Raw genomic sequence first — 72089 nt, 5'->3', positions numbered from 1 at the left:
ATTTTGACATTATACCGTTTGCAAAGTTAAGCCCCTTTATTCAAACAGATCCAGGCTTTAAAGCAATTGACAGTCCAGGGATCACACTGAATAGACACCGTTCTTCCAACAGCCAGGTTTGAGGATGTTCCATTAATTGAGGAAAAAATGAAGAGATGAGGGTAGAAAAAGCAAATAGTTATAGCCTTTTATAAGATTCCAAATATAAATCTAGTAGCCACTTTCACAAGAGCTTTTGAGTAATTTTTAAACTTATTAATTGGAGGAAAAAAGCCCTGTTTTTGTTTGTTTGTTTGTTTGTTTGTTTGTTTTTGCTTTTTGTTTTTCCCTTAGATGGCAATAGGATCTAGTCCATTGCACACAATGGAAGGAAATCTGAAAATGTTTGAGTTAGCATATCTGAAAGAAACTTCTAGTTTTAACAGATAAAATTCCATTTTTGCAAAGCTGTTTTTTATTTATCTTAATCTCACATAAGTCTTGAAATAATTCTGGGAAATCATAAGGGTGTACAAAGTTAAACAGAAGAGCTCAAAGAAAATCCATGTACACATTACCTGTCTTTATAAAGAAATTGAGGACAAACCTGACCAAGTTCAGGCAGTTACTGTGAAGCAGACATAACACTCAGGCCTCATGAATCCCAGTCTCAAACTCTCTCAGCTATATATGGAGTAAATATAACCACATAGCCATATTAAATAAATTTTAAACTTCTGGTACATAGTGTTTAAATAGGGGGAGGAGTTAGATTACCTTTAAGCAAATCAAAGAAATAATCCTCTCAAAAATGACCAAGATTTATTGTGTTTTTGTGGTTTATACCCTCTTGACAGTGTCTCTAAGGCCGCCAGTCTTCTTTCTTTTATTTATCCCATATGACATATTCGACAATCTTACGAGTTTCTCTTTGAATGAAAAATGGAAGACTTGCATTTTCACTTGATGGCTGTATAGAAGAACAGTATTTGAATAAAATCATTCTTTCCACTTGTAAGAGATATAAATGATCTCTGGTTACCAGAAGCAAGAAGCCGTGTTAAAAATGTAACTGGCATGGGTGACTGGGTGGCTCAGTCAGTTAAGTGTCAGGCTTTGACTAAGGTCATGATCCCAAGGTCTGTGAGTTCAAGCCCTGCAGCAGTCTGTCTACTGTCAGCACATGGCTTGCTTCAGATCTCCCCTGCCCCCTCCCTGGTCAGGTATTTTCTCCCTCTCTCCCTCAATAATTAAAAAAAATAATAATAAATTGTAAAAATGTAACTGGCAAAAGCAAACAGACACACAAGTAAACACAAATGAAACCAGATCCCTTCCCAATGGTTGACTAATTTTGAAATAGATGGCATAATTAAACACTCTGGAAGAACAATAGAGATCCATGTTCCAAAAGAGAAATAAGATGATTACCTCTGTGCTGGAAATAATATTTAATTATAAGGAAATAACAACTATTACTCTAATGGCTTTGGATAGTCCCCATATAAGAAATCTGGTTAATCTGAAATTGGAAATGGAAGTTCCCATCGAAAGTTAAATCATTTCAATAAAGTATAGAGGATCTTGAATAAAATAAGATCTCTGTTGCTAGGAAGAAACGTCTCATGGCCAGCCAAAAAAAAAACCAAAACAACAAACAAAAAATATTTTCTATTTAAACAAACAAAAAATAAACAAAATCAAAACCAAAACCAAATAAACTTGAATGAAATTTAGCAAAAGTGAGTTGGGGTAGAAATATAATCTTAGAGCAATGGCACAAAGTCGTATGAATTATCTCTGTTGTCTTTAGAGCCTTGTTGTAAGAGCTAGAATTGGCAGCACAGAACCAGAGTTTCTCAGAGAAGCTGATGCAAACTGTAACACACTGAATCACGAGTCAGTGGATTGGCAATTGAGTATTCAAATATAAGTATGGAAAAGATTCAAATATCATAGAGGAATTAGAGTCATTGACTTCCAATTTCCCTTCTAATGCATGGAAGTTATGACTTATAAATACGTTGAACCTTCTCTTTCAAAGGAAGTGAAAACACAGGCATTATACAAGTATATCATTTTGTAGGTATGCTCCAGATGGTACACATAAAACATTTACTTTTCCTAAGTTAACACATATATGATTCACCTCATGAGAAAAAAAATTAAAAAAAAGGTACTTTTCATGGGATTCTTGCCAAGTGGTATGACATTCCTCACAGAAATGCCACTCTACCTGATCTAGTTGTTAACCACCCACAGGATAATTGGAAAACGATATACATTTATATGTGAAAACAGTGTTTCCATAACTGGGTACAAATAAACAATAAGGAATTTAAGTCATGGTTATATAAAGGCAATGACAAGTCTTGGTAACTTTTTATTTAATGTCTCCAAACCCCCATTTTTACTATCTACTATATAGTACTCCTGCATCATAGATATTCAAGATGTCTTGACAGATTAATAAATGAATGAATAAATGTATATGTACTCCTTGGTAAGTGCACTGAGATTCTACTTTTTTTTTCCAAGTTTTGTGATGTTGGGGTTGGGGGCATGGGATTTTTTTTTTTAATAAAATAAAGGGAGATACAAGATGTGTCCTAGGAGGAATACTTGTCTAGCAGGCATGTGGTGAGGAGTGAAATGTGACAGAATACGGGCATGAACAGTTACTCCACAAAGTGGAAATAGTAAGTGTCACTAAAGGACTTCATGTAAAAGCTGTGAGAAGTCAACAAATAGGTGGTAGTTCCATATTTAAAGTAAATTTTGCTACATGTGGTGAATATCCTGATGACCATGTTGATTAGTTTATGATGATATATACCTTTGTTTCTATTTTCATTTGTTTTGTTTTGTTTTTCTCCTGTAGTATTTATATAGAAATGAGCTCATATTTATTGTTCTCTCCCTTAAATTTCCCAGCAACAATACATGATTGCTTGGAAAATAGAATTTAATAGAAGACTCATGTTTTAAAAATTGTGTTAAAAGCGTGTTAACTGTGCAATTCACATCTGTTTAACATCTGCCAAATATCAAGGGAATCATCCTGTCTCCTGAACTGGATTACACGCAAAGTCTTTTTTTTTCTCTTGTTGTCACTGCACATGACCCCTAAAATAGCCTTTTTCAGGTCAGCTTAGCCACAATGGAGGGTTTTAGTAGCTTTCTAGGCACGTATTACAGTTACAGAAGATTTTCACATAATCAAAGTTGGGTATTTCTAAAGAGATCAAAAGAGACAGTGAAGTGGAGAGCAGGTGTGCTAGTCTTCCTCAAGGATCTGAGAATGCAATTAACTAGCAAATGAGCCCTTGTAAAGCCAGGCTTCCTGAACACATGAGCACAACAAAAGCCACAGAGAAATGGGGTGGCCGAGGGCCACTCCTGAATGGAGTGTGCACATGGGCATCTGCCCCTCTTCTTGAACTTTAGGAAGAGAGGGAGAGAGAGAGAGAGAGAGAGAGAGAGAGAGAGAGAGAGAGAGAGAGATTCAATAGAGACTGCAGAGTCAAAACAATTATGCTAATTTCCGAGACTCTAGGAGATGAAAGATTAGATTGCTTTCACAAAGGCTTTTGTGATAGTAGAGATTTTTCTCTTTTCTCTCCCAATGGTATAAACCTAGGGCTGAAAAAACTGGATGGTAACAGAAGCAACCCAAGCCAAATTAAAGAGCATCACAGCTTAATCACTTGACATTAATATGACAAATCCTAAAGCTACTTAAAATAGGAGACAAAGTTACAGTCACAAAATTGGTCTCAGATTTGCCTTCCTCGGTGTATACATAGAATGGAATCATATTCAGCCAGGGAAGGAATGAATTTCTGATACATGCTACATCTTGACTGAATGTCAAAACGTGATTATAAGTGAAAGGAGCCAGACACAAAGGGCTGTAGGTACTATAGTATGGTTCTATTTACGTGAAATACCCAGAACAGGCAGATCCATATAGAGGCAGAAAGCCGACTGGAGATTGCCCGTTGTTCAGGCACAGCAGGGATGGGTAGTGACTACTTAATAGGCATGGGGTTTCCTTTTGAGGTGATGAAAATATTTTAGAAGAATTTACTTAAATAGTGGTGGTGTTGCACAATATTGTGAAAACATTATTATTATTATTATTATTATTATTATTATTATTATTATTAAATTTATTTTAGAGACAGTGTGTGAGTGAGGGAGAGGGCCGGAGTGGGGGGGAGAGAGAGAGTCTTAAGCAGACTTCACACTCAGTGCAAAGACTGAGGTGGGGCTTGATCCCATGACACTGGGATCACAAACTGAGCTGAAATCCAGAGTCCAGTGCTCAACTGACTGAGTCACCCAGGCACCCCAATATTATGAACATATTAAATGTCAGTGAATTGTACACTTTAAAATGGTTCATTTTATTTTATGTTAATTTCACCTTCAGTTTTTTTAGAATGAAAGAAAGAGGTATTTTTATCTTTACTCATACTAGGTGTTTGCAGATTTAAACTGAGTTACTCCCTCAGTGTTCATTTCTGTCTCAACTCATTTTCTCCATCTGGAAAACCACCTTTTCTGTTTTCATGGGTAAGTTATATTTCTAGTTCTATGAATTTGTTCCTTGTCAACTATCCTCTGTTGGTTTCAATATTCTACCCAATAACATTGCAGCATTTGGCTTAGCAAACACAGACATACTGTTTCTAGGTATCTGTGGCTATAAATCAGAAAAGCTGCATCCAAATTTCCCCTCTGCTATTATGAAGCAGATAATTTTGGGCAAATTGGTTCATTTATCTGGGTCTGATTTATTTCAAATGCTAAATTTATTTTATTATTGCTTAAATTAAAAAACTCCCTAGGGCCTTCATTTAATATCTAATTGCTTTATGTGGGTTTAATCATTAAAACACTATAAAATCAATAAAAATTCAACTGCCAACAATAAGGTAGTGATGTGATAATAATCATGTTTCATTCATTCAATAAATACTCTTCACTGTCTCTGGGGATATAAATACTATCAACAACAGATATGGCCATTAATTCACTGGATTCATTGGAGAACACATAGTTTATGATGATGACGATGATAATGATGAAAATATTTATGACTATAGAAACCCTTTTAGAAAAAAAGACCAATAGACAGAATCAATAATGTCTGCTTTGTTATTTTTTTTAATATGAAGAGCAGCATTTTAAACAAGACTAATGTAAAATTCATTTGTAAGTCAATTATTTGATGCATTTATTTATTATAAAAATGTATTTAGGAAAATGATTATTTAAGGTCTGTAGTCAAACGGATTTGTGGATTACTGAGTTAAAATTATATAAGCTTCATTATTGTAGGAACTTTTAAAAAGACTTTGTATGTATAGATATACATATATATATATGTATATATATGCGTGTGTGTGTGTATATATATATATATACATATATATACATACATATATACATACATATACATACATATATACATATGTATATATATATGTGTGTATATATATATATATATATATATATATATATATATATAATTTTCTGGATTTGATTTCCCCTATGCCAATAAAGAAAATGAGGGCTAATTGACTACCACTTAGGAAGGACTTCTGATCTAGGCATTTGCACATTCAGAATCTCATTCAATATTTACAGTTGACACAGGTGTTATTTTAGTCATTAGGAAGCTGACGAGATAGAAGATAAGACAAGCTAGCTAAGTTGCCAAATTCCACAGATCTCAGGAGTGACAGGTTTGGGTACCAAATCTGATTCAACTAAGGACACATCTTAACTCTCAAACCAGAGTGATTTCAGGCGATGCTTCTTCCAAACCCTACTTCTAGCAGAAAAGAGGATTGTGTTTGCCTCGCCCAAGTCCATAATTCTGTTCTGGGCCCAATGGGGCACTCACCCGCTGCACAGGCATGTGAGGCTTTTCTGCCAGGATCACTCGGACGCATACCATTAAGCACACATTCTGCCCTCCAAATCAATTCCCCACATGGCTCTCCAAGAACACTCTGCACAGCTAGGCAGTGAGGCTTCATATTAATCATGTTTTCTAATTATTTATTTATTAGAACAAGGGAGCTGAACACCTGGCAACGTTTACATTTGCAATTAGGGAAGCAGCCTCTCTGTAGCAGAAGTCTGATTTTATTACTTGCCTTTGCCTTGTAAAACCAAGTTCGCCCAGTGGTGGAGAAAGTTATATTAATATAAACAATGATGAGGTGCTGGAAATAATCTATTTCCCCACTTTATGATTTGGCATATATTGGGCAAATTTTACACTTGAAACTTCTTTCATGATGCAATTGCTAGGGGGAAATAAACAATATACTGGTGTAATAATCTCATTCTATAATTCAAGAAATCTTGTTTGAGCATTTGCTATATCCATGCCACTGTGATGGGCACTATGGCATCATGTTAAGAACATGAGTTCAGACAAACATGTGATCACTTTCCAGGTTGCACATAAACACTCAGAACCTCCATGCCCTTACTAGAAGATGGAGATAATAACTATTTCATAGGTGTTTTTGAGGCTTAAAATGGATATAAGCATAGCACTTAGCTCATATATGAGTCATACCCAACCTTTGTCGACTACTCTGCCTCCTCATCTCATGTAGGTATGTTGATCATAGACATGGAAAGACATAGCCTATAGTGACAGGCTTTCAATCAAGTGTAGAAGATAAGCTACATTAAGAAGACGAAAAGGAAGAAGGAGGAGGAGGGGGAGGGGGAGGGAGACGAGGAGGAGGAAGAGGAGAGGAAGAAAATATAAAGTGGTCAGTATCTTAAAAAGCTTATATGTGAGTAAAAGCTTATTTTGGATATGGACATAGTCAGATTTTCTAAATATACAGTATTTAGTAATGGGAAAAGGGGACTAGGAATAGAAGATATTTACATAATGAATAGTTTTACAATGAGCCTTAGGTGGCTAAAATTTATCCTACAGCCAAATTATTCCATTGACAGCCAAGAGTCATGCTTCATGGAGTTTAATTTAGCCATTGTATACCTTGTGGGAGAGCAATTGAGAACGAGATGAGAAACCCAATTGGAATACTATATAATTGTAATTTCTTAGACGATGCCAAGTCCACCAACTTTCCAGATTCACTCTCTAAAACACAAACTCCCCAAAAGAACATTTCTCTCTTTTGGAAGAAAATTTCAAACCTCCTGGAATTAGCAGTCCAATTGCATCAGACGTTAAAATTAGAACATTTCTGTCCTGCTGCAAGAACTTCAGGCCAGCAATAATGACGATCCAAATAAGGGCAGTGAAAATGGAATTAAGAAAACACTTGGGAAACTCCCGGTCCTATGGGGCCCTGTGTGCAAATTAAGAATTGTATGAATTCTTTAAAATAAACATGTGGTAAACTATGTTCCAAAGGAATGATAACAATGAAAAATACTTCTGAAGCTACTGGTAAATATATTGAATAGGGTACGAGTTGAAAGAAAAGAACACAGTGAGAAATCAGCAGTGTCACTTTGGGCAAGCTACTTCAAAACTCTTTTCTTTCTAATTTTCTTTTTTAAATTTTTTGAGAGAGGTGGGGTGGGGGGAGGGGTAGAGGGAGAGAGAGAATCTTAAGTAGGCTCCATATTCAGCGCAGAGCCCCATGTGGGGCTAAATCTCATGACCTGACCTGAGCGGAAATCAAGAGTCAGACACTTAACCGACTGAGTCACCCAGGTGCCCCCATTCCTCATTTCTATGAAGGAAAATATTAACCTATGAACACCATGTGTCATTGTATATATGAAGTTTTGAGCATTAACACTAAGCTCATAGTACATTTTCAATTAGATTTATGCATTTATGACATAACATGTAATCTATAATTATACTATAGATATTTTATGGATTCCTCTTGACCAGAAAGTTTTCTGTAAGATTTTATTTCCTGTGTATAAGGAAAATAAATCAATGAAAAAGTGATTTGGGAAAAATACTACCTATTTGTTAATTCAGGTAGATACCAGAAAAAAAAAATAAATAAAAGGAAAGAAAACAGGGAGAGAGAGAAGAAATAAATCTTACTTGTAGGGAATGGAAAGTAAGAAAATTTATTTTTACATATCGCCAAGATTTGAATGAAAATGCACTTAAAAAAGAGATACCAGGCAGCTGAATTGTTCACCTGGTGGGGATCCAGTTGCCCTACACTGGAAGCACTAGCTACCTGCATGGAAAACAGATGTTATCACTTTTACTTAATGTGGTAGCAGGAAGTTGGTGAGGATAGAAATTCTGTGTTATCTTTAATGTTGTGATTTTTACTGCTCAGTAACTTTTCAAATCTGTGTGTACCTGGAGGAGACAAAATCATTTATTCCTTCTTCCTTTGCTATAGCCACGTGCTACATCACATTTACTGTACTCTGGGCATTTGTTTTCACCAATATAGGAACGCCAGCAAAATGTTGGCCTTCTTCAAAACACCAGCTGGATCTCTAAACCACAAGGATTTCTCAGACTGAGATATGACCTCCTTTTGTAGAGGTTACTCTATCCAAAGCCGACCGACATGAAAATCTGTCCCAATAGTACATGGTCTTACTATGTATACATTCTGCAACTGCTGGCAATTTTAGCAGGAAAGAGGAATTCTTTATATTACTTCCCAGTTGTATAATTGGTGAAAATGACTTACCAGTGCTAAAATCCTGCTCATGAAGTCAGAGTGGTTACTCACTGGACATGTCTTTTACAAACCACCATACACAATGACAATAATAAAAATAATACTATCATAATTATCCTTTATCGGATATTTTGTTTGTTCGGAGAAATGTGCTGAGTGTTTTACCTATGCTACTTGCCTTAATACTAACTGTTATAGCAGTAAAGGATGAGGAAATGAAGGAAAACAGGTGATTACGTGAATCAGTCACATATCTAGAAAGAGACTGAATAGTATTTAGGAGACAAATGACACAGAAGTTCCTCTAGGAAAATGCATAGAGTGTTCCTCTCAGGAAGTAGCAAGCCTAGATCCTGAAACCAGATTATGTGTGTTCAAATTCTGACTGTAAAACATCACCTGTTGCCATAGCTTTAAAATAAAGTTGAAGATAACAGTCTTTACTTCACAGAGTCCCTATGAGGATCAAGTAACAAACACATGTAAAGTGTTGATAATGAGACTGGATGAATAAGTATTAAGTGTACTGGTTATTATTATTACTAATAGCATAATTAGAAGTTGTAGCCAAGATTATTTTTTGTTTTCATAAACTGATAAGCTGAAGAATGCTGTGAGCTGTACAGGATGAAGATTTCTTTTACTTTTTAGGTTAAATCCTAGACTAAAGTGAAACCTGAGTAATTTTACATGTAACCATTCCTTTCGTCTTTTTTTAGTATTCCGTATTTTACCTTCAATGTCCGCATACAATTAGATGAACTTCAAGAAAAACAAAGACACTAATCATTTTCTTAAGTACAATGGTTTAATCTGTCTTGTCTTGAAGATTTTCTAAACTTTGTACCATGGAGAAGTTTCTTTTTTCTTGTAGGTTATTGATGGCACAGTAGGTGTATTCTCCTTGATCTTTTTTTAATGTTTATTTGTTTACTTTTGAGAGAGAGAGGTAGAGTGTGAGTGGGGGAGGAGCAGAGAGAGAGGGAGACACAGAATCCAAAGCAGGCTGCAGACTCTGAGCTGTTAGCACAGAGCCCAATGTGAAGCTTGAACTCACAGACTGGGAGATCATGACCTGAGCCGAGGTCAGTCGCTTACCTACTGAGCCACCCAATCGCCCCGGATTTTCCTTGATCTGAGAGTGAATTGATGTCAGAGTGACTGTCAACTCACCCCCTTGGGCTCTACTGCAAGGAGGCCCAGTGACTTAGAAGTTGGAGAGAGATTGTCTCTAGGTGGAGTAAGCATCGTGTAAGAGCTGACTTCCAAGAGAACACTTCTGGTATAGGAGGAGAAAATGATATGTTAGTCTCAGACCCCCTCACTATACACTCTTAATTTCTCCGAGTTTCCAATGAACATAGCTTACACTGTGCTCCTGGCTGTTAGTGAGGAAACTCAGGCCATTAGGAACCCATCACAGCTACTAAACTTGAGAACGATATGTGTACACATTATAGTGTTTGTAATAACACAGTATAAAATGCAGAATAATATCAATAGTATTTCAGAAAGTATGACATATGTGTATGCATCTGTGTGTATTTGTATCTCAAATAAATACTGGAAGCAAAACCATGATGATGAGACTAGATTATGGGCTTTATTTTTTACCTGTTATATTGCATAATCACTTTTATTCTCCAGTGAACATGAATTGTACTTATAATCAAAAACAGTATGCACAAGAGCATTATATACAATAAAACCTTCAAAGTTAATAGTAAATTCCTAAAATTGAACACTAATTCTGTTTGGAGGATAGTTTGACATTTGCAAACCAGGGAAAGCTAATGATCTATTCTGGGGAAATACACCATTGAAAATAAGTTAAAAACAAAGAGGAATTATATGGGGAAAAAAACATGAAGGTTTTATGTTTCTCTACAATGAAGTTTAACATAGAAATGGTAGTAACATAAAGAGGACCCTAAAAGGAAATACATTTGCATAAGTGGCATTTTGAGTGTGCCAGTTACATTGCCACACATGCTGTCATGTGGTGCTCCTAACAATCTTGTCTTTAACTATTATTGTCCCATTTTTCAGATTAAGCAGGCTTTACAGATTAAGTCATTCAGCTGGTAAGTGTGAACTGGAGCTGAAATTCAAGTCTCCTGACTAGATGTCATTAGCAACCTCAAAAATCACCATCATCATCATCACATTTGGGAACTCTGTATTTGTAGTCTGAACAAAGAAACATCTTTAATAGATACACAGATTCCTAACAAGAATCAATTTTTACAATTTACAAATTTACAATTTTTACAATCAATTGCCCACATCACGTGGAATTAAAACAGGCACCATAGTGAAATGAGGTATGCAGAAGGAGGGGCCCTTCTCATGCTGAACACCAGCCATTATGCAGGACGTTGTGTTTAGGCTTTACAGCCAATACCTCAATTAACTCTTAGAAAGATTTTCCAGAGCCATTCCTGTTCTCCACAGCGGAGAGAGGATATCACTTACATTTACAGAGAAGTCATAGGGGACCTTGAGAAAGTTGAATATCTCCTCAGAGATCACATAGGTCATAAGAACAGCTTTGGGATTTGAAGCTGGTTCTTTGTGGTTTCAAAGTCCTTCTGTTTTATTTGCATGTTTTTGCTTGGTTTTGTCTATAAAGTATATATATATATATATGTGTGTGTGTGTGTGTGTGTGTATGTATATATATATATACACACACACACACATACATATAGATGTATATATATATATATACACACATACATATATATGTATATATATATATATATATATATAATTTTTTAAATAGCTGAACTTTTACAGCAGGCATGTAGGGAAGGTTCTTAAATTTATAAATAATTTAGTGACTAGGAAATCTGAGGGGATATAAAAGATTATGTAATGTCATGAAAATATCTATAAATAGGGTGTATAAATGTGGGTTCACTGTGATACTGTGACACATAATCGTATATATATGTGTGGGTATATAGATATAGATATGAATACACACCATCATTCTGATTTTGGTTAAGCCAAAATTATCTCTCATTACATCATTGAGTCATTACTTCAGCAGGGCTTCACATAGACTCTGTTTTTAATAAAGTTGATTAATTCCAGCTGTCGCATACCTTAGTGGCCTAATACAATGAGTTTAGTTCTCACTCAACATCAAATCATTACACTGTACACTCGATACATACAATCTCACTTGTCAGGTATACCTCAGTAAAGCTGGAAAGTGCCCCAATTATATATTTTTACATAATTTTTCTTGTCATTATTTCCACAAAATCATTTTAATCTGAATGTTTTATATGAGGGTGTTGATTTTATTAATCTTTAAATTGTACCAACATATTTTCCCTACTCTTGTTTGTGTAATTTTTTAATAATAAAACAGAACAAGAAATTCTTTAAGTCTATGCATTTGGAAGGGAAGTGGAGAAATGTTAGTTTCATAGGGATTTTTGGTGAATACTCACTTCCTCTGGCACAGTTGTAAAGTCATCTCTCCAACTTGGTTTTGGAACTATCTCACCTCTCATCAAACTGAGCAGAAAAATATGCTGTACTCACAACACTGGTAGCAATTAATTCACAAAGGAGAGAAGACAACTCACCAATGAATATATGGGAGATAATTCACTCTTGCACTTAACGAAATAATGCAAAGGGACTGTAAAAAGTTTCATTAAGGTCCAGTGTTTATTAGGTTGTATAAAAATAGTTCTCAGAATTGTTGGTGAGAATTCAAACTGATACCTCTTTTAGAAAAAAAATAATCTGGTAATATGAAATAAATGTAAATGTGTAAACTTTGCACTCAGCAAACCCTGTTGTAGAAATTTCTTCTAAAATAATTATCAGACCAGTGCACTGAGATGTGTGAGTGTGTGTGTGTGTGTGTGTGTGTGTGTGTGTGTGTAAAAGTTTACGGTGACAATGTTGACACAAATTAAAAACTGAAGTAATTTATATGTTCTTTCATTAGTATTCATTTTGAAGATCTGTAAAATGTAGCCATTAAAAATAGTAAGGTAATTTTATAGATGGATGGATGGATAGATTGATAGAAAGAGAGATAGGTAGATGAATAGAGAGAGAGAGAGAGTAGATATGTCTGGGATATATTTTACTGGTGATTAAAAATGGCTTGGTCTAATTAAAATTGGATAAGAAAATACTGGATCAACTAATATTTAATTGAACATCTATTATATATACCAGGCAGATACTTAGCCCATACATTCTCAGTCCATGATTTGGGTGTTAAAAATCTATAAAGAAGTAACAGAGTTCAACTCACAGAGACTGGAAGTGGCACATTTGGGATTTCAACCCAGGTCGGTCTGTTTCCAAATCCGATGCTCTTTCTACTGCACCAAGCTGCTTCCACAGCAGTTGGAACTTGTCTGCATCTGTTCTATACTTGTTTGCATTTTTCCATTTTGAAGCAAGAGCCACCCCCTGTCCCACCATGCTCAGCAACTCTTTGATTTCCTTTCCTGTTGCTGAGGCAGATCCACTCACCTCCCCGGCATTCATGAGCAGCTCTGCAGCGTGCCTCAACATCTGGCAATCCACCCAGCAAGAGTGACTGGGAAGCGCTGAAAATTCCTCTGAGAGCAGGCAACATCTGTTTGATAGGCAATGAAAAATAAACCCGTAATAAACTCATTTTAGGAGCAAAAAATGGCTCCTCAAAGTGCTGATTATTCATTTTATGCAAGTGTACTAATGTTGGTCTCCTTGACAAGTAGGAAAACAGCATGTCTGGAAGCAAATCATCATGGTCAGAGGGTGAGGCCACTCACACCAGGAGTAAGCTCAGGCGATGGCAGATGAGAAAGCATTTAGAAAGATTACACGGAAAGCCTGCACCACCTGTGGCTGGCTCCTGGCACAGAACAGTGACCCAGGTGGTTGGATGGCATGCATACGTGTCAGGAATGAGTTTCAGTTCAGCAGCAATGGCTTCCTCCCCACTCCAGACTGCCAAGCTGTTATCAATGCATTCTTGCCTTTATTTATCCATTCATCGTTTCCTTTATTCAAGTATTTATTATACACTCTTAAGAAGACTTAAAAAATACTGGTTGCTTTAATGAATATTGCAGTTATCTTATAATCTAGGATAGTTTTCTTACAAAGTATAGAATAAAGGATACAAGATAAATGGTAGATTAACATTTATTGAATTTAAATCTGATAAGATATAGATGAATGTTTGGCCAACTAATCTTTGAAAAAGCAGGAAAGAATATCCAATGGAAAAAGGGAAGTCTCTTTAACAAATGGTGCTGGCAGAACTGGACAGCAACATGCAGAAGAATGAAACTAGACCACTTTCTTACACCATTCACAAAAATAAACTCAAAATGAATGAAGGACCTGAATGTGAGACAGGAAACGATCAAAACCGTAGAGGAGAAAGCAGGAAAAATCCTCTCTGACCTCAGCCGCAGCAATTTCTTACTTGACACATCTCCAAAGGCAAGGGAATTAAAACCAAAAATGAACTATTGGGACCTCATCAAAATAAAAAACTTCTGCACTACAAAGGAAACAGTCAACACAACTAAAAGGCATCCGATGGAATGGGAAAAGATATTTGCAAATGACATATCAGATAAAGGGCTAGTATCCAAAATCTATAAAGAACTCACAAGACTCCACACCCAAAAAACAAATAATCCAGTGAATAAATGGGAAGAAGACATGAATGGACATTTTTCTGAAGAAGACATCCAGATGGTCAACAGGCACATGAAAAGATGCTCAATGTTACTCCTCATCAGGGAAATACAAATCAAAACCACACTGAGATACCACCTCACACCGATCAGAGTGGCTAAAATGAACAAATCAGGAGACTATAGATGCTGGCAAGGATGTGGAGAAACGGGAACCGTCTTGTACTGTTGGTGGGAATGCAAACCGGTGTAGCCGCTCTGGAAAACAGTGTGGAGCTTCCTCAAAAAATTAAAAATAGATCTACCCTATGACCCAGCAATAGCCCTGCTAAGAATTTACCCAAGGGATACGGGAGTGCTGATGCATAGGGGCACTTGGACCCCAATGTTTATAGCAGCCCTTTCACCAATCGCCAAATGATGGAAAGAGCCTAAATGTCCATCATCTGACGAATGGATAAAGAAGATGTGGTTTATATATACAATGGAATACTACTTGGCAATGAGAAAGAATGAAATATGGCCTTTTATAGTAACGTGGATGGAACTGGAGAGTATTATGCTAAGTGAAATAAGTCAGGCAGAGAAAGACAGATACCATATGTTTTCACTCTTACGTGGATCCTGAGAAACTCAACAGAAGACCAGGGGGGAGGAGAAGGGAGAAAAAAAAAAGTTACAGCGAGGGAAGGAGGCAAACCATAAGAGACTCTTAAATACTGAGAATAAACTGAGGGTTGATGGGGGATGGGGAGGAGGGGAAAGTGGGTGATGGGCATTGAGGAGGGCACCTGGTGAGATGAGCCCTGGATGTTGTATGGAAACCAATTTGATAATAGATTTCCTATTAAAAAAAAGATATAGATGAATATAACAAAATGGATTGAGGGGAAAAAAAAAAAGAAAATTATAGAAGGATAAAATCATGTTTGGTTAAAATTATACTGAATACAAGCTACTCCACTGGCTATATTTTTGGTTGTGGGTGTAGATAAATAGATTATTCACCCTCCCTTTTTTTTTTTCCTGGACTTCATCTAAGAGAGAACCCCTTAGCCTTTTTCGCAAGTAAAGTAATTATATATCATGTGGAGGACAGATGGAAACTAGGCTAAAAGTTGTCCATGGGTAGCATACAAGTTGAATAAAGCTCTCTATGTCATTATTGGTCTTTTGTTATCCTCTATCCTCAAATGCATTTTGATTTCATTGTTTAATCTCTCAGATGTATGCCCTCTGAATCAAAAGATTTAGGGCTAGAAGTAAGAAAAAACTGAGAGAAAGAGAGAGAGAGAGAGAATGTCAGTTTCCTAGACAATAGGTCATGATAGTAAAACTCAGAACAAGATTACAAGAAAATGGTAAATCTGTGAGATTGGGTCATGACAGTGTGGGCCAGTTAGCTCTCCACACATTCTACTGATGACTTTGAAGATTTAATGTTATTATTTATTAAGGATGCAGAAACTGGCAACAGTACGAAGACAGATGCAATCCTGTTCCTTATCTTTTTCTTCTCCCCAGCATCAGGAAGGTGCCATGTTGTAGTGAAAGAGGAAAGGCCCTTGGAACCATTATAGCCTTAGGTTTGACTCTGCACATCACTGTTTGCTAGCTCTATGTCTCCTGGACAAGTTACATGTTCAGTATCCTTATCTATAAAATAGGTATAATAATGTTTGGCTAATATGATTGTGGTAAGCATTTAATGAGATAGTATTTATAAAGTACATAAGAGTGGGTAATGCACACTATTCAATAAACAGAAACTATTATTCTTATAATCATGACGGTGATTCTTTTTTCTAAGCCTTTTTCTAAGCCTGTTTAACCACTCAGTAGTTAAATTTGAATAATGATACGTAAGGTTGGAGAGAAAAATAAACACTGTGCATTTTACGCATTCTAAGTGACAACGATATGCAATCCAGCTTCAAAGACGTAAAGATGGAGATGTACCACTTATCTAGATAAATTTAGTAAGTAGTGCACATTCAAAGAGCAATGGACATTCAGTTAAATTCTTATGGCCCTAGAAAATCCCAAGTGAAGTTCCTGAGCGAGATTGTGGCATGTAAAAATGAAATAGGATCAATATCCTTCAGTTTGAAGTGAGGCTTTATAGAGAGAAAAAAAAAGCAGCAATTTTTCAAATACAAGAAACTGAGATGTTCATTTTGGGGCTGCTTACAAAAACTATGATGAAAATTAAGCCATACCGTGCCACAAAATACTCACATTGTACATTTGCAAAGGTGCTTTATTTGTCTCATGAATGATGTTCTCTTAATACAGTTGTGCATAGAGTCCTGCATTCTATACTAGGAGACAGTGCTATACCTTCTTCCCCCTTTTGTTTGCCTATTTTTTTTAAATTCCAGTAAAAGTAGCGTACGGTGTTATATTAGTTTCAGGCTAGAATAAAGTGATTTAACAATTCTGTACATTACTCAGTGCGCATCACAGTCAGTGTACTCTTAATCCCGTACATCTGTTTCACCCATTATCCCATCTACCTCCCCTCTGGGAACCACCAATGTGCTATAATTAAGAGTCCGTTTTTTGGTTTGTCTCTTTTTTATTTTGTTTTCTTTCTTAAATTCCACATATGAGCAAAATCATTTAGTATTTGCCTTTCTCTGACTGACTTATTTCACTTAGCATTATACTCGCTAGATCCATTCATGTGTCACAAAGAGCAAGATTTCATTCTTTCTTATGGCTAAGTAATATTAATATATATATACATATATCTTCTATATCTATTTGTCCACTGATGGACACTTGGGTTGCTTTCATGTTTTTTTTTTACTGTAAATAATTCTGCAATAAACATAAGAGTGCATGTATCGTTTTGAATTTATGTTTTCATATTCTTTGGATAAATAACCAATAGCGGAGTTACTGGATTATATGATAACTCTATTTTTAATTTTTGAGAAACCTTCATACTGCCTTCCACAGTGGCTGCACCAGTTTGCATTCCCATCAGCAATGCAGGAGGCTACCTTTTCCTCCACATCCTCACAAACGCTTGTTCTTATTTTTTGTTTTACTCATTCTGACCGGTATAAGGTGATAGCTCATTGTGGTTTTGATTTGCATTTCCCTGATGATGAGTGACGTGGAGCATTTTTTCGTGTGTTTGTTGGCCATTTGAATGTCTTCTTTGGAGAAATGTCTGTTCATGTTCTGTGCCCATTTTTAATTGCATTATTTGGTTTTTTGGTGTTGAGTTGTAGAAGTTCTTTTTTAAAAAAAAGTTTATTTATTTCGAGAGTTAGAAAGCATGAGTGGGGAAAAGACAGAGAGAGAAAGAGGGAGAGAGAGAATCCTAAGCAGGCTTTGCACTGTCAGCGTGAGCCCAACGTGGGGCTCAAACTCACAAACCATGAGATCATGACCTAAGCTGAAATCAGGAGTCAAATGCTTAACCCACTGAGCCACCCTGGAACCCCTGTAAGCTCTTTAGTTTTAATATTAATTCATTATCGGATATATCCTTTACAAATACCTTCTCCCATTCGGTAGGCTGTCTTTTTGTTTTGTCAATTGTTTCCTTTGCTGTGCACATGCTATGACCTTTGTTGTTGTTGTTAACTTTGAGGGGGAGAGAGAGAGAGAGGACCAGCCAGGTGCCCGAGCTATGCCCTTTTTCAATGGTCGTCCTCTAGCCTGGAGTGCCATCCTCTCTTGTCTCTAGTCAGCTTCTTCAGGGATCTTACCCATCACCCTGTCATCTAATAACTAGTCTATGTTCTATAAACTGTTTTTATATATGATCCCATAGTTTCTTTTCAATGATGCTTACTATATTTCTTTCAGTTTAATTTTTATAAATCTATTTCCCCAATCAAATTGTGAGATTTTATGAAGGAGATAAAAGTATCTCCCTACTTAGCCTTTTATTTCTCCATTGCATGTATTACTTTCTAGTATTATATTTTATACTTGCTTATATGCTATTAATTTCTCTGTGAGAAGATTTACTTTGTGATGATAAAGTCTTTGTTTTCTTTATCAAATCCTCAGAATTTAGAAATTTGTTGGCACATAGTAGGCACTCAGTGCATATTTGTGGAATAAATAAATGAAGGGACTATATTTACAGAAATCATTATAGTGCTTGGTTGTGTTAGCTGCACAGAAAAGTTGTGTTGGATTTAACTATCAAAGTAAACAGGGATGCAATAATATTAGCAATATCTTAGGGCCATATAGTTTGCACTGATGGGTGATATTAATTATCAGAGAGATCATACAGAAGCATCATTTAGAAATGGTGAAAATGGTAAAGCAAGTTCATATTATAAAGAATTACCTGCTGTAAAGGCACAGAGGCAAGGAAGAGCACGGCGTGACTGGGGCCCTATAGGAAATGATGCAAGATATAGCGAGTTACTGAAAAACAGCGGGGAATTCAGACGTGAGGACGGGTGAGGACGTGAACGGGCTACCATGACATGTTAACAAGTCTGCACTTCAGGCTGTAAAAAAACATGAAGCCATAGCAGATTTTGATCAGTCAATTAGGGGGATTCATTTATGCTTTGAGCAGAGAGTTGGCTGTCTGTGATCTGTTCTCCTCCTCTCTGATAAGCAAAATCAGCCTCTGCACCCTGTGCGAGGAAAGCAGGCCACATGGATATGCTCGCTGTGCTGAGCAGACTGCAGAAAGCGTCTAGGGAATATGAGGCCGCAAATGATAGAAAGCAGGGCTTTCAAGGCCCTGAGTGGGGCCATAATGTTACTGTTCTCTGGGTGCTTGGCATTACCTGAACACCATCTGATAATGCTCCTTATTTCCAGCAAGGGAATTTAAAAAAAATCCGTGAAACTCCTATGCCTGAGACAAACGCAACAAATAGAGTTCTCCTCTGTAATTCTAATAAAGACTGGTGAAGGATTATTAGAATCTTTAGTTTTGAGAGAGTCTCAAAAAGTAGAGTACAATAAAATAAGATCTCCCAGGACAAATGAGTCTGAAATACCTTTCTATCACTGCATCATAATTGACTAAAAAGGATTACTATGAGTTTCTAATTCAATTCGGTTCCACATATTCTTGTGACAGGCTCTTATTTGTACATTATAGGTTCAGGAAGAGGAGTGATGGATTAGTTAGATAGTTTATATGTAGCTTCACAGCCATATATATATATATATATATATATATATATATATATATATAGCTTTATATAAATGTATTTATATATTAGCATAAGACATAACATAAATTATACATATTAATTTTATATTATATGGAGTTATAACATATTGATTAATTAGAATATTCTAGTGACAAGACTAGAGGTATAAAAATATTAAAATGACAAACTTCAGAATTTATAGTTCAGAATTTATATGCAATTCATCATTAAAACAGTTCTGATGCTACCACAAACACTAGACAAAATATACATATCAGGGGCACCTGGGTGGCTCAGTCGATTAAGCCTATGACACTTGATTTTGGTTCTTGTCATGTTGTCACGGTTTGTGAGATGGAGCCCTGAGTTGGACCCTGTGCTAGCAGCATGGAGCCTACTTGGGATTCTCAGTCTCCTCTCTCTCTCTCTCTGCTCCTCCCCCAGCTCTCTCTTTCTCTCTCTTTCTCTCTAAATAAATAAATAAATAAGAATTTTAAAATAAAATAGAATACCTAAGGATTCTGAGGAAAACACAAAAGCAGGGAGATTGTGTGCTATATGTGGTGTGTGTGTGTGTACGCATAGTGGGGATGGTGACTGCAAGAGTAACTGGCATGAAGGTGACAAAGTCAAAGCAAACCATGCTTAGATGCACCATGACAAAACTGATGAAAACCAAAGAGAAGGAGAAAAAATCTTGAAATCATCGAGAGAAAACCAACACATTATATGTAAGAGAACAATCATTTGAATACTACAGATTTCTCATCACCCTATGGAGGTCAGAAGAGAAAAAGACAGGATAGATTTTTTGTTTGTTTGTTAAAGAGTTTATTTTTATTTTTTAATGTTTATTTGTTTTTGAGAGGGAGAGGGAGAGACAGAGTGTGACCGGGAGAGGGACAGAGAGAGAGGGAGGCACAGAATGTGAAGCAGGCTCCAGGCTCTCATCTGTCAGCACAGAGCATGATGCAAGGTTCGAACTCACTAGCCGTGAGATCATGACCAGAGCCAAAGTCGGACGCTTAACCAACTGAGTCACTCAGGCACCCCGAGTAGCAATTTTTATTGAACTTTTTATTTTCAGGTAATTTTATCACCCGCAGTTGCAAAATATAATACACAAGATCCCAAATGGCCTTTACCTGGTTTTGCTCAATGGTGACATACTGTAGAAGTAGAGCACAGCATCATCACCAGCATATTGACACTGATAGAGTCAAGATGCAGAATGATTTATCACTCAAGGGTTCTTCATGTTGTCCTTTTCCTACCACCCCCACTTTCCGCCCACCTACACCTCTCCATTAAACTCCAACAACCATTGCTCTTTATTTCCATAATTTTGCCTTTTAAAAAATTCCATATAAATGGAATTATAGAGTAGATAAAATCTGATATTGTTTTTTGTCACTCAGGATAATTCTGTGAGATCATCCAGATTTCTGTGTGTATTAAGAGTACATTCCTTTTTGCTGACTAGTGGTCTATAGTATGGATGAGCCAGAGTTTATTTAATCATTAATAATTGGAAGACATAAAATTGTTTCCAATTTGGGGCTATGATGAATAAAGCTGCTATAAACATTCATACATTGGCTTTTGTGTGACCACAGTTTTCTTTCCTCTGGGATAAATGCCCATTAGTGCAACTTGGGTCATATGGTAGTTGCATATCTGCTTTTCAAAAGAAACTTACAAATACTTACCAGATTGGGATTCTGTTTTACATTCCACCAGCAACACGTGAGTCATCTACCTTCTCTGCACCTTCACCAGCGTTTTGGGTTGTCAATTTTTTAAGCCATTCTCAATGTGGTTTTGAGCTGCATTTCCCTAAAGGATGATGGTGCTCAGTATCTTTTCCTTTGATTATTTACAATATACATATGCTTTTCAGCGAAATGTGTTTTTATATATTTTGCCCATTTTCTCATTGGCTTACTTATTGACTGTTCATTCTTACACATTAATATACTGTTCAAGTCTTATATATTTTAGATATTAGTCCTTTGCATATGTGATTGGCAAATATGTTCTCCAACTCTGTAGCCTGTTTTGAAAAGAAAAGTAAGTAGGTTTTGTTCCCTACTTTTTAAATTTATGTGCGAAAACTGAGATTCGGGAGGTAAGATGTCTTTTTAGTGCATGTGAAAAGCAAGTGTCTGAGATGTGGTTTGAATTAAGATCATATTTTTTGTTTGTTTGTTTGTTTGTTTTCATCTCACAGCATTCCCTTATACAGAAGTCCTTTTAATAAAGACAGGTAAAGAGAGGTGCCTGGGTGGATCAGTCGGTTAAGTGTCCAACTTCAGCCAAGGTCATGATCTCTCTGTACTGAGTTCCAGCCCTGTGTCCGGCTCTGTGCTGACAGCTCAGAGCCTGGAGCCTGCTTTAGATTCTGTGTCTCCCTCTCTCTCTCTCTGCCCCTCCCCCACTAGCGCTCTGTGTCTCTCTCTCTCTCTCTCTCAACACTAAACATTAAAAAAATTAAAAATGTAAAAAAAATAAAGATGAATATATATATGCATACACACACACACACACACACACACATATATATATATATATATATATATATATATATGCTTGGTCATGATGAAGAAAGTTATTTTTCTAAGTATTTTAATCAAACAGCAAGTTTTCTAAGCATTTTATGTCAAACAACAAGGTGTAGAACAGTGTACATTATATAATATTTTTGATAAATAAAAATATATGTGTACACACTGGAATATGATTCACTTTTTCTCCTAGAAAATATTTCCATGAAACTTTTTTTTAGAATTTTTCTGTATGTTTATTTATTTTTGAGAGAGAGAGAGACAGACAGCGTGAGTGGGGGAGGGGCAGAGAGAGAGGGAGACACAGCATCTGAAGCAGGCTCCAGGCTCTGAGCTGTCAGCACAGAACCTGACAATGGGGATCGAACCCACGAGCTCTGAGATCATGACCTGAGCTGAAGTTGGACATTTAACTAACTGAGCCAACCAGGCTCAGTGACAGACTCCATGGAACTTTTTAATGTTTGCTCAGGTGACAGTAAGAATTTCTCTTCTATTCTTTTTTTTTCCCCTATGTTCTTTGGATTTTTCCCAAACTGTATTCATAAATTAATAGTACTTTTTTTAACATACTAAAAACATAAATAAAAAGTAAACCATTGCATATGTAATGAACAGTAAAGAGAATTTATATTTCTTAAGTAGCAGAATTTTATACCTATACTGAAGTATAAGTTTCCTTAAAATGTGAGTTTCTGTTGGGTGAACCTTTCAATAACTGTTAGGACAGAGAGGGTAGTGATCCATGGGAACTGTTGTGTCTAATGAAAATTAGACACTCAATTTATTAAGAAACAGGTTCAGAATGATCCGTAAGTTGTCCCATTTCACACATGTATTAAATCACACCACTAGAATCTATGCCCAGTTATGAATGATTCCAAAGCTTCTGTTCTTTCCTATTTCCTATTTCTGTTCCCTGCCATGAACCTTTAACCCAGGGAGGTCTTCTTCCTTTCAGGCAAACTCACCAAGTGGCTCAATTCCCCAGTTGTCTACAACTATCCAGCAGATACCACTTATAAAAATGTCCCTAGCCCATAAAAGGGACCTAGGTTCATCTTTCACTTCAGTTTTTTTTAAAACTGAAAGTGTATCTTGTAAATGTATAATTTTGCAAACTTAATATTATCTGAAGTCATCTTATTCTGATGCAATTTCCCATATCCCTTCTGTAGTAATGCAGATACTGGAATAATATATTCTCTTGAATTTAGATGGAAAAATGCAAAACTTCTGCATGCAGTTCTACCTGGGAAAACTGTCCTGTTGCTAATAGACAACACCTCTCACTCTATTCATTTTCAAACATTTCTCAACGTTTATTTATTTTTGGGACAGAGAGAGACAGAGCATGAACGGGGGAGGGGCAGAGAGAGAGGGAGACACAGAATCGGAAACAGGCTCCAGGCTCTGAGCCATCAGCCCAGAGCCTGACGCGGGGCTCGAACTCACGGACTGCGAGATCGTGACCTGGTTGAAGACGGACGCTTAACCGACTGCGCCACCCAGGCGCCCCCATTTTCAAACATTTCTCAGAGTAGAGGATAAAATGCTGATCCCCTCTGTTTTACTGTGGTTTCCACACTTGATAGTTTTATTGTAGACTATGTGGGAGAAGTTTCACAACTGTTTGTATTTGACATTTGTAACTGTGAAGTTGATAATATCAGTTTTCTTATTATATGAAAGAGTCCCTTCAAAAGGATTAAATGACTTTTCTGAGACTTGTGGGTGGTAGGACTTTAAATCTGTCCCACCTCTATTAGTTGCATTTAATTTCTCCCAAATATGTCACTCAGACTTTATTGTTAATTCCAGATTAAAATTTGATAATAAAACAGTGCAATTGCTGGGAATACATATTACGTATGTGAATTATTTATTTAGACTTCATGCTGTGAGCTTTATCTTTGCTTCAGCTGACAGTTTACTTTATCATATGACCCATGTGGGAAGTCAGAGGTTCAGATTCAGCAGAGGTCTGCCACTTACCTGTGTTGTAAACTCAACCTCTAATACTTTTTAAACCAAACTCGTTCTTTTGAAAAACAAAGTAAATTGTATTTATTTATTTATTTAAATTTTTAAAAATGTTCATTTACTTTTGAAAGAGATAGCACAAGCAGGGAAGGGAGCAGAGAGCTGGAGGAGCGGGGCGGGGGAGGGGGGGAGGACAGAGAATACAAAGCAGGCTCTGTGCTGCCAGTAGAGAGTCTTATGTGGGGTTTAAATTCACAAACAGTAAGATCATGACCTGAGCCAAAGTCAAATGCTTAACTGACTGAACCACCCAGGCACCCCCAAAGTACATTTTAAATTTAAAATGTTTACCATTCACATTAAATCCCTCTGTCTCTGTCTCTGTCTCTGTCTCTCTCTCTTTTTAATATTTATTTTTGAGAGAGACAGATGAGCACGAGCAGGGGAGGGGCAGAGAAAGAAGGAGACACAGAATCTGAAGCAGGCTCCAGGCTCTGAGCTATCAGCACGGAACCCCGACATGGGGCTCAAACCCACCATCCAAGAGATCATGACCTGAGCCAAAGTTGGTCACTTAACCGACCGAGCCACCCAGGTGCCCCACATTCAATCTCTTTGATGTAGCTGCATCACAAATAATAAGAAATGGATTTCAGTTTATTATCTGATTCCAGTTTATTTTCTCTCTACCTTTTCCAGATGGAAGTGTCACCAGATAAAGACACTAGCCCCGTACAATGTTAGGGTGAGAATGATAGGTAATTATTGCCTTAACTCAACTGCTCATATGCTAATGGATTATCGACAGTTACTGATATCATTATAATAGACCACTGGGAAAAAATGATTCAGAAGTCTCATATTAGATTGGCTGAGAAGAGATATGCAATTACCTCCGAGGATGAGATATATCACTGTCACTCTGGCTTCTTACAGTGTGAACGCAGAGAATGACACACATCAAAGAAAAATAAGAAATAGAACTAATGCTCAAAATGTCTCTACCATGTCTCAGTGCTGAGGGAACCAAACTGGAAGATCTCTTTATAAAATATTATCACCTGTGTTTCTATTTCTTTTTTTAAAGTATGTTTATTTATTTTGAGAGAGAGAGAGAGAACATGAGTGGGGGAGGTGCAGAGAGAGAGGGAGAGATCCCACGAACTGTGATATCACGATGTGAGCCAAGATCCAGAACGACTGAGTCACCCAGGCCCCTCTGTTTCCATTTCTATATCAAAATGGCACTTCACATACTTGTGGGAACCGATGTCTTAAATATGGCTCGCCCTGTGAACTCCAGGACACAAAACTGAATTCATGAATATATGGAATTAGAGTGAAATTTAAAGTTATTCTCCTTCAATTTTGTCATTTGATTAATGATTGTTCTCTGCAGTCCCATTCTTTAAACATTCTGAATTTATGGGAGTGCATGGTGGTTCCAGGAACTCAATCCTAAATTCATTGTTTTCTAAGTAGTTGGCAGAACTCCCTTGTCAGTTCCCCTGTGTATATTTTGCATTGTTGTTGGTTTTTCATTTTTGTCTTTTGTGACTAGATTCTCTTCAAATATTAAGTCCCTATTAACTCCTCCCTGAGGAAGAGGATTACAAATGGAAAGGCATCTAATTAGATTGCACAATACTTATTAGGACATATTTGCTAATGGATCAGTATATAGATACTGCCTCCTTACATCTGTCTCTTCTGGCAATGGAATGTTCTAGAATCTTTTTTTTTTTAATATCATTAGAGGAACTCTGGTGCAGGTTTTATACTTAAGGGGTTTTGTCAAAGATTTGTTAATTATGCATATTAATGGGAATAGTTCTTCCAAGAACGACATTGAATTGGCAATTGTTTAGAAGTCCCAGTACAAAAATGGAAGCAGGAACTTGTTCCACAAACAAATGACTCCAACAAACTTTTGGTTATCTTCACCGATCCTATGAGTCAGAAATTAGGCAAGGATGCAGAGAGGTTAACTTTTCTCTGCTTCAAAGTGGCCTCACGTGACCGGGAGTGACTCAACCCTGAGGGTGCTAGAACAACAGGAACTGTGGGTCCATCTCCTTCCTAGCAGCATCTTCACTCATGTATCTGGTGCCTGAGTTGTGATGGCTGAAGGATGGACTCAGGTGGTACTCACCTGTAGGTTATTTCTGGCATGGTGGTGTCAGAGTGGTTGGACTTCCTACTTGTCAGCTTGTTAAATCTCCAGGAGCAAGTGTTACAGTAAACAAAGTAAAACCTGTATGACTTTTTATGAGCCAGGTTTGGAATTCATCTAGATGTATTTATGGGCTGAGGCAGTGATCGGTTCACCCAGATTCAAAGACATGGGACATACACACCATCCCTCAACTGAAGAACATGTAAGGACTTGTTTAGGTTTTTTGAAACCTTGATAGACATGTAGATCTTATTTGCAAATGAAGAAATTTAAAAGGTTGTGTGCTGGTGTGTATCTAAATATAGATCCATTTGTTTACTCATTCCAATACCAGCAATGCAAAATAAAACCATGTATGATTATAATGAAAATTATTAGAAGGATAAATGCCCGAGAGCTAAAATATGGTTACTTGTTGAGATAAGGGGTTGAAACAACTTTTAAAAACACATTATATAATTAAAAATGAAATACCATATTTATCTATTCAATTCTTTCAAGATTGTATGAATGTTCATTCATAATGAATGTTTGAGTATGGCCATTCACGTTAACTGATGAGTACTGGTGGGAGTACTTATTAGTGCTACTTCTTTAAAAAGTCAGTTGGCAAGATAACAAGTATCTTAAAGCAGCCCTACATTTTGTCTCAATAACGATTTTTAATATAGATATCTTTTAAGTACATAAAAGTATATTTTGGTGCATTATTTCCATTAAAAAATAATAACAAACATTTCAGTCTCAGGAAAGTGGTAAAATAAATAATTATGGTTATTAGTAGATAACACAGTTAATTAAATATGATAATTACGAAGTATTTTCTTAATTGCATGGACAGATTTCCATGATGTTCATTAGGTGAAAAAGATACAAATATCCTTGGGTGTGTGTATCATACACACAATGGCATATGAATGATTGGATCTATGAATAGATATATTTAGCTAGAGTAATGCAGATAATAGATCTATCTATGTAAGATAGATAGAGATTTTGTTATATATATTTATGGCATATAATTATGATGGTTACTGTTGATAAGAATAATTTAACAATAATTATATGCCACCTCCCTATGGGGAGTTGAAGTGGAATATATCTAAGTTTTTGTTTATTTTTTTTAAATCTCTGTGAACCATAGTTTCTGTACTATAATGTCAGTAAGGTGATATTATATCCATGGTAATAATTCTGGATGTAATAGAGGGTGGCATTTTCCAAGTATGATCTGGTACCTAAGTATTTTAACAACAACAAAGCTTTAAATTCATTATATCTTACAAGTAAGAGCATCTCCCTTTTAACAACGAGCATCCTCTAATATATTCAGCAGATTTTGTGCAGACATATTATCATTAGGCTGTGAGTTACTGGAGCAAGTAACTCATATTTGCAACCCCAGGATCTAGCAAAAAAACAAAACAAACAAACAAACAAACAAACAAAAAACACTTATCCCTAGAGTAGGCCTTAATAAAAGCTAGATAAATAATCAATGTTATGACTTATTGTATAACTCTTTGGCCAACGGACAAGTCTGTAGGTCATTTTGGATCTTCTCTTGGGGTACACATCATCCCAAGCTAGTCTGGTGTGCTATTTAACTATGAATGCATCTACATTATAAAACTTTCTTTAAACCATGAGCATGCTTTGAGCTTCTATTCAACACTAGAAAATTACTTCCACTACAGCATTAGTCATTTTAAATATCACTCAGTGATTGACTTCCTGACTTTTCCTTTTTATAGATCTTCATTTACAGATGTGCAGTTAATAAGAAAATAATGAAAAAATATGACAGTGTCCCCTGCATTAGTCATCAATTTATCTAATAATGACTAAGATAACCTAGGATAATTTCCAGATTCCATTTGTGTCATAGTGAAATGACCTATTTCTTAATGAAACTTTTATCTTCACATTGTTTTTCTCCAGTCATTTGCTCAAGAATTCATGAGCAAGTTTCATTTCTTTGAGTTGTTATACACTTCTTGGAAACAAGAATATTCCAAAACAAGTTTTTTGAAGAACGTTTAATGTCTATTCTGGAGAATAAATATAGAAGGGAGTTATTAGGCAATATGTGTGAGTTTGCTGGGAGAAAGGTAGAATAGAAGAAGCATAGAAAGAAATATCACTCCTATGAATAAGTAGGCCTAAAGAACATATGGTCGTACTAGATTGAATGTTAGGTCTGTTGACTATCTGATGGGAAAACGGACTAAGGTAAATCAAAGAGTAACCAGGGAGGGATATATAAGTTTTGTATATTCCGGCCTTCCTTGATAAATGTACTTAACAAAAATGAAGTATAGTTGACACACAGTGTTATAGTTTCAGGTTCACAACATAGTGAATCAACAAGAGTATATGTTAATGCTATGTTTACCATAAGCATGGTTACCGTCCATTACCAAACAATGAGTGCGATTACCATATTATTCACTATATTCCTTATGCTATACCTTTCATTCTCGTGACTTACTCATTCCGTAACTAGAAGCCTGTTCCTCATACTCCCCTTCAGTCCTTTTGCCCGTCTCCCCATTACTCTCTCCTCTGGCACCTACCAGTTTGTTCCCTTTATCTATGGGTCTGTTTCTGCTTTGTTCATTTTTGTTTGCTTGTTCATTTTTGTTTGCTTGGGTGGTTGTATTTGTTGTTGTTGTTGTTGTTTTCTTTTTATATTTTACACATAAATAAAATCATATGATATTTGTCTTTATCTGACTTATTTCACTTAGCATAATACCCTCTAGATCCTTCCATGTTGTCACAAATGGCAAGATCTAATTTTTTTATAGCTGTCAATATTACATTATGTGTGTGTGTGTGTGTGTGTGTGTGTGTGTGTGACCTATCTATCTGTCTATCTATCTATCTATCTATCTATCTATCTATCTATCTATCTATTTATCCATCTATCTATCTTACATCTTCTTTATCCATTCCTATTGATAGTCACTTGAGTTGCTTCCCTATCTTGGCTATTGTAAATAATGCTGCAGTAAACATAGAGGTGCAGATACATTTTCAAATTAGTGTTTGCATTTTCTTTGGGCAAATTCCCAGTAATCAAATACAAGATCACATGATAATTCTATTTTTAATTTTTTAAGGAATCTCCATACCGTTTTCCATAGTGGCTGCACTAATTTATATTCTCTCCAACAGTGCATGGTGGTTCCCTTTTCTCCACATCCTCATCGGCACTTGTTATTTCTTATCCTTTTTATTCTAACTATTCTGACAAGTACAAAACCTTTCTGACATGATATCTCATGGTGGTTTTGATTTGTATTTCCCTGATGATGAGTGATGTTGAGCATCTTCCCATGTGTCTATTGGCCATCTGTATGTCTTCTTTGGAAAAATATCAATTCAGGTCCTCTGCTCTTTTTAAAAACAATTTGATTTTCATTTAATTTTATTTTTTTACTTTGAATTTAGTTTAATTCTCTTTTTTTTTTTGGTGTTGAGGAAGCATATCTAGAAAAATGTTGCTAATGCTGTTAAATGTACTTTTAACTCCATCTGACTCTGTTATCCTGCTTTAAAATCTCAATGCCTTCTCATTACACTTAAATTAAAATTCAGACTCTTTACTATGGCCTGAAGAGTCCAGCCCTTATATGCTCTACCATCTTCTCTTGCCTTTCACCACACATTTTATCATCCCCTGTGATTCCACCTCACCAGCCCTCTGTCTCTTCCCCAGATGTTCCAGAATGCTTTTCCCCCTCCATTGAATGGCAGGCATTTCTGTCTGGGAAACTTCCCATCCCATTATCTGAATAGTTCCTAAGCATCCTTTACATTTCAGATACATTTTCTTTTTCTTTTTTATTTATTTTGAGAGAGAGCGCAAGCATGGGGGAGGCACAGAGAGAGAGGAAGAAAGAGAATCCCAACCAGGCTCTGTGATGTCAACACAGAGCGAGATGCAAAGTTTGATCTCACACACGATGAGATCATGCCCTGAGCCAAAATCAAGTGTCAGATATTTAACTGACTGAGCCACCCCAGCACCCCTCAGATACATTTTCAATTCCTAAAGAGAGCCTTCTTGGCACTTTACAGGTCAGACTCCACCTCTGATATATTCTGAAAGGAATGCCTACATATACTTCATGAATTATCAAAATTTCAATTAGATATTATCATAGGTGCCATTCCCTAGAAGGAAAGTCTGAGGCAGGTATGTTGTTTTGCTCAAGTACATATCTAGGATACAATAAGAGTGAGGAGGTTAGGATATAAAAGGAGAATGAAGGAAAAGAAATAACAAAATATAGAGCCAGCTATAGACAAATATAGATGTCTTCTGAAGGTCTGGAGTACAAATTCTACCACAGAGTTAATTCTACCTTATCGCAAGAGGCAGCCTTTTTGTAACACCACTTCAATCAGCCTTAGTTGTTAACCAAGGTATGCCAGAGAGGTATTATACTAGAATCCTGAGCTAATTGGCTCGAGTATGGCCACTAGGATGCTGTGAGAGGGCACCTCTATGTAGCTGTCAACAAACAATCAAAGCGTAAAGAGGGAGGAGGAATGATTACCAGCTGGTAAAGATGATCTAAGTGGCGTGCCAACAGCATTCATTATATGTATATCTATTCTTTTTGGCCGTGAATGCCTTTCTAAATCTATAGACTGTGAGCTCCGTGATAGCAAAGATAGTATCTGCTTTTCTTTATCATTGCATTCCGTTGGGCACCTATTACTATAATAGGCACTTAGGAATTAGTTATTTAAAGAAGGATTGGATCAGTTGTTTTGATATGGGACACCTACAACATATATGGAATTACATGAAATGTAAAGTATTAAATTTTATAAATCCTTAGCATGTGAAGATGACTTATCTAGAGAGAAATCATTGCCTAAGAATCCAGTAGCATGCAAATAATGTGTCTTCACCCAGATAGATATGCTTAACTCACAGAACTTAACTCACTTATAATTGAAAGGGACGTCAGAGATACTGAGTCTAGCTCCCCAGCAGAATTTTGATATTTCTTTACTATGTCTGTTATAGACAAAAATGTCCCTGCCTTAACCCTTCTGAATGGAATAGCCATTAGAAGTGATGGGGTAGCCATGAGAGATATAATATTTCATTATAAGTTGAAATAGCTAAAATCCAAACTCTCAAAGTTTGGAAATTCTTTATTTTACTGCATTTGTAATCTAGACAGCAAATAGCAAATAACCCTTAATATTGAGTTTTAGCTTAGAGCAAAATTCTATAAATTTTATTTTACATTAATATAATCAGCTGATTTAACCAATGCTTTATCAGCCTGTACACATCAGAAAAGAAGATGTACAACTTAGTTGAAGATAATTTAGCCAAACAGCTAAAAATCTTTGGGTAAATGTATTTCCCCCCAGAAAGAGATGCAAACTTGTAGCATTTGGAATGGAAATATAGTACATATGTCTCTTACTCCTCTCCTGCACAAATGGGAGACATTGCTAATATGTCATGGCATCTCCCTGCTTTGCCCAGATAATAAATAACAGAATCTTCTCTGGAATAGCGTGCCATTCAGCCACTACCAATCAATCACCAGTGGCAATTGTGGTGGACCGAAATGTTTTCTCTGCTGTTGGGGAAGAGCACAGAATTCTACATAGCCTTGTTTTTACCTAAGAGGATTGTTTATAGTCTTTCCTTCCTGGGCTGGAGGTTTCTCAAATGCCAAATGATATAGTTAGTAGGGATGTTCTCTCTGACACCTTTTATAAGAGCTCAAAAAAGCATCAATATCACTACCACTGCCACCACTGCCAATAAACTGATAATAAAATAATAATGAAATAGAATTTTATGTATTTTTTGCCATTTTGTTTTTGTGTGGTTTTTTTTCATACATCTTATTTCTTTTTATCTGTTTTTATATTTGTAATTACAAGTTAGTTAACATATAGTGTAATAATGGTTTCAGGAGTAGAATTTAGTGATTCATCACTTACATATAACACCCAGTGCTCATCCCAACAAGTGTCCTCCTTAATGCCCATCACCCATTTAGCCATCCCTCCACCCAGCTCCCCTCCAGCAACCCTCAGTTTGGTGTCTGTATATAAGAGTCTCTTACTGTTTGCCTCCTTCTCTGTTTTTATCTTATTTTTGATTCCCTTTCCTTATGTTCATCTGTTGTGCATCTTAAATTCCACATAAGAGTGAAATCATATATTTGTCTTTCTCTGATTGACTTATTTCACCTAGCATAATACATTGTGGTTTCATCCACGTTGTTGCAAATGTCAAGATGTCATTGTTTTTGATCGCCGAGTGGTATTCCATTGTATATATATTCCACATCTTCTTCATCCATTCATCAGTCAATGGACACTTGGGCTTTCCATATTTAGATGTTTTTAATAGTGCTGCTACAAATATTGGGGTGCAAATGAGTCAGCGTTTTTGTATCCTTTGGATAACTACCTAGTAGTGCAATTGCTGGTATGGTAGCCCTATTTTCGATTTTTTGAGGGACCTCCATATAGTTCTTCAGAGTGGCTGCACCAGTTTGCATTCCTACATATAGTGCAAAAGTGTTCCCCTATGAAATAGAATTTTATAGTAAACAAACAAAACAAAGCCCCAAATTTTCACTCTACTAACTTTATCAAGCAATTCAGAAAAGGGTCACACATACCTCACTCCCTTGGTCTGTGCAGACTCATTTATTTGTTTCCATCAAAATGTCTTCTCTGATGTGTTTTTTCACTCAGTGAACACTCTATCCTTTTATTTTCAAATCATTAAATGTATGCTTATCTGTAAATCACAAAATAAGGTAATGCTTAGGCAAAATAAGTAGTCTGGAAAGAAACAAGCACACAAAGGACAAATAAATGCAATGATTGGACACTCAGAGCTAGACTTTTTATTGGGAATACTGCAAAGAAAATAAGACCACAAAAGTCAATAATGGTTCATTTTCTTCCTGGTATTTCTAAATTGCTAAGTAACTTAAATGAGATTGGAGCAAAAAAGGGCAAATTAATATTCACCTTTTTTTTTCTGAATGTGACAGAAGATAATTGGCACAGTGTTTTATGTGATTGTTTTGAGGTATCTCTGTAACCTCATTTAAGTGGAATATCATGTCCATTTTTAATCCTTTGGATTGTGGTTCTTCCAACATATTAAAAGATTAAAAAGATTCAGAACTCAGTTCATTAGAGTGTTTCACTTTTTGGTATTATCAAATTAGCTGATTGCAATAAAAATGAGTTTATTTATACATCATTGTTTCATATATTTCCCCTAATGCAAGAGAATTTATGATCCCCAAAGCCTTTCCCTCCTAGATGCAAGGATGCCTTTGCCTACAATGTTTTTAAGAATGGATAGTATTGCCATTGGAACATTCTTTTCTTTCCAATTTGCCTCAATATCTGGGACCTTCATCTTACCCACATCATATCCAAGATCTAAATAAGTTTTTCAAGTTCCCCAAAATGTACCTATCTCTTATCTATTTTCCTGATCCAGTAGCCAAAACTTTTCAAGGGAATTTTAGCAAACTGGGGAGCGAACAACGTTTCCATTACATGTTATGCAACTGGAATATCTTGGTATCCACTGTTTCCAAAAAGCTTAATTCCTCCTTTACACAAGGTGTTTTAAAGTCAATTATATTTTCCAATGTTTTCAAATAGAGTCAATAGATATTTTTAGGCAAGTAAGACTCTTCCATTTACATTTTATTAAATGAGGAAACAGTCAAGCAAATCATCAGAATCATGATGGTGTTAAATGTTAGAACCAGAATATGAAATCTGGTCCTCTAAAACCAAGCATGATACTCTTTTGCTTCAACTGTAAGCTTTTACTTGAAAATATTTTTTTAAAGTTGAAGAGATTATTATAGCCATCATGAAGAAATGAGAATGACATTTTTGTGTTCTGTTGAACTTTCAAAAACAGCTAGCACTGATTCTTCATAACAAAATGGCCAAAAGTGGTCAACAGAATATGGCATGTTCATCATCAACATCTGTTTTATTTCTCCCTTTATTTACATTTTAAATGTTGAAAGCAAACTGTCCAGGGGCACCTGGGTGGCTCAGTTGGTTAAGCGACCAACTTTGGCTCAGGTCATGATCTCATGGTTGGTGAGTTGGAGCCCCACATCGGGCTCTGTGCTGACAGGTCAGAGCCTAGCACCTGCTTCAGATTCTGTGTCTCCCCCTCTCTCTACCTCTCCCCTGCTCATGTTCTGTGTTTCTCTGTCTCTCAATAATAAATAATCATTAAAAAAAGAGAGAAAGCGAACTATCCATTTTCTGTTGGAGGCTTTCTATGAGATTTGCACTGTTGTCATTTTAAAATTCCAATTATATTTTAACCATCTTTATGATTAAATGTGTTCTCCTATACTCTAAGAAAGTTGGAAAGATAGAAAAAAAAAAAAGATTTGGGGCTAGACCAGACTTCTGATTTATTTTGTTTTAGTCATTCGGTGCAGAGTCTTTAATTTACTTGATCTTGGTGACATTTTAAATTACCTCTAAATTTTAGTATATGTTCTGTAAGAGGGGAATAATACCTTCTTTGAGTGGTTGACATTAAAATTAATTGAAAAATATATCTATAGAGCTGAGAATGTTACACAGAATGTATTGTAAAGTCAACAAATATTATCTCCCCTCCTCTTTTATAAAATACATTCATTTCAGTAAAACACCAAACGTTAATGTTTTCTTAGAAATTCTTTCCAACATTTCAAGCTTTCTAATTCTCCGTATGTATCAACCTTATGATACATGTTTTTAAAAATTAGCCCATTCACTCGTGTGCTTATTTATATTCACTTATTCATTTAATAAACAAATAGAAACTGTCTATTACTATCTGTGACTGAGGGGCAAAATTTTTGAATAAGATAGTGTATTAGTTCACCAGAGCTACCATGACAAAGTACCACACATTGGGTACAACAGAAATCTAGTGTCTCACAGTTTGAAGATGGAAGTTTGAAATCAAAGTGTTGGTACGGTTGATTCCTTTGGTGGGCTGTGAAGAAAGTTTCTGTTCCAGGACTTCTCTTTGGCTTGTCTTTGTGGTCATATGACATTTTCCTTGTATCTACGTCTATCTCCAAATTACCCCATTTTATAAGGAAGCCAGTCATATTAGATTAGGGCTCATCCTAATAGTCTCATTTCAACTTAATTACCTCTATAAAGACTTTGTCTGTGTTAAGGTCACAATATGAGTTCCTGGGGGCTAAGATGTCAACATAATACCTTTTGGAGGGCACAATTCACCCCTGATGGAATTAGGAATTTATACTCTATTGAGATATCTAAAAATATATCTTCATAAATACTCAAATGTTATCTAGCATAGACTGTATTCAAAAGAGTCATACTCTATAAGGGCAGACAGAAGAGGGTGAATACTTAACAATGTATTGTTTTCCATCATTAAAATAAATCCAGAGGTTCTTTTTAAGGGATAGATAAGGAGAATCTCTTCTGTTTTCTAGTGTGCCTTCTGAATTCCTCCATATACTGGCTGTCTAGATGACACTTATGAGTCCTGGTTGATTCTTCTAACATTTATGATGGAAAATCAAAGTAGAAAGAAAATAGAACCCTTTTACCTTAAAAATACATGCAACATTTGAGGTGTCTGAGTGGCTCCGTTGGTTAAGCGTCCAACTTTGGCTCAGGTCATGATCTCACGGTTTCTGGCTTTGAGCCCCACATCAGCTCTGTGCTGACAGCTCTGAGACTGGAACCTGCTTCAGATTCTTTGTGTCCCTCTTTCTCTACCCCTCCCCACTCATGCTCTATCTCCCCCTCTCTCTCTCTCAAAAATAAATAAACATTAAAAAATTAAAAAAAATACATAACAACTTTTTTTTGAAATAACAGAATTGCCAGTGTTTTTTTAATGATTATTTTTCCTTTAGGGCTCCATTCTTATTTTAAAAGGATAAGATGTCTGTTCTCTTTTTTTTAAGCATTAAAATCAAACAAACAAGGATCTCTAGGAGAGCACAGATTTAATTACAGAAAATGTAAACCAAGTGGACTCTGACAATTAAGTTACTATGAAGTAACTTAAACTCCCTATAGCAGGTACAAGTCATATCTTTGGTGGAGCAAGTTAATCTACATAGAATCTTTTTAAAAATTTATTTATTTATTTTTTACAATTTTATTTAAATCCATCTAGTTAATATGTAGTATAATAATGGTTTCAGGAGTAGAATCTAAGGGTTCATCACTTACATATAACACCCCGTGCTCATCACAAGTGCCCTCATTAATGTCCATCACCCCTTTAGCCCATCCCCTCACCCAGCTCCCCTCTAGTAACCCTCCTCAGTTTGTCTCTGTATTCAAGAGTCTCTTATGCATTGCTTCTCTCTCTGTTTTTATCTTATTTTTTTCTTCCCTTTCCATATGTTCATGGGAGGAAAATCACATGACATTTAGAAAAGTAATTGTGTAGACTAATCTTAATTCTTAGAAAACTGCACCTGGTATTTTAATGATAGGAACGATGTTACTTTTTTTTTTTTCTATTCTGAAGGACACCTATAGTGAAACAAAAGCATAACACAATTTAACTTACGATACAAAATTGATATTTCAAATCTAGAAATATATTTTTTATAAATTAGCAACATAATGTAGGACATGACCCTGCCGAATTTTTTGCAGGATTTGGTTTTTTTTCATTTCCTTTTGTTTGTTTGTTTAATGACACTAGTAAATATGCTGTGCTCCTTTCATGGAGTGCATAACAGGGATATATCTTCACCACTCTCCTGCTTCAAGATGCTCATTATGAATTATGTATAATGCAAAGATGCTCCTCCTAACACTTTGTCAAGTGTCATGTATGTCACCATGGCTTAAGATATCCTGAAGTCAGAGAAGTTCCTAGGTACTCAACATCCTTTATATTTTCCTTCTTTCAGGTCCTTTTCCTCATAGGTTTCAAGAGATAGATCCAATTTTTGGATATACTCTAAAATTTAGCTCTACACATCTACATGTGTCTTTTTAACCCCATTCTCCCCTAACTGGTATTCATTTTTATCTCCAAATTAAAAGACATTCCTTCCTTCCCATCCTGCGCTCTGGATATATATTCTGTCAAGTATATTAAGAAAGCCTTTCCTTTTTTCTAAAAAAAAGCATATATATAAAATATAAATATATAATAGGTATATAAAAGTATATAAATTATATACGTATTATATATATTATATAGTAAGTGCATATATATATATATATATATATATATAGACAGAGAGAGAGAGAGAGAGATAAAAATTTTTCAACCTGATACAATTCATATCCACTTTAAAAGTTGTCTTCCTTATTCTTTTGGGTAGAGAGAAGTCTATCATTTAAAAGTATAATACTAGCATTTAATATAGAGCTATTAGATAACTGGAAATACACAGATTCAAAAGCCCAGCAATGCCATTTCTAAAAATATCATGAATATGTTTACCTAAACATATATAACAGAATGTTCACAGTAGCACTATTTATAGTTATCAAATTGGAAACTTACTCATATACCTATCAACAGTAGAATAAACACATAAATCATATTTTAGGCACACAGTGGATACTCTAGAGCAATGAGGATGAACAAAAGACAATTCCATATTTATAGATTGGTACTAAAGGTTCTGCTTGTATTAGCCCTGGAGGAAAGGAAAAGGAAAAAGCACAGTTGGAGAGAAGGAAACTCAAGCTTTGAGCCAGTCTCAACAAATTCTTTGACCAACACTGCAAAGAGTTTTAAAGAAAGAATGGTCCATCAGAGATCTCTGAAATTGGGTCTAGAGTGCTAACCTTATGTACCCCTACAAGGATCAGTCATTGGATATTGGCCACCTTGGAGAGTTGCCAAGTCCTTAGGTGAGATTCCTTTCTTCAGTTAAATCAATTATAAAAGGGAGCTGATGGCTGAAGGCTGTCTGCTGGCATCATTCCCAGAAGTTGGAGTAATAAGTTTTTTGCTCTTAGGGGGTTTTCTAGATGAGGGTGGTATCACTGTATCCATTATACTCATGCAACAAAATGGATAAATTTTACAAATATAATTCTAAATAAAAGACCTTGGGTGCAAATGAGCAATACTATATAATTCCACTATATGAAATACATAAATAGGTAAATTGTATAGTGTTAGAACTGAGAATAGTGGTAATGCTGAAGTTTAATAAACAGGATTATTTATAATGTTCTCTTTCTTGGTGGGTGCTAGGCACATGGATGTATCCAGTCAGTCTCCAAGCACCATTTGAGCTATATACTTAGAATTAGTGAATCCTTCCATTATGTATCTACCAAGGTGAGGTTGGAGATACTTTCTATAGGGAGGCAGGGGAGGAGGAGAGTCTTCCTGTTTAAAAAAAATCCATTTATTGATCTATCATCTGTATGTAATATATGCTTGCATGTGCTGGGGGAGTATAATATTTCTTTTATATCTACTCTTTATTGATATATATTTTTGAAAAACAGAGTTTGCAATGCATTCTGTACTTCCTTCATTTTCCATTCCTAAATGCAGCCAAATCAGGCTTTTCTGCCCTGCACACTGTTTTAGCCTAAAGTAGGTCAATATCACAACTGAGAAAAATTATGGAGGATTAGAATAAGTTCAGTTCAAATTGAAAAGATCATCTGCAAAACTCTGAAATACATTCATCACTTGAGTTCCATCTAAGAGTAAATATGTAACAGAGAGACTTTCTTATGTTATAGGGATTCAAATAATATTTCATATTCACTTTAATGGATTCAGGAAATCATAATGTACATGCCTAATTTAACACACACATACATACTCACAAACACATATGTATTATATAGTCTGTATGTATAATAAAGAGACAAAGATGAATTGGTCTATGGTTTCTGCTCTTGAACAGCTCCTACTCCAAAGAAGAGACAGATAGGCAAAGATATAATTACCATATCACTGAGAATCTTAATATGGAGTTTACTGACCCATAAATAGAAAAGGAGACTGTAGCTGACATTTGTGTTTATATCAAAACATTGTATTAGCTTTCTAAGAGGTCATGCCATACTGCAAGCATGTCATCTGTCTAGGTCATACTTTGCCTTGTCTTCTAACCCTCAACTGGAACACACACATCACATCACATCATATAATGGTAAAATAGATTTTGGAAAAATTGTTTCAAATAGCGGAACATTGCTGTACATAAATCATAGTTGGCCCAAGTGGTAAGTTATATGTAGCTGGTCTACTTCTGACATGCTTGCCCAAGCTACTATTCATACATCTCAGCTATCTAAATCTTGTTTATTTTTCATTAATTCAGTCAATTCTTACAAATGTAAAGCCTGTTTATTGGCTATCTTCTTAACAGTGCCCTGGTGAATATTGCTAATGATCAAGAAACTCAAGTAAGCATTAATATACTTTCAAAATCCCCTTCAATTCAATACTCTAACTAGGCACAACCAATTGATCTGTGTTGGTCCATAATATGCCAGCTTTTGGCCATTGTTTCCCATTCTGGGCTTAGGGAAAGCAAATCTCAAATCTCACCTTCAGGAACCGAGTATGGACTTGAAAAGAAATCATAAGGTGATTATCGTGTAAGCATATTCTTTCAACTTTATAAATAAAATATTTTTTGAGCTCAGGATGTTTGAGGATATTTTCATCTGTAAGGGATAGGTTGTAAGCACTAAGTGTTTTTTACCGTTTCCCAAACCTCTACTATGTGTCAGTCCCTGAAGACAGAAAGTGAATAACAACATGCCCATGATCTTGAAGACCTTACAGTCTCATGAGTGAGGAAAATAAACCCAATAATCATGAGACAGTGATATAGGTGCTAGGGTATTGTTAGGTATGTGTTGCTATGCACTGATGATAGGGTCCTTAATCCTGTCAAAGGATGAAGATGTTTTGGAACTGTTACAGCAAACATAAACCCTAAACTGTCTGGAAAAAACATTTGGAAGTTAGGTAAGAGGGAAAAAGAGAAGGGAGTTTAGGCAGGTCCTAGAGACAGAAGGATAGTAGCTCCAGTGAAACATTCAAGAAGACCTGAATGCAGAACACTTATCTGAGACCACATACTTATATTCAGCATAAAACTCAGAAACAGTCACTCTACTTACAGCTCTGAGCTCATGTCAAAATTGTATTCCAACTTCCTTCTCCTAGAAAAGTTGTCTTTTCTCCAGTTGCTGAAAAATTACATGCTACAGCTTTCTTTCACCAGTATTGACAAATGGTTAAATGGAAAGGGAGGTCAAAAAAGAAAATCAATGTGATTTTACACAATCCTCATTACTAGGTCAAACATGTCTTCTGTGTGCATACTCAAGCTGGTTTCCTTGCTCTGAGTAAGGCTTTTAAAAGGTTGCTTGCTGGCTGAACTGTCAGCTCAGGGAAAGAAAAAAATTAGTTTTCAAAATCTATCTACATAGAAATGTAAAACCTCATACACCACATCTATGATTCTATCTTTAATTAACATCGTTAATGCAGAACCAAGGAGGGAACACTAATTGTCTGGTCATTTCCATTTAGAGTAAAGAACCATAAAGATTTGAAGCTGGAAGCGTCTTTAGGGATCATCCATGTCAAACACCATTTTTCTCTTTATTTTATAAAAATGGAAATTGGTGCACAGAGAAATCAAGTGGCTTGCCCAAGGTGACGAATTGAGCTAATGGCTGAATTTAGTTTGGTCCCAGTAGAATGTGTTCAGAAGCCCAGGCATTTGAACCTGCAGTGTGAGGGAGAATAGTTTATTTCAAATTACATTTTGCTATTCCTTTAAAAAGAAAGCTTTTTATTTAAGTGAAAGCATTTATGTGACTGTTCCATGGCATCTCTTTGTTTATGGCTCTCTGTGTGTCTGTGCTAGGGTAGGGAGTGTATACTCCTGATTCCTTAGAATTAGCATCTTCAACCCAGTGCTTCTTAAACTGCACATTAAAAACAAACAAACAAAACAAACAAACAACAACAACAAAACAAACTTGAAGGGCTTTAAAAAGAAAAATCAATGGCCAGGCTCCACTTCCTGGAGATTCTAAATTAAATGACCTGGGATGGTATCCTAACAACAGTATATTTTAAGTTCCCTTTGGGATTCTAGTACAAAGTCAGGATAGAGAACAGCTGCACTGACCCAGCATTACAATCAATATTCAGTTGTTCAGAAACCTTCCCAGATTCATGTGCTCTGTACTGTTAATTATTTAATATTTCACTCACATTGACTGGTATTTAACTTGAGTCAATTTAAAAAAAAATTTATGCTGCTATGACAAATCATAAACATTGAACCCCTATTCAAAAATGAAATAAACATGATGTAACCAAGATAATATTATTTGGTTATCTAATTTTTGGTAGATACCATTGCTTGTCTGAGATTTTGAGTCTAAAGCTTGTTATTTCTTTACCAAACTTAACAGATAGCACATATCAGGGAAATGTTTAAGCCTGTCATGTGATACCAAGACCTCCTTTCTGATGTAAGTGGATGGACTCAGAGAGGTATAAAGGGCACATTAAAAAAAAAAAATCCCTAGCCTCTTACAACGTAAAATCATCTTATTTAATACCAATGGTGAATGTTCCATACTTTGAGAATATGTAATTTAACATATAGGAAAAAGCATGGAATTTGGTCTTTATTTCTTGTATCTGCTGGCACACCAGGGCCTCAACTTGTGCCTTGGTCTTTTCTGTTGTTCTCAGTTGGGCTATGAACCACACTACACTAAGGTTGGTGACTTCTACTTTATATTTGATTCCCTGGGTAAGTGGATGCCTCTATCTTGAGAAACCTATAACAAAATGAGGTATGGAGTGTCTACTCCACTGATTTCCTTATGCTTCCAGAGTTCCCACAAGTAGCCCACTAGGTGGGTATATTTGGGTATATGAAAATTGCTTTACAGTTGAGTTTGAAAAAGACCAGGGAATATTCAAACACAGGAAGTGAAAAGTCACATTTCTAGTTAGGTTGGTTATTTTCTGCAGGCTCAGCTGAAGACATTTAATGAAATAGGTCCCCATGAGAAGGAGTGTCCATCGCAGATGTCCTTATGAGAACAGGGACTCCAGTAAATTGGTCACCAAATCTTGAAAGAACATGGTGTCTTAAATAACATGAAGGTATTAAGGGAAGGCAGTGTCAGCCACTGGGAGGCATGTATTACATAAATACATACCACAGTTATGCTCTCGAAGCTTTTTGGAGAATGCATAAATAATGAAATTTATCCACTTGGAGAGCGCTAGCCAGACTTTTCAAGGCACACGGCCAGACTTCCCTACTCGTGGCTACAGCCAATCAGTTTACAACATTGACCATTTCTAACTATCCGTGGGTTCTCTTTACTTTTCTTTGTGCCGGTTTTGTCTTTCCCCCTTCTCTGTCCCCTTTCTCTTCTCTGTTTTTTGTTTTTTCTAGTTGTCCAGACTCCAAGGCTATCTCCCTCATACACAAATAAATAATTATTGAATATTTCTTGTTAATTTCCAGAAGATATATGTACATCTTCCCCCTGAAAGTCTCCACTCTCCCCCAACTACTCTCCAAGAAAACATCAGACTCCCTAAATCCTCCCCTCAGCCCTCTGCTCCCCTTACTTCCCTAGAAGCCAGTCTGCCCTGTGGACAGTGCTCAGATAGTTTGCAGGCTTTGGCTGGACGTACAGGACTGACGTTGTCTCAGAATTCAGGGAGCAAGGTGGACAAGGGCAGTGGGGGCCTGGTCCCACTTACAGTGGTAGAGGTGTCACCTCATATCTGTTTCCTTTCAAACTTCCCACCACATTGAACTGTATGCTTGCCAGTTTCTCTAATTATTAAGCTTATTCAAATAAACATTCCTCTGAGGCACATACAGCCTGAGCTCATTTTGAGGAAGGGGTAATCTCACATTTAGCAAGGTACTGGCCTCTCGTTTGGAGCAGAGATTCTTGAACTTACCTGCATTTTGGTATGCACTTAAATGCATAACAACAGGTTTTATACCACTGTGCTTTGAAATTAGTGTGTCTCTATTATTATTTATTAAAGACGTATGTATGTATGTACATATTTATTTATTTGCTTAGCTATTCCATGTTGGTACTTGAGGACAATGTATGAAGCTATATTTTAGTCTTCTAGATTCCCAAGAAAGGGCTCCAGACTTTATGTAATATACATATATACAATGTGTATTATATATATATTATATATTAAGATACAATAGTGTCCTCTGTTATTTTCAAAAGCTAATGATCTTTTTATTCTGTTCCTCCAATCTCAATTTATATTCTTTCTTCCTTCGTAGCTCCAAACACTTACTATTATTTCATTTTGTGGGAAAACAAAGCAAAGCTACACAGTTTTAAAGACTTTGTTCATGCTGTCCCAGAGGCTTGAGCTGCTCCACTGTCCTATCTTGTTTAAATACATACATAGAGAAGGCAGGGGGCAGACAGAGAAAGAGAAAGAGAAAGAGAAAGAAAAAGAGAAAGAGAAAGAGAAAGAGAAAGAGAAAGAGAAAGAGAAGGAGAGGAAGGAAGGAAGGAAGGAAGGAAGGAAGGAAGGAAGGAAGGAAAGAAGTAAGGAAAGAAAAGAAAAGAAAAGAAAAGAAAAGAAAAGAAAAGAAAAGAAAAGAAAAGAAAAGAAAGAAAGAAAGAAAGAAAGAAAGAAAGACAGACTTACTAATGGAATAAAAACACCCTAACTCAAAACAGGAAATCCAAAATGTCTTTATAAAACACAAGAACAAACAAAATAATACTTTATTTCCCACAAAGTAATTTGTCCTGAGAAAGGTTTTGGGAAGGCAATAGAGTTTCTATATAAAATTCCACATTTGCAGGCATTCAGTAATGCCTTCGTAGAGTTTTATGTATATCCGTTATGAACTTTAAATAGTTCTGAATTTTTTAACATTGATTTGTTCCTTTATTTATGGTGACCACTCTACCAGAATGATTGTCTTCTCTTTTCATGTATTTTTCTATTCTATAAAAACATTTTATATTTTATCACGTGCTACTCATGTTTAACAGCTATTTTGATAACTTTAGCTAATAGCAAAACAGTCTGTTAACACATTTGAGGAGGATAAGGACAGGAAGCAGTTTTGGATTCCTTTCAGGCTAAATGAGGATGGTACTATGGATGGCCAACACAGGCAAAGGCATGAAAATTACTGAAAATGTGAGATGTCATATGGCTCAAATAAAAGAAGAGAATTTTGATGTCAACACTTATCCACATGTTGGCCATATCAAATAGTCATCACCACTGACTTGTTATCATAGAGAATACAATTATTGATAGGTTTAGAGCAAAGCAATGCATACAGTGTATGTAATTAAAAAAAAAAATTGGAACATTCTTTCCAGCAAAGTAGAAAACAAAACACAAAATAAAAATACCACTTTCAAATAGTTATACATGAGAATAGAGAGCGATGGGGATTGCCCTGTAAGGACAAGGCTTTGCTAAGGGACATACAGCGATTAAATGTACTGTGGCAATTCTTTGAAAATATTTTCACTTTGAGAAAAAGAGGGGCAGGTTTGTGGCATGCAGAGAAACAGCTCTGTTTTAGTTTCTTATAAAGAAATTGTTCCACTAATGCTCTTTCCCCTTGCTGTCTGCCTCTGAAATCCCCTTATCCTCTTCTGATAGACAGACACAAATTGAATTACCAAACAAGTTTTTTTTTTTTTTTTTTTTTTTTTTTTTTTAAACCTAAGCCCAAGAACCTCTATCATCAAAACACTGTCTGGCCACTGCCATCTTGTGGGCAGGATGCTATCATGCAGTTCTTTTTCTGGCCAAATCAAGGACACAGTTAGTTATACTCCCAAGAGTGGAGAAACTGCAAGCCAATTGACAGTCAAAAAAGATTTATGAAGGCCCCTTCTGAACTATGGGAACCTCTTATGCTGATCTACTGAGTGAAATCAACTGCTTAAGCATATAATATTCTTGTAGAGTGAGTATCTTGAGTGTACATATATGTGCATGAGTATACATATATATGTATATATATGTGTATATATATATATACATATATATATATATATATCCTGATATATATAAGCTCTTACATATATATTAATTTTTAGTTAACTATACAAGTATTTGTTGTAGATTTAGAAATAAGTACAAGTAGCAAATTCCTTGCATATTAAATTCATCATAAACACTATAATATGATACTATGAAGTGACATATTATCATATATTATTTTTACAATTCTGGGAAGCTATATACCCAAATATTGCTTATGGTTTGATAAGGATAATATGATTGTTGATGAACTGTTATTTTTCATACTTACAACTGTCTCACCATCTCTCACCTTAACGGTATCCCCACTATGTTATTTTCTCTTTTCCTTCTACCCCTGTTTCAACCCATGTGTAACTTAGGTAGACTTAACTATCAATATCTTGCCTACAGGAAAAATTTTCTGGTTCCCTTTGCCAACTGAAAGACATGTTTTATTTTGGAATTCTAAGTATTTCATGTAACCTTGGGGCGCCTGGGTGGTTCAATCTGTTGAGCATCGGACTCTTGACTTCAGCTCAGGTCATGATCTCATGGTTGTGGGATGGAAACCCCGTTTGGGGATCCACACTGAGCATGGAGCTTGCTTGGGATTCTCTCTCTCCTTCTGTCTCTGTCCCTCCCCCCCTCCCACACACTCTCTCTCTTTCAAAATAAATGAATAAACATTTAAAAATAAATAAATAAACATTTCATATAACCTTACCCGTACTCGTGAGGCTAGCATACACACCAAACACATTGTGCTCTAGAACAAGATGTCTTAATGGTGGCATTGGTGACATTCTGGGTGAGGTAAGTTTGTGTGGTGATGGCAAGTAATAGCAGCGGTTCTGTGTACTATAGGATGTGTGGCAGCTTCCCAGTGCTTTTCCCACTGGGAGCCAAAAACATGGCCATCCTTATCTCCAGCATGACAACCAAAAATGCCACTAGGTTCTGCCATATGCCTTGGGGAAGAGGAGACCTGAGCCATCCATAAATGGGAACTCCTTTTGAGAACTGAACTTCTGGCTATTTTCCTAACATATCCCGTAATCTCCCTTTATCTTTCCAACCTCTCCTTGCCTTTAGCTCCCATCGTTTCTCTCATCTTCAGTGTAGAAACACTTCAAATTCTGGAAGATCCATAAATGCCCATAGTTCTTTTTAGAACACTTAATCTTTGATGACATATTCTTGGAATATTTTTCATCTCTCTTATGAAAAAATAGCTCTCTTATGAGCTGAAAATGGACTTTCTCCCTCTTTCTTTCCTCTGACTTAGCATGCCCCAAACTGTGTCCTGTGGAGCACTGGCAGTAGCCATCAGTCATTTCTAAATTCGTTGCATGTGTGTGTTGCATGCTTGCACTCATGTGTGCATAAAGTCTTTATAGTCAAAGATGGAAAAGATGGAAAAAAAAAGTTTTTATAGTCAAAGATCCTCTCACAGGGGCTTCCACAATTTGCATTAGCATACCAAGGGCTATAGAAACCTTTTAATTACTCTAACTGTTTAACACAGTGTTTTTCTCCTTCAAATATATTTGATTATGTCCATGAAAAAATAAATTGGTTAGAGAGCTTTGTCTAATCGAAGAGCATTTTAATCTCTTTCCTCTTTTCCTCTGAAAGATCATCAGCTACCTTTCATTTAGGCTCATGTTAATTTATCTTGGGTAAGAGACAAATGTGTCACTGAAGAGACTGTTCCACTGATACTGGTCACTTATAGTGCAAGACTAGTTTTGAGCTGTGATTGCAGGGAGCAGAGGGGATTAAAGAGCCAGAGATGGAGTAGGAAAGAGAAGAGCTAGCATATGAAATGATTGAAGGACTTTGCTCACAATGTGAAAAAGAAGAAACTTCCACGGCCTAGTGTGGTAGAAAAAAACACTGGGATGGGTGTCCAGATAACGTGTTTCTAATTAGCACTCTGGCTAAGTAAGGGTTAACATTGCAAAGCCACTATTTTATAGGAGAGTTACATCATTTCTGATGTGAAGAGACTGGAGTGGTTAACTCTTAAATTGGTATTTAAGTTGTTTGACAGTTAAGTTGACATGGGGATGGTTGAGATGGGAGTATAGTTTGCCCAAGTGATTCTGTACTTTATTTTTATTGTGTTTTCAGTCTTTGTGAAACACCACATGAGTGTATTTTGCCCTTGCAGAAAATAACTACTTACATTAAATAAAAGTGTATTGTGGGAAGACATTTGAGAAAGGGGCTGTGGCTGGAGGGAGTCATAAAGGATGGGGTATTTGCAGGTGCTGGGTAATTAAGAACCAGAGAGAGGATAGCAGGCAAAGTTGGAAAGCAGCTCCTTTTGTCTTGTGATTCCATCTCTCTGTTCGGATGTGTGACTTTAATTAATTAATTTATTTTTATCAAAATTTGTTCTGCAAATGGTGTGCTTAACTAATAACATTAAAGTAGAAGTCACTAAAACTAGCTTAAAGTGACAGTACTTAAGTCAGATTAAGACTACAAGTTTTAAACTACTAAGGAAACAGATCGTGTCTGGTGGATTCTCAAAGGAAATGGAAAAAATACTTTTTGAGGTAAGAAAATTCTCCACCCTCCCAGACACAGGAAGGAAATGTCTATATATGCTGTGTTTGTTTTAGATGCAACCCTTGTCTCTATTTCCATCCAGGGATTTAGAAAATAGGACACAATACATCTATGGTGTCACATGCAATTAGTACCCTGGTGAATTGCTAATGAGGCAACTCCAGCTCCAAAGAGGCATTCTAAATAAACCCAAGAATACATCACATCTCCACAAATTGCTCTTATAAATTAATAAATACATACACATGCACACAAAAATGAATATGAATTTTGCAAACAAGCCCTGAACGGCTAACCATGTGCAAACCAGATTAGGTGCTAAGGATGAGGCAAGCGGGAAGTCTCATGGTCCTAGTTATCACAGACTTCATTAGCAGGGGATCAGAGACAGGACACCCCACTGCAATATTGAAATAAAGAGAAAACGATCCCTGTTTTAGAAAGACAGGCTCAAAGCTGGAGATAGGACAGGTAGGATCAGAAGTGTGAGTGCTCAGTTCTCATAGATGGGTCAAGCTGGTATTTGATGTAGTACCAAAAATAAATAAATAAAAAAGGAAGAGATATTTCAGATAAACGAAAGAGTTGGAATAAAAGCAGGCAGGTAGAAAAGAAGTTTGAGGAGAAAGAGAACCCCTCTGTGAGGCCACAGAATGCTAGAGGTTATTACATAAAAGGTAGTGCTAGCGAGAAAGTTTTAGCCTTAAAATAATTTTAAAGAAAATTTTACACTTTAGTTAAAGGGTGGTCCATAGGCTTTTGTAACTGATTGTAAATGGAGGTTCCAAACTGAGCCAGTTACAATATAAGAAAAAAGGGGAAATCACACGAGATTACATGTTAAAGTTGCAATGTTGAGAAGCCCTTTGGTTCACATCTCATTTCAGAGCTGCATCAAATTAGACGGACAAGAACAACTTTAGAACAGCAAAGCCCAATAGAAATATAGGAGACAATAATGTGGATCATATATGTTAATTTTAATTTCTATAGTAGCCACGCTAAACAAGTAAAAAAAGATAAAATTTAACAGTGAATTTGATCAATAAAATATATCAAAATATGATTTTTCTACATTAAATAAAGTCATTAATGAAATATTTTCGATTCTTTTTTCAAACTAAGTTACTGAGATCCACTCTGTATTTTACATTAATAGCAGATTTTGGTTTGAGTTGGCCACGGTTTAAACACTCAATAGCGATATGTGGCTATTGATTGCCCTATGGGATGGCACTTTCTCCCGCTAGTAGTAGAAAAGTCATCAAAGGCACTATTAACTATGATGTTGGTTACACTCATAGTTTCCCTTTACATTTAAATGAAGTTTATTTCTATTCTAATCCATTCCCCTCTTTTTTTTAACTTTATTTATTTTGAGAGGGAGTGGGAAGGAATAGGGGAGGGGGGAGGGGCAAAGAGAGAGGGAAAGAGAAAATCCCAAGCAGGCTCTGAGCTGTCAGTGCAGACGCTGATGCGGGGCTTGAACTCACAAACGGTGAGACCATGACTTGGGCCAAAATCAATAGTCAGATACGGTTAAGTACCTGAGCCCCCCCAGGGGCCCCTAGTCCATTCCCTTCTATTCCAAGTACTGAAAGTTTTGCCATGATGAATTTTTTCAAATTGCTTTTTCTACACCTGTTTACTGGGAAGCCCTTCATTCTTTTTCTCCCTTAACTATTTGATAAAATTCAGCAGTGACTTATTAAAATATGGGTAATAGATTTTACCCTCTTTCTCTGAATTTTTATTATTTGTTTTCAGAAAGAGACAGAGAGCGTGAGTAGTGGAGGGGTAGAGAGACAGGGAGACACAGAATCTGAAACAGACTCCAGGTTCTGAGCTGTCAGCACAGAGCCTGACGCCAGGCTTGAACTCACATGACCTGAGCTGAAGTCCAAGGCTTAACTGACTGAGCCACCCAAGCACCCCTACCCTCTTCTCTACATTAGGGAAATGCTTGGCTAATATTAGTACTAATGGTTCCATAAATATTTAACAAAGATAGCCTATAAATCTAATCTGGGATTGGACTTTTCTTTGTAAAGATTGTAATTATAAATTCAAGTTCTTTAAGACTAATATTATCCCATTCATCTTATATTAGTTTTGTGAAATAGTATTTTCAAAGAATGTGTTCATTTTTAGGCTCTGGCAATGGTGGCCATGGCTTGTTCAGTGTAACAGGTGCCAGATGCTTCCCATTTACTTCCCATAGCCAATTCCCTTCTTTTGAGATAGTCTATCCATCAGTATCCTCAGACTCAATCACCTTGGACCAAGCCCATCAAAGGCTCTGTTGGCAATGTCATTGGGACCATTTGCAACCTAATTAATCTATCTTTGTGGTGCCTCAAAACAGCATACACACCGCCTTAATTGCTACAACCTCACACCCACTGGGGACCACAAACAGAGAATAAGCAGACTCTGATGCACCCTGCAACTCCTATATTAGCATCATTTACTGAAAGATTAATGAGAGAAGCTGAGAAAGCCAGAAGTGTGGAATAAAACCAAAGGTTTGTGTCTTAGAAAACTTCCCATTCCGCTTAAATAGAATAACTACTTAACTCTTAATATCATAGTCTTTTGGATAATATCAGGGCTTTTATTTTTTCATACACACTTTAGACACATTACTTATTCTCAATAAACTTTATAAAGTGCAAAACTTGAAAATGATATCATTTCAAAATTGAAACTAATGTTTCTTTAAATGTTTAAAATGCAATTTTATATGGAATATTCAATTTCAAAAAATTTTTGGAAATACATTCCTTTGCTGAAGATGTAAGTTATTAAGTTTAACATGTCTGACATACTGATTCTGAAAGAACGAATGTTTAGATCCTAACCTTTTCGTAAAATAACCATAGTAAAAAATTACATGGCAAAAAAAATTATTAACTAGCTAGTAAATTCAATCTGTAAACCCCTACAAACAAATCAATAATAACAACCCCCCCCACAAAAATCAACAATAAACTCCTTGTGTGCTTGACTTTGAATCCAAATTCCTTGGATGTGAAGCATTGTCATATCAACATTTCACTGTTGTTAACTATACAACTTACCTATATATAATAAGAATGGCTTATATATATATATATATATATATATATATATATATATATATAATACTATGTATGTTACATGTCATATCATATAGTATATAAAAACAATATTGATATATGTTTCAATTACTCCAATTATCAAACAACAAATATTTGTTCTACATGACAATGTGCCAAACCCATTTCTTGAAATAAAATAACCCCTTATTGTAGCATGATTCAGTTTTACTTGTGAAAATTTCCTTCACTTTTAAAATAGCATATATATGGAATAAAGTCAAATTCACATGTAGACTGTGGTTTCCTCAAGCACTTTGAAGAACACAGATCTGCTGATTTGGAGGCATGCTTTGTACTTTTAATGTAAGCTCATATCCCTGATGTTGAGTATGGTAGAGATAAGGAACTCTTGGCATAACTCAATCCCCCTAACTGTATAAGGATCATATGGAGAATGGATGCCAAGATAATTTGAATCCACTAGGTCATTCAAAGTAGCCTTTTGTTGTTAAACCCCCTTTTCTCATATGTACACAGAAATAGATTACACCTCATTTATTATCAAAAAAAAAATTATCAAATAATTCCAATCCTTATATAAGCTAACATGGTTCCAGCAGTAACTTTCAAGATGCTCTTCACATTCTTTTTATAGATCCATGATTATATGACGTATTATGTCTCTGAGAGATAAATAAACTAATACTGTAGATTTTCAGTTCTTAAATTATGTGAGCAAGACAGAAAATAATCAAAAGTTTCCACAAGATTTGTAGAGGTTCTGAGGTTTGTGGAAGAAAACCATAGCACATTAGAAGCCCATCTGAAGAAATAACCAGCTAGTATAAAAAGAGTTTATACTATTTGAAATGTACATGTGTGCATACACATGTAAACACACACAGAGAATTACTGGTGAACTAAATATATATGATGCTGGGCTTAATGGAAGTTGTATACTAGGGGGAGAGAATAGAAAAAACAAACAAATTATTATAATTTTAGGTGCAATAACAATATTAAGACAAAAAGGGCACAATTTTCTAAATTTTATTGATCTAGAAATGAGACACACCATGTAAACAGAGGAACATATTTTAATGTGTGGGGTTGTACTACTGATGCATTTTGAAAAAATAATAATGATAAATTTTATAATAGTCAAGGAATTTGATGAGACAGGAGTCTGGAGGAGGGATTCAGACATGGCGTGTATCTTACTGTAACCAAGTAATAGGTTTTATGGGATATTCTACAAGGTGAGTCTTCATACTATGGTCAGAATAAACCACTAAATCACCTCATGCAATGGAGTGCAATACCACTTCATGCCATTATTTTTAATTGTCTTCTCATTTAAAAAAATTAGTTGAAGTATAATGTCATACAGTGTTATATTACTTTGAGGTGTACAACATAGTAATTTGACTATTACATACATTATGAAATGTTCATCAGGATAAACATAGTTGCTGTCTGTCACCACACAAAATTATTACAATATTATTGACTATATTCCCTATACTGTACTTTTCATCCTCATAATTTATCAGTTTCATAACTAGAAATTGGTATCTCTTAGTACCCTTCACCTACTTTGCCTATCCTCCCATCCACCTCCCTTCTGGCAACTACCAGTTTGCTCTCCATTTTTATATGAGCCTGTTTCTGTTTTGTCTATTTCTTTTGTTTTTTAGATTCCATATACAAGTTAAATCATGTAGTATTTGCCTTTCTTTGACTTATTTCCCTTAGCATACCCTGGGGGAAAGGGATTTGGGGTATAAGATGAGAGATAACGAGACCAAATAGACGGCTATTTCAGTAGTTTGGGTAAGAAATTATGTTTCCAGGGGCGCCTGGGTGCTTCTGTCAGTTAAGTACCTGACTCTTGATTTAGGCTCAGGTCATGATCTCATGGTTCTAGCCCTGCATTGGGCTCTGTGCAATTACTGTGCTAACCGCAGAGCCTGCTTAGGATTCTCCCTCTCTCCCTCTGTCTCTGCCCCTCTCCCACTCACACTCTCTGTGTCTCTCTCAAAATAAATAAATAAACTTTAAAAAATAAGAATTATGTTTCTAATACCGATCTCATAGAGTAGGATAGAAGGTAGCAAACACGTGAATTAGAATGATTCAGATAACCTAAACAATTGGATATGCTGTGAAAGATTATGAAAGATAACAAATATAACTACCTGTCTGCTAAAAGAGATTTCTTGGATATTCCGTGTGATTACAGGTGCACATTACATTTGGTGATACTCCAACATAAAATGGTTTGCTAAACAACCACATTCTCTTTAAGTTACACCTAAAATTCCACCACAGAATTGTACAAGACTATATTCCTGTGCCGGATTAGGAAGGTGGTTTTCTCTCTCAGAACTACTGAATCTATAGAATTCAAGGCATTTTTCATTGAAGTTGCTGCCCTTTGCCATGAAATGTTTCAGGAAATAATCAGTACTCTAAAAGAAAGAGTATTTTTTTTAATGCACCAGCACAAAAATTCTATGTCCCATTTAATGTGGGTGTTCTGACAGTGCAGTCAAGTTAGATTAATTGTAATAAACAAAAATTGTCACTAAAGCTCTCAGCTTATGCCATCTAATATTGTGTGAATACATTTTATTTCCTAACATTATGAAACAGCCAAGAGTATAATAAATTACTTACCTAAGCCCTTTGAGGATTTTTGCATAATTTACCAAAACAAATTGATTTTAGTGGAAAAGCTGCTAATTTACATGGGTAGGAAGTGTTTTCCTTGGTGTGATGAATTTAATTTCAATTTCCCTGTTTGCATGAATTCACTCCAGTAATTCATCACTGTTAGATTAAACTACAACTATGTTATACTTGAGTAAGTCCCTAACATTCAATATATATGAATGAAAGTAAATTGCCTTTATCATATGGCTATATTGTATATATATTATATGATTGTTAAAGTATCTTTTTAATAGAATAAATACTTTTTTCAAAGGTTAAACAATGACATGCATAATTTTAAAATATGAACAGAGTAGTTTTTGTTTACTTATTAAATTGTAATTCAAATTTGTTGGGTTTTGTTTTTGTTTTAAAGAATATGACACACATTTATAGGGTGCTGAAAATGCACCAACTTATGTGCTAGGTGTTTTATATTTGTCGTATTATTTTCTTTTCTAACTTCTCTATGATGTACAGTTTATTGGTCCCTTCTGGAATTAAAGCTAGAAAAAGAAAAATTCTTAACATCTCTTTGTTAAGAGGTAGTTGGAGCCTCACTGAGTTATGCCATCTATCTGTTTCCAGTTACATGGCCTCTCTTCTCTCATATATGTTGAAGTATATTTGTCACTTAAGTGCCCTGGCCTACCATTATGCATATACATGCATATTTATGAATACACACACTTATGTGGATGTATGTGTGTATTTATACACACATCCATACCTCTTTTTCAGAGCAAAGTTTTGCTTAGATTTCACAGAACACACCTGGCATATTACAGACCTTGAACAATTCTTGTGACATATTATTTAAGACTAATACCTTGAAATTTTTTTTCTAGCAAACACTAGCCATTTATTGCTAAAACAAACAAACTAAAAGCAAAACAAAACCCTAAGAGGTAGCTTAAAACAACCATCATTTATTATGTCACATGGGGGGTTTATGAGGGTCAGGATGTAGGAGTGGTTTAGCTGAGTGGTTTGGGTCTAGAGTCTCTCAGGAGGTTGTAGTTAAGCTGTTGGCTTGAAGGCCGTCATCTCAGGGCTTAACTGAGGCTGAAGAATTAACCGCTAAGCTCCTTCATGTCACACTGTCAAGTCCAAGTTCCTCACTGGCTTTTGGCCACAGATCTCTGTTCCTTGCCATGTGGGCCTCTTCCTAGAAAGTCTATGTGTCCTCATGACATGGCAACTTGCTTTGCCCAGAGTGAGGGATTTAAGAGAACTGGTGGACCAGAGAGAGTCCAAGACAGGAATGGCAGTCATATACAATCTGATCCCACACATGATATACACAAGCTTTTGGTCACACAGTCCAGGTCTGGTACTGTGTGGGAGGAAACTATGCAGAGGTGTGAACTCTGGGAGGCAGACACGAGTGGGGCCATCTTGAAGGCTGAATACCAGGAGGACCAAGCGTAAAGATATCCACAGCAAAATTAAAATGTTGTAGCTAACATAAAATAGTCCACATGAGGAAAGTCTGTCTCTAATGCTGCCAAGGTCTTCAGTGGTTTAGAAAGAAAGTTGCTCTCTCATCATGCTACATCTCGACGATTAACATAATGTCATAAGCAAAATGTGCAGTAATACATAATGTTAACTACAGGACAGAATCTTTTGACCCAGAAAGATCTAAGTTTTCCAGGGGCTATGTTTGAAACACTTCATAAAATTTGGTCCCTCTCTTTGATCACTTTGATAAGCAGAGAACATTTTACATAATACTGGAGGTAATAGGACTTAGCTGTCAGAACAATTCTACTAGTATACCAGTGAAGAATGCTTTAGATTTCAGCTAATGTAAAAGCTAATTACAGTGGTTTAAACATCTAGTGGGAGGGAAGTGGTTGTTGGTTTGGGTTCAAATTTGGCTTCTTTCCAAAACTCTGTAACTTTTCCCAAAGGCTTACATTTTTTTAATGTCCGTCTCATCTATTCCATCTGCAGATATAATTTCCAGATTCACTTCTGGCATTCGATTCACGTGAGGCAGTGCAATGCCAGCTACAACTTTTGATTTTATTAGGAAAGTAAAAGCTTTCTTAATGTCACAGCATCTTTCCTTTGCCATCTACCTCCTTTGCCAAGATTAACAACAACAATGAAAGTAATCATGATAGCTTACACACACATAGCATTTAATATTGCTAGGCACTATTCTAAGCATGCTTTATATAATAATTCATGTAAACATCTATCCTGATGTAATCATGTGTGGTAGAAACTCTGGCCTTCCACTCAACAGCAAAAAAACCCGAGGTCATTCCTTGCCCAAAGTTGTACAGCTGGTGAGTGGGGGAGATTGGACTTAAACTCAAAAGCTTGCTTTCATAATTCACACTGTTAATTGTAATCCTAGAGAAATATATCCGCACTCCATGGCTGCAGGGAGGTGAGGCCCTGTATATTAAGCTTTTCTGGGTTTTCAACTGGAAATGGCAAGGAATACTAGGATTAGGGAATGGGAGTTAGCTCTGCCAAATCACCTTGTCTGTTAAGACTGTTTAAGGTTAGATTTCTTCATGGACAAAATGGTGGCAAATGCATCCTTTACGTATTTTAAGCCATGCAATATTAATTACTCTTAGGCAACTAGGAGCTGCAAAATCTTTCTGTTAATCATGATATTAAATATAAACTATTCTAAGGTACTTTTCTGAAAAGAAGATAGAGTATAGATGGTAAGCAAGAGACGATTATAATTCCTGAATTAGTTGGTAAATTAAAATATATGTACTCATAATTCCATCAACTTTTGTGTTTTAAGTTCAGTAAGAATTGCTTTTTGGATGTCCTGTATTTCTCTCTGTATTGCCTCTTCTCTCTGGTGTCAGGTAACTGCACTAGTGAATCACAAAGACTGCTTTACCTACAGAAGGCTTTCACTGTAAGTGCCAGCAGGAGTGTAAGCCCTTGCTTGCTGACTTCTCATTAACCATTAGAATGGACATCCCCCTCACTTCCAAAACAGGCATAGTGTCAACTTTACCCATTAAGGACTTATTGGGAGGCATCTTCAGTACGTCCCAAATATTGATTGAATGGCTCTTGATCTTACTATCGGTTGTTGGAGCTAGAGAGAAACTATGTATTCACATGAACCAAGGTAAGGGGAGCTGCATTTGCATACGTGTTCACTGATCTATACCGTTCATCTTAATGTCCATGTCCTGACATTGAACAGAAGGCCTTACCTTCCTGGAGCTGAATCATCATCAGGGCTGAGTTGTGATTAAATATTGGGAGATACCCAGAACTCAAAACAGTGACACATAACAGCCTCACCTGTTGTCACATTCATATGTATTGCAGCATGCAGACAAATTTGTAGTGGCCTTCAACTAAATAAAGAACATTTAGTAAGCTCTGGTTTTAAGCAGAACACTACATTGCAGAAAGATTTGAAATGTATATCTAACTGTATCTGGACTTCTGAGAATTGAGCCATTTACTGAATACTTACTGATCAATGGACTGAAAATGAGATTAAACAAATATAAAGTTCTCTAGGTACCCATTCAGTCAAAGATTTACTGAGTGCCCCCTTTGCCAAGCCCTAGGTGCTCAGGATTCAAGAAAAGATGAAACCTCTGTTCCAGAGTAGATTTCAGGGCCTAAGAGGGGAGACAAACACAATGAATGCTGACTGAAATGTCTTATGTGAGAGGAATTCCTAAAGCAGATTCAACTCCAGCAGGAAAGATATGATGAGTGCTATAGCCCATCATTTTACCCTTAGTTCCACTCATAAAGGCAGTTCTCAGTAAATGTTCCTTGGATGGAAAGATTAATAAATGCACGAAAACAAGGAGAGGAGAATATGTTATTGGGGTATAGATTAGAGCCATTTATTAAAGTATTTAGGCAGCCCAAGAAGGGTGGTAAGAGTGGTAGTTATCATGCCTTCATAGACAAGATGGAGACACACAGGTGAGGAAGTAGGAGAGAAGCAAATGAGGCTGGGAGAATGCAAATACCAAGGCACATAGATGAGGGAGCTCCTTCTGGGTTCAGAAAAGTGGTTCCATTCTAGAAATCAGGATTTCTATATCAGCCTGAAAATAATAGAATAGGTATTCCTGTTATATAAAAGTAGGAAAAGCAGAAATAATTTAAAAATTATGGCTTAAATTAAGTACCAACAGAGGAGTTTATCTTTATGTGAGGTTATAAATAGAAAACCCTTGTCAGATTCACATAGGACATAGCATTCATTTCAGGATGTTCTTCTATGATGAGGAAAGGTTGGGTGAGTACGGAAAGAATGGTTGGGAATGTTTTAAATTGTCATGCATGATTTTAAAAATTCAAGGTCAAAACATATTTCGTTGGCCTTTTACATGCATAGAAAATCACTTTAATTCTGTTGAATATATTGCCCAATGAATATTTGAATATTTCCCCAAAACAATAGCTATTATAATCTTTGTCGATATCATGTCTTAGACACTTAGCAATAAATGTGTCACACAAAAGAACTTTAAATTGCCAACATTTATTAAATGCCTATTAAATTTCCATGGGACTAGGGGATTAGACCATAAAAAGATGAATAGCAATAGGTTCAGAGTGGGAAAGAAATCAGTTTTGCAGTGGATGTGGAGGGGTTGAGGATAGCACTACAAAGCAAATTAATGGCTAAGTATTATAATAATTGTTATATCACCAGTAAGTGAATGGCTAAAGAAGTCATAAAGAAGGAGGCACAAATTATCTCTGAGGGAAATGGAGAAGACTGTAAAAGTCAAGGCATTTAAACTAGAGGGAGGGGCATCTGGGTGACTCAGTAAGTTAAATGTCTGACTCTGGATTTCAGCTCAGGTCATGATCTCATGGTTTGTGAGTTGGAATCCCACATCACGCTTTGTGCTGATGGCTCAGAGCCTGGAGCCTGTTTCGGATTCTGTGTCTCCCTCTCTCCCTCTCTCTCCCTCTCTCTCTCTTTGCGCCCCTCCCCTGCTTGTGCTATCTCTCTCTCTCTCTCTCTCTCTCTCTCTCTCTCTCTCTCTCCCTTAAAAATAAACATTTTTTAAAAATTTTTAATAAATAAATAAACTTTAACAACAAACAAACTATATGGAAAAGATGAGTAAAATGTCAAGAGGCAAAGAAAGGACAGAACATTTCTCAATTCAAGACTACTGCGCACACACAGAGGAAAGGCAGAGAAATACAAATATTCAGGAAGAGTTAGTATCACGGCCTGAGTGAACTACAGGGAGTTTGAGAGCGACCAGTAGAAGACAGACACTGGAGTTTGCAATATGCATCCTACTGTGATGGTTTAGACACAGTAATCCTTAGAAGTAGTTTAACATGTTTCTTCCTGACCTCAGTCTTTCAGTATCTCATGTGTCTTCTTGTTATTAGTGTCTAGAAAGACATGATGCATTCACTTTTGAAAGCTGAAATCAGTCATATTTGGACTGGTGCTAAGGGAGAGATCGTAAAGCAGCCTGATCTGTTCCTCATAGTTACCTTCCATAGAAGCCAGATCACAAAGTCAGAATATGCTGGCCACAGGAATCATATTAATTCGCTCCAAGAAGAGAATTGCATGATAATACTGAAAAAAAATTGCAGAATAGCTAGTATTCCTCATTCAGATCTCTAAGCATGAAAATGTTGGGAATCACTTTTTAAGTAAAAAGAACCACCTTATTGACTTATTGGTGACCTATAATAACTTAATAACTTAATCTGCTCAAGACTTCTGCATAGACATGTAATGAGATGGGTGCTTGCAGAGTGCTGTGTTTATTTAGCTTTGGCCTTATAAAGCAACAACATTTGCATATTTCTCTCAATTAAGTATTGTACTGACATACTTAATTAAAACTATAAAGGGCACTGACAATATTTCATTCTTTTAATGAAAGAGGAGACATATTATACAGTTCAGACTGTTTCTGTATTTAATTTTCCTGACTTTTTTACTGCTCAAACTGTGCTCCTTCTCTGAATGTTGTCAATTAGGATGAAAAGAAGGAAAATTAAAGTCGCTCTTGAAAATGCACTTGTGTTTGTTTGTGGAATCTGTGTACATTCAGAAAGTTGTGATTTGCATATTTCATGTATAATTAGGCCCAGGAAAAGCGAGCACTACAAATCCTAGGGCAGTTTCACACTCTACCAGTATCTTCTTTGTCATTATTGGGGATTCATGTCTGAAGTCATCGTCTCTCCTTCAAAAGTGTCACATTAAAATTTCTTTTGAATTAACTTTTTTTCTCAGAAAATTACGGATTCTTTTAAATTTCTAGCAATACAGTGAAATATATTTACGGACATATATTATGGTGATGGTGATGGAACAATGCATGTTGAGATAAACAGGGTATAATAAAATGTGCACTGAACTTGGTCCTGGAAACGAGTAGGAGCCACGCCCTTCCATTATATTTATGAAAGCTTTGCATAAGCCATAGCTATGTCATCAATAAAATGGAACTAATGGCACATATTCCATTGACTGTAATATCAAATGGAGAATGTCAACCACTTAATGTACATGTAAGCACTTTGTAAACTGTTACACATCAAACAAATGTAATACTATTTTTTGAGGTTATAATCTCCTTAAATCAAGAAGGAGACAAATTAATGACTTCTGGTCAAAAGAGACTTACAAGTCTAGTGGGAAAGACAAATATATAAGCCACCATAATTCAAGTAGAATGGAATGGGTAATATATTAGAGAAATAAAGCAAGTGCATAAATATGGCAAAACTGCTTACAATCCATTTGGCTTTTGTGGATGGACCTCTTTGGGATAAGACCACTGAGGACAGATTAGGACCATAGGAAGTAAAATTTCATGGCAAAAGAATATCAGGAAATTTTCATTTGAATCCATGATTAAAGGAAGAATGATATTTTAATATTTCCAGAAAAGTAAATCTATATCTGTATTATCAAGTACGTTAGCAGCAATTTCTACGTGGTTGCTTCTGGTTTTGTGTTAGATCCTTTCTGAATTGCTATGAAGAGTCAGTTGTAAACATTTTCAGTGAGCTAAGAAAGAAGGATATTCTTAGATTTTCTGTGTGTGTGGTGTGCGTGTATGTACGTGTGTGTGTGATTGTTTCTCCCTCACTTCTAACCCTGTCTCTTTCTTTCTCTACTTCTCTCTTGTGTGCACACATACATAGACCAATCATTTTTTAAGGTCTACATTCTCTATTTTAGAAGAGTGAGATGAGACAATTATTGACCTCTTGGTGACTTTAAAGTATCTTCTCCACATAACATATTCTGAGTGCCACATATTTCAATTAATATGTGCAAGGGATTTATTTCAATTGATTAATATCCATTCCCTTTTCCCTTTACTAGGCATACCTGGGTGCACTTGGCAGGGTTTGTTGAGTGAATTAAGCTTTGGACTGTTGACTCACATGGTTGCTTCCAGATGAGATTATATGAGTATCCATCACCGTTGGCCCATCATTGTACATTTAATGACGTCACGGCATGTTGGCATATCCTTCAAATAAACAGTCATGATTGGGACTAGGGGTGACCTATGATTGAGGTACTAGATAAGAAAATTGTGCCCTAATCTGTAATCTGAGGTCTAACATTAACATAAGACACCTATGCACGAAGAGAATTAATAACATACAAAAATCCAAAGGCGAGTGATAATATAACACATGGGATCAAGAACACAACGAGTTGGTGAAACACATGTATGAGTACTGAGGTAAACAGTTGGGACAAACCTAATAGACAAGTATCATGAAGAAGCTGAATTATTTGTAGCTTTCAAGTGCATTTTGAGGTTAACTGGACCATGTGTGTTTGGGGTTGTACCTTGTCTGCTCTGAGTAACTGACAAACCATAATTGAAACAGCATTGGTTTCCAAGCATCGCTAAATGGTTGTCAACAACACTGTGGCCAAGTTGCTCCAGATGTGGTGGTCAGCCTCTCTAAATCCCCTAGAATTTTTTCTTGTCCTCTTATCTGGAATAATTCTGTGTTTGTTCTCAGGAACAGAGTGAAGGTGAGGGTATCACAAATTCAAGGGAGAGAGTCTAACAAGTGGTGATATTAGTGGCTGGAGGGGAGATGGGCCTCTTGGATCCTTCGGATACCAGCAGCAGCAACAGCAATGATGCAGTAGTCACTGGGCAATTAATATGAGACATGTCCTGTGCAAAATACTTTAAAGAAATAGCTCATTTAATACTCCTGGAAAATTCATGAAGGAGAGTCTCCTACTAATCTCATTTTATACATGAGCAAACTCAGGCTTTGAAACATTTTTCTATAGTTAAACAAGATTTTATTCAAAGAGTCAGAATCCAGAGCTATGAAGGAGCCTATATTCTACAATGCTTTATAGTTGGCTATTTGTTTACTTGATTCTGAGGGTTTTGATCATAAAACATAGATATGATTCTGATCAGACATAGGTTTTTTGAATCGCCTCACATTTCATCATCCAATCCCTGAATTCATAGCATGCTACTTTTGTTCTTTGCCTTTGCTGGCCCCCAGGGTTGCCAGACCATGTGCCAAGGTACCCTGGAGCACTACAGAGCTGCACAGAGGTTCTGCAAAACATTTTACACTTTTAAGCAGTGCTTAGCATTTGTTAGATATCCTCTAAACTGTAAATCTGGGGTAGCTCACAATTTAAAATTTAGATTATTTTATATTCTTTTTTTTTAAATTTTAATTTGTACTGCCCTAAAGGATTAGGGAAGCCCCTAAGGGGAATGCTAGGAAAATGGGTCCTGGAGGAATGGGTGGGAACATTTCCCAGTGGAGGCAAGGTCACAGGATATATACCTTTGATGGCATCGTATCTTTGCAAACAGTACCACCAAAATCAACATGGAATATGTAATAAGAATGGTGGTATACAGTTTAATAACAAGGATTGCAAAATTGTGCAGCACACATCCTATTAGTAATAAATCGTGGTTTGTTAAGGGTTAGATTATAATTACTTTCTTCCAATTTATATGCATTTAAAAAAATGGCCATTAAGTTCTTAAGAATACTTGGGACACCTGGGTGTCTCAGTCGGTTAAGCGTCCGACTTCAGCTCAGGTCATGATCTCACAGTCTGTGAGTTCGAGCCCCGCGTCAGGCTGACAGCTCAGAGCCTGGAGTCTGCTTTGGATTCTGTGTCTCCCTCTCTCTGTGCCCCTCCCCTGCTCATGCTCTCTCTGTCTCTGTCTCAAAAATGAATAAAAACATTAAAAAAAAACACTTTTAGAAAGTTCTTAAGAATACTTATTATGCTGTTTGGTTCTAACTATGCAATGATATGAATTATTAGATATTTCTTTTTTTGCATAAAGACACCATGCAAAGGTTTCTAAGACAAGGGTACTGAAACTGAAGAAAGTACGTCAACCTGTGAATGAGCCTTTTTCTGAGTTTCCTGAGGTAGATAAGTGCTAAACTCTGGGCCTCATGTGCTAAGTTCTGTCCATGCAGGATTGCCTTTGTCACTTTTAGACTTAAATATAAATCCACAGGTCTTCATGATGGCCACCAAAGGGCCCCTGAAACAATTCATCATACAGTAGCGTGCATTCTCTGTTGGATCCACCTTGGCCAATGGCAAGCAGTGGATACAATGGGGCCATGCAAGTAAATTCCATTTCCTTTCTCTCTTTCATGGAACCCTTTGAGGGACACTTTTTCTTGTAGCTCTTCCCAACTTGGTCCAGGCACATGAACATACCCACTAAGGGAACAGCTGTGTCTCCTAGAATCTGTCTGTGAGAAAGTGGCCAGAATATGAAACATGACATTATAAAGCTTCATATGTTTCTTTAAATTTCCTTTCTCATCACCACTATTGTCCCGGTTTTTAACCTTACAAACCAGTGTTGACACTTACATTTTCTCTAGCCTTGCTTTCTAGATGACCAACACTAAGATAGCATCATCGCCCCCTCAACCAACCAAAAGGACCAATTTTTTTTTCATGGGACTTAACTGACAGTCTTTAGATTACAGGTTCTCAAAATATCAAGGCCAGAAAAGGAGTTTGAATGTTTCCCAAACATCTCTTTGAGAAAAGATTCCCAAATGCAATCTTTTTTTAGTCTTTGGAATCTTTCCTAAAACATCCACTGTCTCATGGACTCATTGACAAATTTCAGTGACATCAAACCGACTGCATTCTAAGGCAGCCCCATTTTAGTTTTTTGAAAATCTTTACAACACAGTCACATTATGGCTATTTGTCTTAAAATTCACACATCAGAAAAACAGTCCAATGGATGGCATTTCAAGTTACTTTATCCTTCTGATTTTAAATAAATCATTACATTCAGTTTTTCCGTATTAGAGATGTTCACCTAAATCCAAAAGAAAAGAATAGAGCATTTGCTGAGCTTTATTTTTACACCGGTAACAAAGATAGGGCCTCTAAGTATGCTAACACATTGATTCTCAAAAGTATTTGATGACATGGGTACTGAGGTCAGAGCTGGTAAGTTGCATATGCTTCAAAACTAGAAAAAGAGGAATGTAGTTTTATATCCCGGTTTACCTACTTTTAGACAAGGTGATAAAATGGGCACTTTTTGAGCTGAAAAGCTATACACTTTAAATTGTTAATAATCTGCTTACACAATGCTTTCTAATAATGAGCTCCAAATGATAAATTACCTTCTTCATTACATGGGAGTTCAGTCTGCCACACAGGGGGAAAAGAAAAAAAGATACAGATGCACTCTGCTTATTCATTACTCCTATTGAGCTTTTTCACACTGAGCTTTCCCACTGACTTCTGAGGCACTGAACACAGAGAGCATTAAAAGGCCACAATCTGATCTTGCTTTGCCCCCTGTTGTGCTAATCTGAACTCCCTTGAAGCTCTTGTGAATTCAATATGAGCTCAGTTGAGTTCAACTTCTCCAGGAGGAAGAGTGCGCTGAGTATCTGGATCCCAGTCAATGGTGCATCTACTTAAAAGTTTGAAGTCAATATTTTTGAGCCTGAATTCTTCAATCGTCAGTCAATATCTCTCTCTCTTTTTTTTTCGCTTCATTCCAAACATGTGCAATTGAAACTGCATTTATCCCCAATTCTTTCAGAAATCAGTTTGGTTAATGATCCTGATTTAAAAGTCATTACTGCTAACAACTAGTGATATTTTGCTCTTCACATTTCAGCTTTCACAAGTGTTTAAATGAAACATTGTGATCACTCAAATGACAATAAAAGTTCTCATTACAGGCATCAATTGGATTCTCAGAATTTTGCATGCTGATCTGTTGTGGACTCTATCACCAAAGTCATTAACATGGTGTTTAAAGTTCACCTCTTTTGGTTATTAAAATTGGTAGAAATGGATTTTTTTTGTAGATAACATGCAATAAACTGATGCACATTCTTTTTAGCCATCAGGTAAATCCCACCGGCCATCCTCATTAATGGGTATATGCTCTGTAACATCATTCCTCTCTCCTGTTATTTTTTTTTTCCTAACTATGAATCTTGTTTTGTTTTTGGATTCTGGATATGGTGATATTAAGACAAGATAGATTAATTTATTCCATGATTAGCACACTGGTGTATAGTAAATGTCCTAAGCATGAAATAGCACCTCTAAATACATACATACGTCATAATTATTATCATACCTGCTATTGTTACTTTCATTCACTCATTTTGTCCTCCAGGCAGAGGCAGCTATTTGCAGGGCCTAACTGGCCAGAGGATAAAATGTGTTTATAGCACAACTGCCTAAGAGGGGGGAAAAAGCCTGAATTTAAAACAAAATGTAACAAAATAATGACCTACACTTCCCATCTCTACCTTGCAGAATTTCATTGACAAAAATGACAACCTGAATTTACAAGAAAAGTGATATTACTGAAGTTAACACTATGTTGGGCTCTTTCAAACACAGATTTTTCTCAGATATGATCAACCTGGTTGTCAGGCTATTGTGGAAGTAAGGTATTATGGACTGAATGTTCATGTTCCCCTGAAATTCATATGTTGAAATCCTAAAGCTCCACGTGATGGTATTTGGATACATGGCTCCTATGATGGGGTTATTGTATTGACCAGAGGAAGAGACTAGAGCTGTCTCTCTGCCATGAGAGGACCCAGTGAAAAGACAACTGTCTGTAAACCAGGAAGAGGTCCAGGAACTGGCACCCTGATCTTAGTCTTCTAGGCTTCCAAACTGAGAGAAATGAATTTTTGTTGTTTAAGCCACCCAGGTTATGGCATTTTGTTACATACCGTAGCCTAAGTCATAAAAAAAAAGAAAATGGGGGAAGAAAGCAGAGTAGATTCCTGGACACCTAAGACTTTAATCTTGGTACTACTATTCCAAGAACTCCATAGACTTTCCAGACCTGAAGGGCAAATGCATATTGATCCTACAGCAGCACATTAAGATATGGATTCGTATCCAGCTTCTACAGATTTGAATCCAGCTTCTACAACTGTCTAGATCTATAAAATGAAGTAAGTTACTTAATGTTTCTGATCCTCAGTTTCCTCAACTATATAATGGTGACCATAATAATTCTATAGGGTTAACCTGAGTTTTGAATGAGATGTTATAATTAAAATCATAAGTTTATTGAATACAATATCATTTGCATTCAATGAATTGTACCTTTTATTATTACTGTTTTTGTGAATCGGTTGATAATTACATCCAGTTTATATTTATATATTTCTTTGTACTTTTGGTCTTCTTTTCTCTTGCTCTATTTTACTTCTTTTCTGTGAGTCCAACCTACAGAATTGCTCAGGGAAAAATATTTTTTGTTAAGTTTATCATGATTCATGTGAAGTTTTCCAATTAGGCAGATTTTGTATACAGGTCATCCCATGGGCTATCAACCTATATGCCCAAGCTATCAATCACTGCCCTACTTATATTACAAAGCATGGCCCACTGAAGCAAATACATGATGGTAGAGCCACATGGCCAAAAAACACTGTGTCTAACACACAAGATATTGCCTGATCATTTCTCTTAGGAGATGGAGTCAGAGATTAGACCTTCACAAATACCTCTACAATGAAGTCATCGAACCTGTTTGTGACAAATACAACCATGGCTGATTTTCAACACACTGATTGTTGTAACAAGAAGTTACACAGTCTTCCCCTAGTATTTTTTTTTTTTTGTCAAGCCCAACTTAAAGAAATCTGTGTTAAGAAGAAAGAACTATAGGGCAGAGCCTTGATGTGCTCTGAAAAGGGAACCATGGAGAAAATTAATGGTTAGGAGGAGGAAATGGTAACAAAGATAAAGGATAGTTACTCTCTAAAAACAAAACCAAACAACATAATAGATAGGACTGGAGTACAGACCCAGCTGGCCTTTATTTAAATAGTCAAGTCAATCCATCAATCAATGGCTGTCCTGGGACCAGATCAGTCGCAAGAAAAACATTTGTGTGAGAGACAAAGACTCTGTGTGTTTGTGTTTTTATGTATGTGTGTTGCAGGAGTGCTAACAACACTAACTCTGTCTTTAGCTCTCCATCTTGTTCATGCCTGTGCAATGACCTCCCTCAGCCCTATATATTTCAGGTCCCGTGGAGGTTAATTGTGCTCTGACTGGAATGTGGGAAGGCTTGTTTTGATCTTCCCTAAAGTGGTGCACAGAAGTTTCCACTTTAGGTACCTAGTAGAGCTGATTGGTACACAGAAGTTCCCACTTTAGCTAATTAGTGAAAAGGCTGGTGCAGAGAGGGGCCCGTTTAGCTAACCAGTAGAGATGGTCAGCACACATATGGCCCCACTTTAAATAACTAGTAGAGATCCTGTGGCTCACAGATGGTGCCACTTTATAACTACCCCGTGACCTCCTCGCCATGCTTCTTATTCTGTAAAAGCTGGGGGCTTAAGCTCTGGTTTTGTCAGAAAATGGGGGCAGAGAATAACTGCAGGGTGCCTGTCTCATCAGACTGCCTGAATTCCTGGTAGGTAAGTTATCCTGAGTAAAACCCTGTATAAATGGTGTGGAGTGGGTTGTATCATTTCTCAGTGTCAAAGTGACTTCTCAGTCTGGAGGATACTTTACTGAGCCTCCTTTGCCTTCTAACCTGTGTATTTAAAGGAGACAGAAAAGGATAAATAGTTTCTTTCTGGTACTACCCTTAGGAAACTACCAAAGAACTGAATTGCTTTAGCCTTATATTTTTAATGTTATTTATTTATTTTTGAGGGAGAGTAAGTGTGTGCCCACACTTGGGTGAGCCGGGGAGGGGCAGTGAAAGAAAGAATATCCCAAGCAGGCTCTGTCCTGGAATTCATGAACCATGAGAGCGTGACTTGAGCCAAAATCAAGATTCAGAAGCTTAACTGACTGAGCTACCCAGGTGCCTCTCAATTGGTTTAGTCTTATATTTGTTTTGGTGTTTGTGAAATCGTTTTTGAAAAGAAGGAAAAACTGGTATCTAGGGGCTAATTTAAAAATGTCTGTCTTTCTAATAACTAAGCCATGGGTGTGATGTATAGTATGATAACAATACTTAATACTGTGTTGTATATTTGCAAATTGCTAAGACCAAGATCTCAAAAGCTCTCATGACAAAAAAAAAAATTGTAACTGTGTGGTGGTGGATATTAATGACTTATTGTGGTGATCATTTTGCGATAAATGCAAATGTCGGATCATTATGTTGTACACCCGAAACTAACGTTGCATATCAGTTATACCTCAAGTAAATAAGTTAAGACATCGACTAAAATCTAATACCTACATTAAATACTAATTTTCCTTAAGTGCTGAAAAAATGAGCATTAATATATTACATGCAAATTTCCTTTTTGTATTGTGATTAATTTTCTCTTGTGTCTCGGTGAAATGCTCTATTTACTAATATCACATAAACACGGAGATAGATGAACAGGCAATATTTTGAAACTCAAGTCACTAGTGATCTTATGAGGAACACAGAGGTGTAATGACTTAAAATAATTTGAATATATAGGATGGTGTGGGATCATGGAGCAAAGAAAGCCTCTTCTTCTCGAGTTCATAAGTATCAGTGACTTGGTTGATGTAGTTTTTCCAAAACAAGGAAATTTAGTTTCCTATAGTAAACTTGATCCTGGTTTGATCACTGGAGTTTGGCCGAAATGAACAGTGTTTGTAATCACTTCAAGAATGCATAAACAATCAAAATAGATTTTGGTACTTGAGCACATTTCATACATAGATACTGGAGGAGAGAGATGTTTTTCGTGCCTTGGAAGGCTAAGTAGGTTAAGTATTGATGTGAGGCTGACAATGATAATTTTAGTGAAATACATAGAATTTTGTTTTAGGGTGTGAAAATTAGAAACCCATACTTGTATGCAGAGGAGAGACAGGAAGAAAGAGGCTGCTGGGGAGACTGAAGTTTCTACCATAACAGATCTGATCTGATAGAAACTCATAATGGCTGTGTTTTTCCTGCTACACTGAGCTGAGCCTGTAGAGACGTTTGATCACCAGAGTTCTGGCTAATACAACATTGATATATGACCATTAACTTCTAGACTTAATTTCTAGTTTCACCGGTTTTCCACTAGTGTCATTTTCCATTGCAGGATCCAGTCCAGAACACCATATTGCATTTATTGAGCTTCTGAAGAAGAGGATGAAACGTGTCAAAATCCTTTAGGGCCATGATACCATAGTCAAATAACTATTAATCCCATTTTTCTTCAAGATGTTGGGTTTCTTTTAAGCCTAGAAATAGGAGATTTCAGTGACAAATTTCAAAATAAAAACCAGCAGTTACTTCAAATCTGTTTATTTGCTAACAATCTGTTAGTGTAAACAATTAAAATCTCTTGCTTGTTAGAAATACTTTTTTGAACAGGTAACATCACGTTATCAGGCATGAAATAGTAGGAGAAACCACTTCTGCAAACTTTACTTTTGATAGAACTCCCTAACTCCGATCTTAACATAGGATTGGATTTAAATTGCAGCCATTAAGGCATGTCTCCACTTTATATTAGGGTTTTAATTTAATATTTGTCACCAAGGAAACTGATTTGCATTTTAATGGGAAAAATCACTATGCAAACTTTTGAAACATTTCACCTAGAGGTTGACAGCAAAGTCAAAGGAAGTGAGTTCCTAACCTAAAAAAAAAAAAAAAAAAAAAAAAAAAAAAAAAAAAAAAAAAAAAAAAATCCTATCAACTGGAATTACTTTATTTTTAAAATCAGATATTCTGTTGGGAATTAAACCTAGGTTTTCAGTTTTCTAAATGGTCTAAGACTGATTTTTCCATTGAAATAAATGTTTATAGGTGATGCATATTTAAAATATGGGTTGCATAGATTTTCCATTTTACAACTATAAACTAAGAATTTTATCTTATAAATAGAACCTTCATTCTACAACAGTGGTGCATGTCTTTGTTTTCTTATTCATGTTTTTCATTAAGAGTCCAGGAGAATTTCTGATGTATAAGTAGGCATTAACATGAAACAATTTCTTCTTTTCTCAGTATAGTAACACACATTTCAGCAAAAATTAAAAACATCACAAAGATAGTTGCAAGTGAACCAAATACAAAACTGTTGACCTATTTACTAAAAGAGATTTATACCACTTGAAAACACTGGGTTCTAAGATTTTACTATTAGCAGAAAATGAGTCATCAGTTTAAATGTAGAAACCAAAAAATTGTTTTAAATAGCTAAAGCAACTTGTTTTTTTTTCCAAGGATCTTGGCTACTTAGAAAAGTAGCATCATTTTTTTTTCTGGGCATCAATTTCTCCTTTATACCTGGTCTTTGTTAACTCAGTCATAAAGATTATCTGCAGTAATAGGGGTAAAATGTCTAGCATGGTTCTCAGCAAGCATTTAATTAACAGGAGTCAGGTTCTCATTTTGTGTACAAACTGTGAGTATTGCCGATTAGGTCAACTACACATATTCGGTCCAGATGATGTACAAGACTTAATACTTGATTCTCAATCTTGGTATGATAATTCTTACATGTTCTACTTGTTAGATAATCATGGTTCCAATATTTTAATATAGGATTTTCCTCCTCAATACAAGATCTAATTGAGGGCTATACTTTGCATACAGTTGTTTGATGTGTTGGTATTTTGTTTACTTTGGAATTGACTCTCAGCAGTCTATAATCTTTCATGGCATAGACGTTTTGAAAAACACAGACTTGTTACAGCTTGTTGCTTATTTTGGAGTTGTTCAGTGCTTCTCAGAATTAGAGACAAGTTGTATATCCATGGCTAGATTATGGCACAGATGGGACAGAAACATTTTTAATGTTTCACATACACCAGGAGGTACATGGTATCTGACCATCCCTTTGTGTAATGTTGATTATTAGCTTATTATGGGGGTATTTCCCAGTTTCTTCACACTACTGTATTTCCCCTTCCACACAATAAATAGTTTGTAGGGAGACTTTTTGAGATGATGCAGTACTGCTATCAACCCTCACTCCCCATGGCACTTGCAGGAACAATTTATTTATTTAAAAAAAAATTATGTGTATTTATTTTTGAGACAGAAAGAGATCTTGAGTGGGGGAGGGGCAGAGAGAGAGGGAGACACAGAATCCGAAGCAGGCTCCAGGCTGTGAGCCATCAGCACAGACCCCGACGTGGGGATCGAACCCACCAACCATAAGAGCATCACCTGAGTCGAAATCAAGGGTCGGATGCTTAACCGACTGAGCCACCCAGGCGCCCCCATGGAACAATTTAACTGAGAATTGCAAACTAGTGATGTTCCGACCCCACCAATCAATTCATCTTTAAGAGACCTGGCACTATAAGGATGTTGTCTCTCCTCCTCCCCTGCTTCTTTTTTTTTTTTTTCCATGTACATATTAATTTATTTTTCTTCTATCAACTTAGTGTCAAAGTGAAATCACACATTATCATTTTAAGTAAAGTGCTAGGATCCATCACTCTCTTTGTCTATTGAGATAATGAAATTGTCCAAATTTGGCTGTGATTTCTCCAGAATAGATTCCTTTTGGGAGTGAGCAATATTCTGAAGCCAAGATGTATGCCAGATACATATTATAGAGCTGTAATACACGAATGTATGTTTTATTACTACTAGAATTAATGTTGCTTCTAGATTGTTTCAATAAGGAACTGGAGCTGGAGCAAATAAATACATGGACACACACATGCATGATATAAACACATACAAACACACACAAAATCGTGATTACATATGTTTGTGTGTATTTCCTTCCTCAATAAGAGCCCAACTTCCAACTAAATTGTGTGTTGAATACGTGAAAGAGTTTCTAGATGTACAACACTCTTGAACTCATTTTTCCTCCATTCTTTCATGAACAACAGGCAGCATGCAACATAGATGTGTGCAGTTTACTTCCTTAATTTAATGACATCGTTGGGAACTCTCTTCATATTCATAGACCTACTTATTTTCAAAGCAATATTATACTCT

The sequence above is a fragment of the Felis catus genome, chromosome E2 (assembly GCF_018350175.1).
Source record: "Felis catus isolate Fca126 chromosome E2, F.catus_Fca126_mat1.0, whole genome shotgun sequence".
NCBI lineage: Eukaryota > Metazoa > Chordata > Mammalia > Carnivora > Felidae > Felis > Felis catus.
The sequence above is the reverse complement of the archived record's forward strand: the minus strand, read 5'-3'. Positions refer to the sequence as shown.